Consider the following 72089-nt stretch of genomic DNA (forward strand, 5'->3'; position numbering starts at 1 on the left):
CATACAGGGCGAAAAAATTATTGTAGAAACGCCCCACCAGCCTTCGCTATATTTGCAAAGTGAGACAATAAGAGATTGGAACCAGTTCAATAGCCACATAACAGCTTGGGCTCTTTCCTTACAAGGCTGGCCTTTAGAAATTTGCTATAATCAAAACAGAAATAATCCAGTTGCACAGGGGCTTGCTGAACTCCATGACTGTACTGCTAAAGATCATGGGGAAGAGTCAATAGAAGATGATTTCCTTGAAGGAACAATTGCTTTCCCCATATAAAATATACAATGAGGAGCATTGTCAAGCCTTACCTTCGGTATATGTTGATGGTTGTTCCTACCATGCCACCGTTGATAATGAGCACAGATTAGTCACTGGCATTGGTATAGCTTGGGAAAATGGATTCCCCAATATTTCTTTAGGATTCAATATTGGACCAAGATCCAGTCAAGTAGCAGAACTCACTGCTATTTTAAAAACCATTGAAATGACTATTGAACAAGGTATTCATGAATTTGTGATCATTACTGACTCAAATTATGTGCGAGACAGTTTTGTTGAATACCTGCCAACTTGGAAAAGAAATGGCATGCAGAAAACTAACAACAAACCATTCAAACATGGTAAATGGTTCTGTGAAATTGATAGATTAGTGGTTTCCAAAGGGTTAACCGTACACTGGAAAAAAATACAAGGGTCATTCCAGAATTCAAAGTCCTGATAAGGAAGGCAATAATCTTGCCAAACAAGAAGCCGTAACTGGAGAGCTCCTCAATATTGACAACTTAATGGGTGCAATTCATGTAGAGGCCATTACCAGAAACCAGGATAAAACAACAGAATGAGCCTAACCTGTTACAATGGAGTCAGGATTCTAATAGTAAGGACCTGATCACTAATCAAAGAAAAGACCCCATTATAGGTATCTTCTATAAAGACATACAAGACCCTGAAAACAACCCTATCTTAAAAGATGACTGTATTGGCAAGGAAGATCTTAGAATCTTAATGAAATCCAATCCCAATTCAAATTACAGGATGGTTTGTTAATTAGAACCACCAAACAAGTATGCAAGAATGGGTGGTACCTACCCAATTCCGAGGTCTCATGCTTCAACATGCCCATGATGCTCCCACATCTGGCCATCGTAGTGCCAAATTAACATATGAAATATTGCGTGACTACACCTTTTGGCTGCATATGTTGAAGGATGTTCAAACCTACTGTCAAGGTTGTTTAATCTGTCCACAGTTCCAACCCACTGCGCCAAAGCATAGAGCACCATTGCAGAAAAGGGGGATAGTAATGGCCATGGTTATATATACAAATTGATTTTACTGGTTCAGTAACTAGGTCATCCAGAGGTAACAGATACATGTTGACAGTAACATGCCTGTTCATTAAATGGGTAAAGTGCATCAGTGCACCTTATAATTGTGCGGAAACATGTGCAGCATTGATCATTAACCACGTGTTTTCCAGATTTAGCCTACCCCAGTGAATCAAATTTGATCGGGGAACCCACTTCCCTAGCGAAGTGATGACAACAATATGGAAACTACTAGGGGTTAAAAGAAAGCTCCATGTAGCATATAAAGCTGCCTCTAATGGTGGTGTAGAGCATTACAATCAGTCCATTGTGAAAATACTCAAAAAGTTTGTGAATGAAACAGGTAAGGACTGGGATGTAAAATTACCTCTAGTCCTAATGGCATTAAGAGCAACACCAAGTAGTGCTACTAAGATGTCACTTTTTGAACTCATGACTGGTAGAAGAATGGTTCTACCTCAACATTTACTGTACCATACATCAGACCAGAATTTAATAAATGCTGCTACCACAAATCAATATGTGGAAAATTTAAGAAAGCATCTGCAAAATGCTTTTGCATTTGCTCAAAGGAACATAGAGAAGGCCGCAGCTGCTGCTAAAACTTATTATGATCTCAAAACTTCCAAAAAGGATAACGTTTATCTTTATAACTTTGGGAGAGATCAAGTTAAGGAGAAGAAATGTCTTCCATCATGGAAGGGTCCTTTTGTTATTACTGACAAAATCTCTCCAGTTGCCTATAAAATTAGGATCCCTAAAAATGATACTTTTATGGATTAATAGGTCCATATTAATCAGCTGCGAGGATGCCATCCTATGTCCCAACTCCAAATCATAGAGGGAGAATGAAATGTCTAAAATATAAATAAGATGTCTTACTAAAGAGCATAAATATGAGGATTCAAAGATAACGGACTCTCTTCTAGTAAGAATGTCTACGACACGTGTACCATAAATACCTTCCCCAATTACCACTGGATTTCAGTCCATTCCAATACATGTGTCCCACATATCTTAAAATGGAAAGGGAGATTTATGTCAGGGAATAGGTGAGGGACATTATGCAATATATATATACATACATAAATATATGATGTAGAGAAATAATTCATTTGTATGTGAAAATCTGGCTAATGTAAGTTGCATTAAATTCTAAAATCAAAATTTAACCCAAACCAGTTGCCAGTTGAATACACATAGGTTACCTGAAAAACACAATCAAAGAGAGGATAGTTGTCTCAAATGAAATGAGGTCACTTCAAAGAAACTTTTGATCACTGCCTGGAAATGTGTAATAAGATTTCCTATTAGATCACCTGAACCCCTGTAGTCAGAGAGAGCCCGGAAGTCTGGAGTTTGAGATACATTTCCAGGATGGCCAGGAAATGTAAATGTCTATCATTTAAGTGTTAATTATTCCATACTGAGTTAAATATACAAAACCCTAGACTATTCGTCTGAGTTAAAGGTATCTAAGAAAGTCTTTTAAAACCTGTGTATTTTGAAAGCATAAGAAATAAAATTTTAAGTTTAACTTATATCCATAATTGGCAGATATATATGCAAAATATACTCAGGATTGGGTGACTGTACCAATATGTATATGGATCTGGGAGATGTGTCTAGCGCCTAATATACCTTTTAATATGAAGGGAAATTAATATATAACTGTATATTTAAAATGTATAATATTTTCTTTGTTTTTCAGACATCTAATATACAAATGAGGTTCCAAATATGACTGGTATATACTGGTATATAAATGGCTATGCAATTTATGCTATAAATGAAATCAATGTTTTTATACACTCAGCATTGGAGATATACTAGATATGAAATGATACGATTCTATCAAAATCAAATTATATTGTAACTAATTTTCAGCTGATTTACACCAACCAATATATCTATATTGAATTATAACTACTAAGGGCCTGATCCGATATGCAGCATCGCCCGCAAAAGCCGGCGACGCCAAATTTTGCGCTGCTTTGGTATCACATATATGGCGTAACCTAGAAGTTACGCTCGTATATTTCACCCTTCGGCCGTAGTTTTTTGGCCCATAGAGTGACATACCAAACCCGCGCAGTTTGGTATCCAATATACAGCGTAAGGACTTATGTGGCGAAAATTGAGAAATCTTACTCCATTTTCACCTCGCCACAAAATGCAGGCGTAGCAAGCCTTACGCTGAGTATTGGAGCCCTGTAACTCCCTAAACTACCTGCAAAATAAAACCTAACACCTAACGCATGCGCAATGTCTATCTACCTGTCAACCGCAATCCCCCGCCGCATTCCCTAATAAAGTGTTTAACCCCTAAACCGCCGCTCCCGGACCCCGCCGCCACTTATATTATAAGTATTACCCCCTAATCAGACCCCCCTAGACCGCCGCCACCTATCTTAGATTTATTAACCCCTAATCTGATCCCCCTACACCGGCGCCACTTATTTTACATTTATTAACCCCTAATCTGATCCCCCTACACCGCCGCCACCTATATTAACTCTATTACCCCCTAATCTGATCCCCCTACACCGCTGCCACCTATATTAACTCTATTACCCCCTAATCTGATCTCCCTACACCGCCGCCACCTATATTAAATGTATTACCCCTTAATGTGAGCCCTCTACCCCGCCGCCACCTATATTAAATATATTAACCCCTAATCTGAGCCCCCTACACCGCCGCCACCTATATTAAATTTATTAACCCGTAATCTAATCACCCTACACCGCCGCCACCTATATTAAATTTATTAACCCCTAATCTAATCACCCTACACCGCCGCCACCTATATTAAATATATTAACCACTAAACCTAAGTCTAAACCTAACACCCCCTAGCTTAATTATTATTGAAATAAATCTAAATAATATTAATATTATTAACTAAATTATTCCTATTTAAAACTAAATACTTACCTATAAAATAAACCCTAAGATAGCTACAATATAATTAATAATTACATTGTAGCTATTTTAGGGTTTATATTTATTTTACAGGTAACTTTGTATTTATTTTAACTAGGTACAATAGCTATTAAATAGTTAATAACTATTTAATAGCTACCTAGTTAAAATAATTACCAAATTACCTGTAAAATAAATTCTAACCTGTTACCATTACACCTAACACTACCCTATCAATAAATTCATTAAATAAACTACAATTATCTCAACTAAAATACAATTAAATACACTAATCTATATTACAAAAACAAACAAACACTAAATTACAAAAAATAAAAAAAGATTACAAGAATTTTAAGCTAATTACACCTAATCTAAGCCACCTAATAAAATAAAAAAGCCCCCCAAAATAATAAAATTTCCCTACCCTAAACTAAATTTAAAAAGTAATCAGCTCTATTACCAGAACTTAAAAGGGCCTTTTGCGGGGCATTGCCCAAAAGTAATCAGCTCTTTTACCTGTAAAAAAAGGAACAATCCCCCCCATTAGAACCCACCACCCACACACCCCTACTCTAAAACCCACCCGATCCCCCCTTAAAAAAACCTAAGTCTAACCCCCAAGTGGTCCTTACCTGTCCTGAAGACCGGTGGAGAAGGTCCTGTTCCAGGCGGAGAAGTCTTCTTCCAAGCGGCGACCTCTTCTTCTTCCAGGAACCAGCCGGCGCGGAGTGGAGGAGTTGAAGACCGATGACCGCGGAGCTGAAGACCGTCCACTCTGGAACTGAAGACCGGAGATGCTGGAACTGAAGATCGGCGATGCTGGAACTGAAGACTGGAGCCATGGAGCGTGGAGGATCCTCTTCATACGATCTCCGCCTTACACTTAATAGGAATTCAAGGTACACGATTAAAAATGGCATCCCTTGAATTCCTATTGGCTGATTTGAGCCTTCAAATTCAAATCAGCCAATCGGATGAGAGCTACTTTAATTCTATTGGCTGATTTGAATAGCCAATAGAATTACAGTATCTCTTATTCTATTGGCTATTCAAATCAGCCAATAGAATTAAAGTTGCTCTCATCCGATTGGCTGATTTGAATTTGAAGGCTCAAATCAGCAAATAGGAATTCAAGGGACACCATTTTTAGTCGCGTACCTTGAATTCCTATTCAGTGTACGGCGGAGATCGTGTGAAGAGGATACTCCACGCTCCATGGCTCTGGTCTTCAGTTCCAGCATCGCCGATCTTCAGTTCCAGCATCGCCGGTCTTCAGTTCCAGAGTGGACGGTCTTCAGCTCCGCAGTCATAGGTCTTCAACTCCTCTGCTACGCGCCGGCTGGTTCCTGGAAGAAGAAGAGGTTGCCGCTTGGAAGAAGACTTCTCCGCCTGGAACAGGACCTTCTCCACCGGTCTTCAGGACAGGTAAGGACCACTTGGGGGTTAGACTTAGGTTTTTTTAAGGGGGGATCGGGTGGGTTTTAGAGTAGGGGTGTGTGGGTGGTGGGTTCTAATGGGGGGTTGTTCTTTTTTTTACAGGTAAAAGAGCTGATTACTTTGGGGCAATGCCCCGCAAAAGGCCCTTTTAAGGGCTGGTAATAGAGCTGATTAGTTTTTTAATTTAGTTTAGGGTAGGGAAATTTTATTATTTTGGGGGGCTTTTTTAATTTATTAGGGGGCTTAGATTAGGTGTAATTAGCTTAAAATTCTTGTAATCTTTTTTATTTTTTGTAATTTAGTGTTTGTTTTTTATTGTAATATAGATTAGTGTATTTAATTGTATTTTAGTTGAGATAATTGTAGTTTATTTAATTAATTTATTGATAGGGTAGTGTTAGGTGTAATGGTAACTTAGGTTAGGATTTATTTTACAGGTAATTTGGTGATTATTTTAACTAGGTAGCTATTAAATAGTTATTAACTATTTAATAGCTATTGTACCTAGTTAAAATAAATACAAAGTTACCTGTAAAATAAATATAAACCCTAAAATAGCTACAATGTAATTATTATTATATTGTAGCTATTTAGGGTTTATTTTATAGGTAAGTATTTAGTTTTAAATAGGAATAATTTAGTTAATAATATTAATATTATTTAGATTTATTTCAATAATAATTAAGTTAGGGGGTGTTAGGGTTAGACTTAGGTTTAGTGGTTAAGATATTTAATATAGGTGGTGGCAGTGTAGGGGGATTAGATTAGGGGTTAATACATTTAATATAGGTGGCAGCGGTGTAGGGGGATCATATTAGGGGTTAATATAGTTAAAATAGGTGGTGGCGGGGTAGGGGGCTCACATTAGGGGGTAATATAATTAATGTAGGTGGCGGCGGGGTAGGGGGCTCACATTAGGGGTTAATATAATTAATGTAGGTGGCAGCGGGGTAGAGGGCTCACATTAGGGGGTAATACATTTAATATAGCTGGCGGCGGTGTAGGGGAATCATATTAGGGGGTAATAAATTTAATATAGGTGGCGGCGGTGTAGGGAAATCATATTAGGGGGTAATACATTTAATATAGCTGGCAGCGGTGTAGGGGAATCATATTAGGGGGTAATACATTTAATATAGCTGGCGGCGGTGTAGGGGGGTCAGATTAGGGGGTAATACATTAATGTAGCTGGCGGCCGGGTCCGGGAGCGGCGGTTTAGGGGTTAATACATTTAATGTTAGGAGTGAGAGGGTGGATTGCGGATAGAGGGGTATACGTGTCGGGATGATGTTTGGGAGGCGTGTTAGACAGTAACGGGAGATTTTATATTTTAGGTCATTTTTTTTTATCCGGCGGCAGTTTCTAAAGTTCCGTAAGGCACTGGCGACTCCAGAAATTTAATACTTACGCTTATTTCTGGACATAGCTAGTTTGTCAGACTTACGGCACTTTAGCAACTGTCGGCGCCGTATAAGTGATAGCTCGATGTGCGAGCTGAAACTTCGGGTGGCGCAGGTTTCCATGCTTGCGCCGTATATCGGATCGCACCCTAAGTCTCCAAATAGAAATATGTCTTTTAAATACATTTTGTTAGATATTATAAGTAGAATTGTCTGGAAACATACATCATATTGTATATTCATTATAACGTGAATTATACATATATATTTATTTGAAAGATATCCGAATACCCGCATGTTTGGTATTGAAATGAAACAAATGGGGAGGAGAGTTTATCACGGATATAAGCTCTCCACATGAAAGAGAAAGGGCCCTTTTTGCTGCTTAATTTGATGACTGACTAAGCCTTTCCAGTTGTCCTTGTTGCATTCCTGCCTTGCTGTTGTTTTGCTTACAGAGGGACGCGAGTGTGCGAACACAGTTTTTTGTAAGACAAATCCTGTTGGGACCCTCTTTCTGGTTAAGAGATTATTGGGCTTAATTCTCTTCCAAAACTGGTGCAATAGCTCCCCGCATATTACAATAGAGTTATCTGGAATATTGAACTCTTAAATTGGGTTACTGGTAATGTATTAAGCAAGTTGATGTTGTTATATTTTTAATGTTTTAAAGCAAAGATATTCTTTATTGCTGTAGTTTAATTGAAGCTGGTATTTAAAGAGGTACTTTATAGTTGCAACATTAGTATTAAATAGACCAGTGTATTTACTATATTAAATATACTAGCGTTAAGTAAATTTATTATTTAGAGGAAAGGATTTAGTATTTTAAGGTTCATAGTTTAAACCGAAGGTACTGTGGTATATTATAACAATTACATTTATTATTGTGGTTAAATCTCTGGTTGTTGTTAATTAAGCATTGTAAGTTAGTAAACCATATTTTGTCATTGGACTAGTGTTGTTGGCTAATTACAAATGGTTCTTGCAAAATTCCTGTGGGATATTTGTTAAGTGATTAATTTTGAGTTAAGGTTAATTTATAAAAATATTGTGCCCATATATGGGATAATTGACAATATCTATTAAATTGTAAATTGTAAATTGCTGCTTAATTTGATGACTGACTAAGCCTTGCCAGTTGTCCTTGTTGCAGTCCTGCCTTGCTGTTGTTTTGCTTACAGAGGGACGCGAGTGTGCGAACACAGTTTTTTGTAAGACAAATCCTGTTGGGATTAATTTTGAGTTAAGGTTAATTTATAAAAATATTGTGCCCATACATGGGATAATTGACAATATCTATTAAATTGTAATTAATCTAAATATCTCTATAGCCTGCTTTATATTTTAATATTATGTTTATAAATTGATAGATATAGCTGGTCATAGGTGATATTCAGCTACTACATAAATATAATCAAGGTGTATATAAACATTAACTGATCAGAATTTAGGAATATTTTATATTGAGATTAAATATACATTTTTAATAATAATATTGTTGTCAAATTTATAGATGTTTCAATAGTTTTATTTTGGGGTAAACTACATAGATTTAACATCTTACTGGAGTGTATTAACAAAATGCTGCTGTATTAATTGGAGACATTGCTGACAATAGTTTTATACTGCTATTAATTATTAATATTCGTAATTACAATATGTAATATGTTGGTGGCAATTGCTACTGATAAATACACCAATATTACTCGTGGACACTCCTGAGACGTATCTACACACATGTTCTGTCACTCACACAGACACATGTTCTCACATACACACATGCTCTCACACTTACAAATGCACATACAGATGGTTTTTCACATACACACACATGCTCTGTCACTCACACAAACACACATTCTCTCACACACAGACGGTCTCATACTTACACATGCACATACAGATGGTCTCTCTCTCACACACACACAAACATGCTCTGTACTCACACAATATTCATGTTCTCAAACACACAGATGCTCTCTCATACTTACAGATGTACATACAGATGATCTTTCTCTCACACACACACGTATGCTCTGTCATTAACACAAACACACATGTTCTCTCTCTCACACACACACAGATGCTCTCTCATACGTACACATGCACATACAGATAGACATATTCCACCTTAGACAAGAAACTGCCTTTATGGCCTTGTTGCCTCATAGTCCGTCTGTCCATATATTCAAATAAAAGGTCGGTGCGGACCCACAAAGTGCCGTGGTGTGGCGATGTGTCTCCTGTAGGATACAATGGGGATCACTACGTCAGTAAAACATCGGCAATATCGCCACTTGTTGGCACTTTCTGTGGAAGGGGGGAAGTATTTGAAGTGTTCCTACATAGTGCAGACAGTATGCTCACAGAAACCAAACACGGTTTCTGTGTCGGAACAGTTCAAATAATGCCTGTGTGACCTTACTTTCCCTAAACCGACACTACCTGCCTCACACTGTAAAGTCTCGCTACTGAAAAGGTGGCGAGACAAACATGGCTGACTGACATCCTACTTGTAACTTGTACTTCAGAGATTGGAATATATCACATTGCTGGCGATGTATCAGAATCAAAGTGCAGATTACTCCCCATGGAACGCCCAGCTAACTCCAACAGAATGGGATTGGCTACATCTACATTATACTTTAGTTATATTCTCTCTAGAATGCCCAGGTAACTCCCTCATATCATCTACACCTATGTCATGTTTTAGTTGCACACCCCTGAAACACCCCACTAACTCCCACAGGCTGCCTACACCTACGTAATGTCTGCAATCTACCTGACTAATAAATTATTTTTAAAAAAACGTCCTATTATTGCTACATTTATATCCAATGTTAAAATTATATACATTGTCATATATAATGCATATTATTTTAAGAATTGTATCATATTTAAAATGTAGTTATATTTGATTGCTTATTATATTATTTTAAATATAAATATATCATTTAAATAATAATTTTATGGCTAAAATAATAGAAATAACAATAAAAAATAACTACAATTGAAAATAGATACAATGCTTAAAATAAAATGCATTATACATGACAATGCATATCATTTTAACACTAGATATAAATCTAACACTAATATAAACTATTTACCCCTCACGCACCCTCAGAGCACCCTACACTATTAGCCCCTAATCTTCCAAAACCTAAAGACCTAGTAACCAACCCTTACCTGTTAAGCCTTACACCGCCACAACCCCCAATGCAATAAGCCCCCCTAACCTATTAACCCCTAGCATGTCACAACCCCCAATGCAAACTATGCCTACACTATGTCTACCTATCAGCTTTTCCAACACCTCTAAGCTAACAAACCATAAAATTGTTGACTATGGAGTAACTGACCAACTGTAGTTAGGATTTATTTTTCTCTAAAACTTAGTGCTCAGAAAAGCAAGGTTTATTTCTGTTTATGCGAGCCTTGTGTGTATGTGTATATATATATATATATATATATATATAACAGTAGCGAAGATGTGCACTCTCACTTAATAACAACTGCCAGGGTGCTAGTAAAAATCAATATAGAAAAAAGAAACAAACTTGCACTCGCTGGTCTTTTTAGTGAAATAATTTACTGAAAATTGTGACGTTTCGAGGACAAAAAATCCCCTTCCTCAGACAATGTGTTTAACAAACAAGAGTGACTTTATACACTGTGTAACCCAAACCCCTCCCCTCAATTAGACAAAAAACCTCCAAATTGGTAACCATGGTGACCACTGAGTCACATTGTACACAACAAGTGTTTATCATATAAAATATGTGCTATCGTATAAACATATTTAAAGATGAGCCATCCTGGCTCTGACATAACAGTGACAGCCCAAGTGCGCATTAGGGAAACTGTGATGCAATGGAAACGAGCGTGAAAAACAAGCAGATCACTTAATAAGTATAATGAGAGTTACCATTCAATCATTCATACTGCCATTTGAAACTCCATAGAGAGTTAAAGATGCTAAAAAACAGAATCAAATCACCAGTTTTAAACTCACCAGAATTGAAACATAACCCACAGACTCAGGAGCCGTTCACTGCCGCATCGGTACACAACGCCGGGTAGAGAACCCGGAACTCAGAACTACACAGGACTCTCACGTGGGGGGCAATCGGCCAATCACCGGGATTGTTTACCGTTGCCATAGTGACCTTTAGCAACAAGTCACACATATGCTCTACAGCACTAGAATATACACGCATGATGGAAATTAAGCGCTGAAATTACTAAAGTTACGATTAAGATTAAACTTAAACTGTAGCAGACTACAAATCATAGAGAAGGTCAAAGATGTACAATCGAACTCCACACATCTGTAAATACATGTCACAACGGTCAGAAAACCAATTGTCATATGTTCAATATACTCTATCAGGCAAACACTTCCACATTCAAAAAGTAAAGCTGTAATTACACCATTGACCTTATTGGCCATATTGTGCCATAAACCCCATACATATTAGTATTGTAGCCATAGGTATCACAAAGATAAGGACTAAGACAGGGTTAAAGCTAACAGTGTTAAAACTAACAAGGATATAGTGTCGCCCCCAAAAAGAAGAAAATAAAAAGAAGGAAAATAGGAAAAACGAAATAATTACATACAATAGCGAAAACATGTAAATAACGTCATCCGAGTTCACCACATATCACCAATATAAACCCCATTCAGAGTACAAAGAAGAAAGGGGAAATAAACATAGATCAAAGCCCAAATCACCAATAAAGGTGTAAAGAAAATAAAAGGAACTTAGGTGAGTGAAATTGAATGGTACGTGGACTCTCCCAAAAATATTTGTAGTTATGGCACAAGGCAAAAACACTTCAGTCTATAGAAAACAATGCCAGACTATAGAAAACAGTGCCAATCAAACATAGTATTCAGTCCCTGTGGTTGAAGAGTGTTTAATCGAAAGATCCACTTCGCCTCAATTTGTAGAAGGAGTGTATCCCTGTCACCCCCTCGCCTCAGTGGGGGGACATGGTCTATTAGTGTAAATCTTAAATCCTGGAGTCCATGGCCTTTTTCCACAAAGTGTCTAGCTACTGGCTGGTCACTCGAACCCTTTTTAAGTGCAGTCCTGATTGAAGACCTATGGTTGGCAAACCGAGTTCTGGCATCGTCTGTGGTTTTACCCAGATAAAAATGCCCACAGCTACAGTTTAATAGATAAACCACATGGGTGGTGGTACAAGTTAATACATGTCTGATCTTGTATCTCTGGTTACGGTGTGGGTGGCCAAAGGTGGCCCCTGGGATCATAGAGTTGCAGGTCGTGCATCCTAAGCTCCTATAACACCCTGGTTTCTTTTTCTGTGACAACCATGTCTCATGGGTATAGCAGTGAGTCGGATCCGTTAGCATCAGAAGATCTTTAAGGTTCTTATTACGTTTGTACCCCACTCTAGGATGTTGCCAATTGTTGAATGGGAGTGATGGATCACCCTGCACAATGTGCCAATGTTCTCTTAATGACTTTCCCAAAGATCTCATCAGGGGACTATATATAGTTGTGAATGTCATTCTCTTCTCATCCTTGTTCCTAGATGTAGTCACGTGAGAGTCCTGTGTAGTTCTGAGTTCCGGGTTCTCTACCCGGCGTTGTGTACCGATGCGGCAGTGAACGGCTCCTGAGTCTGTGGGTTATGTTTCAATTCTGGTGAGTTTAAAACTGGCGATTTGATTCTGTTCTTTAGCATCTTTAACTCTCTATGGAGTATCAAATGGCAGTATGAATGATTGAATGGTAACTCTCATTATACTTATTAAGTGATCTGCTTGTTTTTCACGCTCGTTTCCATTGCATCACAGTTTCCCTAATGCGCACTTGGGCTGTCACTGTTATGTCAGAGCCAGGATGGCTCATCTTTAAATATGTTTATACGATAGCACATATTTTATATGATAAACACTTGTTGTGTACAATGTGACTCAGTGGTCACCATGGTTACCAATTTGGCGTTTTTTTTTGTCTAATTAAGGGGAGGGGTTTGGGTTACACAGTGTATAAAGTCACTCTTGTTTGTTAAACACATTGTCTGAGGAAGGGGATTTTTTGTCCTCGAAACGTCACAATTTTTCAGTAAATTATTTCACTAAAAAGACCAGCGAGTGCAAGTTTGTTTCTTTTTTATATATATATATTTCAATCAGATACAGACCAGCACTCTCCAAACTTAGTTGTGCAGTTGCAAGGGTGCTCTTGAACAAAATTATGTAATATCCAAAAGAATCAGGCACTCTCCGGTATTAAATTCCAAAGTTTCTTTATTGTGACGTTTCGGGGTCTTTAGCCCCTTCCTCAGACTCAATAAACATATACAATTACCATCAAACTTACATCAAACTTACACTCCTATAAATACCCCACACAGTGCATCAGATTCAACTCAGGTGTGTCGGATCGGCGTCCCATTGGCGCTGCTGCGCATGCGCCAATGGCCCATTATGGCAACACACCTGGGCCAAATCCAAAAAAGCAATACATTTACATGCATATTAGCAATTCACGCAACTGCTGGCAGGCCATAACAATAGCCAATTAACTTGAGAACATTAATTGGATGAGCTCCCAATCAGAGTCAGATTAGATATTAGCCGGAATATTGGCAAATGAGAGCTAAACATAATGGGTCACTAAGTGCTGTCACCATAAAGCATATGCAACAACCGTTAGACGCATATTCAATTGTTGTAAATCAATCATTAGTTCAATGCTTACACATGAGTCAAACATATACAAAGGACATCATTAATTGAAATCATCTGTTCACAAAACATTCAAACCAACGTTTAGCGCTGCCGTGTGTAACATCCTGGGTATCCTGTACGTTAATGAGCACCCATAAGAGCTATGTAGATAAGGCTGTCATGTACAAATAATATGTTAAGGCAATATAGTGTAACAAGTCCCAAGCTGTAAAGTGGAGAGTCATCATCCTACTATGTGTTTAGTTTAACATACGCTGCAAATCCTCATGATGTATTATGCCAAACAAGCGTTTTATACTCTGTTAATATGTGTCTTAATAAAATATATCACATAGATCCCCATAGTCATTGACGTGTCCAGTGGCTATTGTTATCATGTTATGACACTATATATATGAGAAGACAACAGCTGTTTATGACAAGATCCACATACCGCATATGTTACATCAGTTAGTCAAGTAGCCGGATGTTTAAAAGTCAATAAGTATGTCTAATATCAAGCAATAGTAATATCTAAAAGACTAATTGAATACATCTGTTCACAATACTATCAAACAAGTGTTAACCGCTGCCGCAAATGTCATCAAGGAAAGTCTGCTAGTTAGTGGCCGCTCATGTTAGATATCTAGATAAGGATGTCAAATGTAGATTCCCAATGTTAAAGGCAATATTACACATACATCGCTAGCAGGAATAAAAATAAATATAAAGTATGCTAGTCATCCTTCTACTATGTGCTCAATTAAACTAGCGCTACAGATCCTTATAGTGTTTGTTCTCCAGGTAGGCGCTATGTTGTCAATTAGTATATGCCATATTAAAATATAGCATACAGACCCCGATGGATGTTAAGCCAGTGGCTATTGTATAGCTAACGACACTGTGTCGATGGAACAGACAAAAGCAATTTATGGCAAGGTCCACATGATTTTCTACCGCATAGCTGTAATGTCAATCGATCATTTATTGTGTATCACTATCTGATGTTAAACAATATATCTAAAATAAAAATGACTGAACCTTAATATAGCTAGCATTATGGGACGAGTATAGTTATATTCCAGGGACTTAACACCCATATATTGTATTATATTAGAAACTGCTTCAGTGTCCACAAACCTTTATTTTATTGGGAATACTATAACAGATAGATAATCAAGAGATTAATGGTTATTGTGATATTAAGTAGGCGGTTGACACTTCACCAATGGATATAGCACACTAAGCTTGATAGGTCAGCATTACTGATGTCTAACATATACACACATACAATTTCTATTGTTTTTTCCAAAGACAGGTTTAACAGCCTGGATCACTCCTTACTCCAAAATCACAGGTGCACAGAGCAGAATCATATCTAAGCTTATACATATTAAGTAAAAATTGTGGATTACATGACAACCATTGGATCTTTATCACCTAACATAATGTCATTAACTAGCTAGTGAATCATGGTGTATATTTATACAATAACAGGGTAATTAGCATGTCAGAGAAAGCAATGCATGTCCATATTGTTATTCAGTCCTCTAGGTACTAGGGTTTGTAGGGTAAAGATCCATCTTCTCTCCTTCTGTAGCAAGAGTTTACCTCTATCACCACCCCTGGCCAAAGGTGGGACATGATCGATGATCATATATTTGAGCTCCGAGGCAGAGTGCTTTGCTAGAATGAAGTGTTTTGCGACCAGTTGGTCCATCTTGCCCGTTGCTAGGGCACTCCTGATTGCACATCTATGATTGGCCATACGGGTCCTCAGGTTGTCATTCCTTTTACCTACATAGTATCTTCCACAGCTACAATGTAGCAAGTATATCACATACTTTGTGGTGCAGGTCAAGCGAAATCTTATGTTATACCTTTTGTTGGTCCAGGGGTGCGTAAAGAATTTGCCTTGAGTTAGGCCATTACAAGTAGTGCATCCACTGCATCTGTAGCATCCATTTCTGGGTGTTCCCAACCAAGTGCCTGGATTGTAGCTTGGCTTAAAATCTGGTCTCATCAAGATATCCCGTAATGACCTGCCTCTCTTATATCCAATTCTCGGGACTTCATAGTTGTGTAGCGAAAGACCTTTATCACTTCTGATCGTTTCCCAGTTCCTTCTCAGGATTTGCTGGTGCTTCCCACTTGTCAGGGGTGAATGTAGTCCCGAAGGTGAGTCTCTTCCCAGTTTGATTGTTGGGGTTCTTTTTTTTTTAGAGCCTCCTCTTGGGTTAGAAAGAAAAGAAAGAAGGTGCCACCATAGTGCAGAATCAGTAAACAAGGGGAACCCCTATAGCGCAAGTGTTATTATACTCACAGGATCCAAGACACTTGAGAAGTGTCACAAGGGCCTCCTGGACACTTTTAGTCATCCAGATAACTCTCTCCTACGAGATTTCAGGTTCTCTGTGTTGCCGCTGTTATACGATGCAGTGCTGGAGGTTTGGAAACCATACATCAAAGCACTCTCCAAAGTTGGCTGCAAACAACAAACTCGCTCCTTCGAGAGTTCAGGCTCAAAAGTGATTAGCCGTACTGAAAAAATAATTCACACCGCAAGATGAAACTTAAACAGCAAGTGGTGAATAAAATGGTATCGTGGATACAAAGTCTAATGTGATAAAAGACTTTATTTGGATACAACGTTTCTTGGTCAGACAAGACCGTTTCCTCAGGTGTAATAAAATACAAATGATAACTCCACAATTTAAACTCTCAAGTCGGCGTCTAGTAATTGTCAAAGCGCATGCGTGGGGGTGTGTTCCCATTATACCTGTTATTATTGGACAATGATCTTACAATGGGTATACAGGCTTGGACAAACCTCCATTATTACGTAGAGGTATGTTGCATGGTAATGCCAGTTATATTGGCCAATGCACCAACCAATCAGACTTTAAGGCTGATAACCGTCTCCAACATTACGTGGAGATACAACACACTGTGTTTGAATAATAAACAGTGTGGTGTTAAGATAACTATGTCACTACGATATGTTACCAAAATAATGGCAGTCGTATGAGGGAAACTAATGATTATCGATCAAATACGATACGGATCTGGTGATATACTTAAACAGGTTAAAGGGGAAAAGTGAGATGCACACCGCCAGGCACTGCTTATGCAAATACAGCATAATTGTAAAAAAATTGACAAAACAAATATATAAGACATAAATATAAAAAGTATAAAAATAGATGACAAAATAAAATATCCATACAAATGAACAATATAAAAATATATAACAATCCGTCCCGTGAAGTTGTCCATCACCAACGTTGTTTCAGTGACTCGGTATCTGAACAGATGATATCCCCAGACTCAGTTGTCTAGTTGAATTGGAAAAAAGTTTTAAACGCTTCGCGTTTTTCAAGCGATATGATGTTACCTTCTCTGTTGGTTTAATTTTTTCCTCACAATCATCTCTGATTGGATAGTTTTCTAATTTCTGAATTAATTTCATCATAATGGTTTTAAAAAAATTAATTTATCTTTGCAAATATATAATAAAAACTTAAGATATACATAAAATACCTAAATATATAGAACATTTTTTTAAAAAAAGAGCATATATAGAAATCAATAATATCCTTTTTATCAAGAAATCAATAGTATCCTTTTTCTAAAGTGGTCTATATTAGTTTTTGATATTCAAATAGTAAGAAACAGTATCTTACAATGTCTATTAGATCTTAGAAAAAACACTTATATGCCTATAGGTTTTTAATCTTTATTGAATAAAAGGATTTATAAATCGTCTTAGGTACAATTATAGTAGGATTTCAATTTGAAATATATGACAACAGTCTTCCTAAAAGAATATAAAAATAACAATAATAACAATAATATTAAAAGTTAATATCTCTAATACATCTCACGCAGGGTTTGAACTCATGGTTTTTTGGTTAGAAGGATAACAACCTAACCACTAAGCTACAATCATAGCAATCATAGATAGAGTAGTTTATATAATCAAAATCTTTATTACAATTAGAATATATTTTTGGTTTTTGTTTGTCCTACAGGATTTCCTTATTAAAAATTGTTTATTGCAAGAAACATTTTTTATATATATATGTCAGTGTTCTATAATGTAACCCGCATCAATCTTTTGGTTAATTAATAAATACTAATCTATACTCAGTATATAACTAAATGATAGTCTATAAACCATGTTACACATTGCACTAATAGCGATCTCTGTATAATTGTTCCAAAATAATTTTAAAATGTCTATAGTGATATTGACACTAAAATAAATAAAGAACAAAATCACTCTAATGAAATACCCTGGAGAACAGTTCATCATAATCATAGACATTATACTGAATATCCTTATACAAATAGATCTAACACAAGTCACTATAGAAATCCAACTTCTGTGCCTTATAATACAAATAGAGGGAATAGGCAATATGAGAATTATAAACCTAATGAGTCCAATAAACATAACAGAAACAGTAGACCCAATGAGAATTACAGAAACCAATATGATTATAAACATACTACATACCCGCCTAATGAGGGGTATAGCAATCAATATAATTATTGGGATAGAGATTATAACAACAGAAATGTTTACTCTAGGGGCCATGAGAATAGGAATGTTCATTTTAGAAATAACAATATACAAGAAAATGACTATAGGACTTTTCAACCACAAAATAGATCATTACAAAATGGTAATAAGATTTATGAATCTTACAATAGGTTCAAACCATTAAGACACATAGACATAGATAATAGGACCAATACAGGCAACACAGAACATAATACTTATAATAGGGATTTTTAGGGGTAGGACAAATGAACAGAGAGCCAATATCTCCAGAGAGGGACAACAAGACCTCAAAAAACAGAAAGGAGTCATAAAGAGAGGATCAAGAGGAACACTATTACGTAAAACCAAAAGACAAGAAGAAGAAATAGAAAGTAGATTAGAAAAGAAAGAAATATCAAAAGTATCAAAATAAATAAAAGAAATAAAAATACAGGCAGAAACAACTAATAAAATCACTACTACAAACTACAAAGGTATTTATAACTTAAGTAAGATCAATCTGAGCCAAGAACAAAATGAAGTCTTAAGCAAAGGTTTATCGTTTGCTCCTAGTAATAAAATTAATAAATTCAATACTTATATAGATGTACAGAAATATATTAGATCACTTACTTTAAAGAGATATTTTTTGAAAACACCAGTTGAAAAAAACATTATAGAAGAAAACAACCAACAGACAAATAAGATTAAACACTCAGGACTTAAAAAGAAATCAATATTCTATCCAAAACATGAAAAAGGCCCGTATCTGGAAACATTTGAGAAACTGGTACTAGATGACCTAAAGAAAATGAGAGAACCAAAAATGAGTCAGAAAGATCATAATTTAAATAGAAAAGAACGAGATGCACTAGAAGCTCTGGAACAAAATAAAGAAATAATTATAAAACCCGCGGATAATGGGGGGGGGGTATTCCTACTCGATAGGGAACACTATAATAAAATCTGTAGAGATCTCATAGGGGACACCAAAACTTATAAAAAATGTGTAAGAAATCCGACCAGCTTCTACAAATTAGAATTGAAAATGATTCTATTTGAAGCAAAAAATAATGATATTCTAAATGATAAAGAATTAGAATATCTTCTACCCCAATATCCTAAAATTCCTTTATTTTATATTCTACCCAAAATTCCTAAATCCATAACAGATCCACCGGGACGAACAATAGTATCGTGTATAGGGTCATTAACATCAAACTTATCTGAATATGTTGATCTATATTTACAGAAATATGTAATTAATCTGTACAGTTACCTTAAAGATTCAACAAGTGTAATAAAACTGTTAGAACAAATCACATGGGATGAAAACATGTGGCTTGGGACTTGTGACGTCACATCACTATATACGTGCATAAGACATATAGATGGTCTAAGAGCAGTAGAATATTATTTGGAGAATGATAAAGATTTAATTGTACCACATAGAAATTTTATTCTGGAGAGTATTAAATTTATTTTAACGCGGGGGGCGTGTCCAAGCCACAGCCACGATGAGCCGCAAAATGGGAGAGCTCCTCATATAATATGATAATTCCTGGATTATCTCTTTCCTAATGAGACATCTTCTTTCCTAACTTTGGATATGAGTTAAGCAGTAACTAAGGAGCGTACAGATATATTTACTACCCTGCTTCCATAAGCGGAAAACTTATCTTTGTCTGCCTGTGACTGAAAGAAGCGGCCTAATACTACCATCGCACTATCTACGCACCGGTGGGTTTGTTATCGGGGTAAAGCCGACTAATCCTGCTAAACTCTACAACCCTGCTTGGCATTCCACACCTAAATATGGAGGAAGATATTTATCTGCAGATTAAACTTCTACTTAAAGATATTGAACTGCAGATCCTGTATAACTTCGATGATCTCAGCCACATCCTGGGAACACCAGGGAGCAAACAAAATCAAGATATGTGCATGAATGCCGAGACCGAAGCTATTACTAGACAGCCTAAGGCACCCAATGCAGGTACACTAGACCCTCCTCTCGAGCCTACAGATGGCAGTGAGAGCAAGTATGCGCAGAAACCGGAGATACAGAGAGGGATCATACCTACGATTGACCCTATGTTTTGTTCCCCTATGGTTGCATCTTCCACCCCTGACCCTGCTGGCAGCTTCCCTGGGTCCGGTGTAAACACGCATTTGTCAGCGATCACTGCGCGCACTGGAAAGCTGGGAGCTCTAGATGCGGGAGCTTGTTATGGCGCCATTAACTGCAGACAGGATTGTGCTGTAATGTCTCCACAGATCGCAGCCCTGGGAGCGGCACTTAGCTCCTCAAACCAAAGGTGCCTATCAGTCCTACCCAATTTGCGGGCCATTCAGTTTGAAGTTTTATGCGGACTCAGATCTGGAATTGGCTGACTGTATTCTTATTGAGGTCCTATAAACCGCAGTGGGTTCAAGCGATTCACTGACGGGGTTCTGTGGATAGTGTATACTCTATAGGTTAGACGTTAATTAAGTTTGGTCTCATATGTGATAAGTAACTTTTCATTACACTCATTTATATGCCCATATTCCACTACCTCAGTGCACCCTCTCAATATACCGGAACAATCTATATCACAATTTTGCATACTAGGTTTTCAGTATTATATGGCTCTATTAAATGTCCTTCACAGCGTAAGAGACCAGGACATTTCCTTGCTGAGAACTCCCACTATAACTGGAGTGCTGACTCATTATTCGCTCTGTTCTATACCATTATAAGAGTCACGCTCCTGCTCTTCAACTGCTAAGTACCTCTAATTGTACATGCATTATACTTTGCTATACTAAGATACACCTTGGACACTAAAAGATTTATTGTACGGTACTGTTTAACAAAGCTTTTCAGAATATATCTCCCAAAGTGCAATTCAATACATTTATCCTTTATGGGCTGTGCTGTCTCCGTATGGTTGCAATGCCACATATCTGTTTTTTCTATGGTTATGCCTAGAAATACACATTTAAATATCCACATCATATTGTATATTGATTCTTATATGGCAATGGAATATTTATTGTTTGCTACTGCCTAACCCTAGCTTCGGGCAGCTTTTTGTGCAACGCCCTCAGATCAGTTTTTCAGAATAATTGGATCCTCCCAACAGCCTCCACGTTCTTGAGCCCTTACACTGGAAAGCTAAAGTAGCTGTTTTTGACTTATCTTATTGTTGACTCTATATATGTAGACTTTCTCTGACACCTTAAGGTTTATATCTAATGCCATAATTATTTATGCCTGTAAGAATGTTTTGTCTATCAGTGAAGTTTCATGTACAGTATACCACTACTCTTGCTCCTATTTTAATTTTACTCAGATCTTCAACATATAATTGTGACTAAACGATAGTTTTAACTTGGAGGAAGGCTTATTCAGTGAAAGTCCATTTACACACATATGATGATATAATTTACTAACAAGACGCCACGCAAGTTATATATAGTGACCATAGAAGTGTTCATCCTGTTAAACTAACTTTCGCTACCCACTAACTCAATTTTCAATATATATTGAGCAAGCCCCCTTTTAAATTTTTAAATTTTTACATTTTTAAATTTGTAAAACTGTGTTTGGTTGGCTTTTTGGACTGCAGGAGAGGAGCCAGACACTACATAGCAAATATCATATAGATCTCCCCAAGGCATGTTTGGACCCAGATGTAGTTCTGATCCTCCACACAAGCACACTGCCCTGCATTAAGTCGCACTAGACTATACAGCCATACTACTTTTAACTGAGATGAGACCATTTCCACAGTTCAGTTAACACTGCAAACTCACCTAATGTCTCTGTCTTATATGTGAATTGCGGCTCATTTTATTAGTGACTAGTAAATCAGGTCACATTATCCATTTATCTAAGCAAGAGATCATATATTGTCCTTGTTATTGCAAGCATGTTAAATTGGGGACCTACCCTCCATAATATTTTTAGCTTGAAAGAAAACTTTATATCCTCTTATCCTATGAGTGAGAGGCCCAATTACCAACCCTTTGTGTCGGCTACTTTGGGAATTTATATATAGCATATCCTTGGTTAATATTATCTGGTTATGAGCTTTTGGTTTCATTGCCAACATATATATTTATTGAATGTTTATCATTATTTAGTTCTTAAACATCATATACCGCTTACTATATATTCTGCTCTATTATATTAGTTGCTACTTTTTAGTCAATCTATCCCTGGTCCAAATAATTACCGCTTCATACACTAATCCCCCCTCAATCAGTTCATAAGTTTGGTAAGGCCTTGGAGTGGCTTTCGATACTTTAGGAGGAATTTATGCTTTAGTTGCCCTTCAGCCCATCCCATTAAGTTTATAATCAGCTCAATAGAGATCCTACTAAACCATATCATAACAACAATACTATACCCCCCAAACATCCAGACACGCCCCCACCCTTTTTTTTTCCCCTTTTGTTTTTTTAACATGAGCGGCTCTCGCCCGCTGAATCTCACCTCCCCAAAATTAAAACCATGATACTAACCCCCATCTTACCACAATCCACCCTGAATAGATAAAATTACTCTATGGTTTACACAGTAAGTTGGGGATCATTGTTTCCTGTATTAAGTCAAAGGTTATAATTCCAGTTAGTTATCTTTGCCATATGCAAATCTCTGCTTTTAACTTTCAACCATGTATATTTTACATTTTATAATTCACATCCTAGACATACTTTTATAATATCTGCCAGAACCTATATTCTCATTGTTATAACTGCTGTTTTGTTACTTTACACAGTTCATGTTTTCTCTTGCAGGTACTTAAGAAAGCTGTGGGTTCGACATGGCTTTTATGACTATATCACTGGCACTTTATTACTTTAGACTTAACCTATTTCCTACTCTAGATTGGTAAAGATGTTTTTTTTTCCAAATTTGATCTGTATCTGGACATATGTACTGTTTCTATGTTACTGCCTATTACCTCAATAAAAAAACTTATTTTAAAATTTTTTTTTTTATTTTAACGCATAATTATTTTAACTATGAAGATGTTTTTTATGACCAAATTTATGGAACCGCAATGGGGACCAGGTTCGCTCCAAGTTACGCAAACCTTTTTATGGGTTTTTGGGAAACAGATTTTCTAATAAATACAGCGGCTGGAGCGAACCTGGTCTCCTATAAAAGATATATAGATGATATTTTAATAGTTTGGAGAGGAGACAAATCCCAATTTGAGTCTTTTTTTAATAAAATGAATGAAAATGATATTTTAATTTTTTATTGAGGAAAGAATAAGTAGAGTGTGTACAAGGCAAATAAATCAACCATATAACAATCATTTGGTGTACAGAGATAATGCTAATCCTCCTTTTCCTACCCCTAATAACACTAATACAGGTCACTTTTGGATCTTATCTGTTATCTTGTAAATGTCCAAGGGGTTATATTATACCTGTAAAACAAAACAACATAAAACAGTAGACATCTGAAGTAAAATACAGAGCATAACACATTTTGTAATTGCAGATGCCTAAACCGGAGCTGATCCTCTCCATTTAGTTAAACTCGCACATAGACGTTTAAATGGCATTCGTAGTCACATAGAATATGTACATAATAAGCAAGGAGACTTTTGCTACATTCCCCCATTTATGTTACTCTGTATGCATCTGGTTAGCTATACTTATATTTTATATAGCAGGTGGCGTTTCATACTAGCCCAAAAATATTCAAAATCTGTCACAAAATGCACTGTCAATATACAACTCCCCTGCTTGCACGTATAGTATCTGTTGCTGAGAGCCCAGGCGCAACCCCGGCCGCGGGCCGCGCCACAATCCCAGCCATACTTCATCTTTTCACCATGGAGCCAAGGCTATATATTATGCATACCATCCCTCACAAACTATTAAAATCACTATGGGGGCCCCCCAACCCCCTCATATAGCAATCTGGGATACAGGACAATATTGTTAACATTTCAGTGCTTCCCATTGCATAATATTTATAGAGTTATATTGCATTTAGTCAGTATTCTGTTTCTGCTAGTCTCAGCATGTCTATCGTTTGGGGCAAGTACGTACATATCAGCACATAACAATAAAATGTAGAAGAAACATATAAACATTGAAAACAAAACTAGATTAGAGCTTATTTTAAGGCGTTTAGTAGTCATTGCGTGTCCATGCCCTGCCAGCACACATGAAAAAACTAGCCCCCCTCAAATTGTAACGGTGCGGCCAAGGTACCACTAGATTCTGCCAGGCTATTGACCAGGATATTGCCAGCACATCTTCTCACCTGGTTAGAATAGTTCATGTCCGAGAGATCACACATGTCCATCTTTGAATGTATGTTGGGCATAATGCCCGTCTCCATAATTAGCACTCCCTCATAGAATGCGGTATCTGTGGCGTTGCTCAGATGTTTAAATTGAAGCAGATAGTTGAATATGTTTGAGTCCACAGTTTCGGCGAGTTGCTGTTTCTGCCGCTTGTAAAAGCTACTTCCCCACTCACCATTACAGTCCTGCATCTTAGAGATGCCAAAGGTTGCCCGCTGACAATCGCGTGGGGTAGACTCCATTTTGGTTTTGCCTGCAAATTTTTCCCGCCGCGGGGGCTCCAGCAACCGCCATCGGGGCGCATTTCCATCCTCCATCTCCAGATCAGTGACAGGCATCACATATGTGGTGGTAATTAGCTGATGTGTGCTCATCGGAGCCATCTTAGTGTATAGAAGCGCGGGTTTTCCCTGTATGGGTGTATGGTCTAGGTCGGGCTCATCACAATGCAAAGCCATTTCAGCCTCTTGTGGTATAGCTGGCTGGTCCGGTAGTGCTGTACAATCTGACCCCTTCACTCTGCTAATAAGGAGCTGTAATTCACGCTCTGAGGGTGCTTTTTCGATTAGTGCCAGCAACATAGCTTCAAGCTTGGCAAAGCGGCTGTCAGTGATATCAGTAAACTCTCCGGTCTCCATTGCGGTGTTCTTTTGTAGCTAAGTTCTCTTTAAGGCCCTTATATCCTATGTAACTGTGCGTTTTCTTTTGTGAGATGGTAAAGGCTGTGCAAAGTCTAATGTAAAACTTTTCCTGTGATAGGCGATCAGCTCCAGCAAGTTACCCCGGAGGTCCGGGGGGGAACGCTGCCTGCGAGATTAGCCGCCGCTGCAGGCCTCTTTTGTCCAGTTTCAACCCAAGGGTCATAAGCACAGCAGATTGTAGTTGATAGTTCACTCTTTTATATGTATAAGCTGTATAATCTGAGCTATAATCGGCGGATTAATGTCATCTCACCCGGAGCTCATGAAACATGCGACTGCACGGAGCCGCTACTTGGACACGCCCCGAATGAAAATGATATTAACTTAAAATTTACATATGATATCAGTAAAGATAGGATAATATTTTTAGATTTATACATTTTTATAGAAAATAACAAAATTAACACAAAAACACATTTCAAACAATTATATACACGCAGAAAGCTTCCATTTACATACATGGAAAAATAATATACCAAAGGGACAAATATTAGCTTTAAGGAAGAACTGTACCAGTGAAAAAGATTATTTTGAACAATCGACAATTCTTAAAAATAAGTTTATTGAAAGAGGATAAGAGAGTGTTGCTATCGACAAAGAAATACATAGAATACAAGAGATTAATAGAAAGAATATTATACACGGTCTAAGAAAAGGAGTAAAAAAAGAAAAACCTTTCATGCCGTTGGTAACTCAATACAATAATAATTACAAGAAAGTCGAGAGGATCATTAAAAAGTATTGGAACATTTTAAAATTAGATGAGAAACTCAAAGGGCTAATAGGTGAAGCTCCAAATACAGTCTATAGAAAGGCTAATAACTTATAGAATAGACTAGCACCAACTGATCTAAAAAGACATAAAAATAAGAAAAAGGATAAAGATCTACTTGGAGAAGATCTAAAAGGCTTTTTTCCATGTCTGGCGTGCAAAGTCTGCAGACATTCAGAGAAGAAGAAAACATTTCACTCGAATGTGACTGGTAAAGAATATGAAATTAAATCTCTAATAAGATGTACAGATAAAAACATTATTTACCTTATTAATTGTAAGTCAGGGAGCATATTCTATCAATAGAAAATGCTACAGAGAAAAGAAATGAAGATCTCCCTGTGCCCAGACATTTTTTAGCCTGTAACAATTGTAACTTGAAGCACTTTAAATATATAGCTATAGACAAATTAAACCCAGATTGGAGGGGGGGAGATATACAAACTGAGCTACTTTTATTGGAGTATAAATGGATCTATGAGTTAGAGACCAAACCGCCCTGAGGGACTAAATATAGATTTTCATCTGACCCCTTTTTTACATTAATTTTAAAACAGTAATTTTCAATACATTTTAATGTAATATTTTTTACATTAGTATATATATTAACTTAAATAGTAAATTTTATAGTGTTCCCAGATATAATAGTGTCCATGTATTTTTTAGATATTTTATTATAAATTATATGAAAAACCTTCTATTAATTGAATTTTAACATACATGAATTTTTAACTTATTTAGAGGTAGTTTAATATATTTATATTTATAGCAGTTAATTTAATGTTTTATAGACATTTTAAAATTATTTTGGAACAATTATACAGAGATCGCTATTAGTGCAATGTGTAACATGGTTTATAGACTATCATTTAGTTATATACTGAGTATAGATTAGTATTTATTAATTAACCAAAAGATTGATGCGGGTTACATTATATAACACTGACATATATATATAAAAAATATTTTCTAAGATCTAATAGACATTGTAAAATACTGTTTCTTACTATTTGAATATCAAAAACTAATATAGACCATTTTAGAAAAAGGATACTATTGATTTCTTTATAAAAAAGGATATTATTGATTTCTATATATGCTCTTTTTTTAAAAAAAAAACGTTCTATATATTTAGGTATTTTATGTATATCTTAAGTTTTTATTATATATTGGCAAATATGTGTTTTAAAAACCATTATGATGAAATTAATTCAGCAATTAGAAAACTATCCAATCAGAGACGATTGTGAGGAATAAATTAAACCAACAGAGAAGGCAACATCATATCGCTTGAAAAAGGCTGCAGCAGCAGCTGAAACGCGTAGCGTTTAAAACTTTTTTCCAATTCTACTAGACAACGGAGTCTGGGGATATCATCTGTTCAGATACCGAGTCACTGAAACAACATTGGTGACGGACAACTTCACGGGACGGATCTGTTTGTATCCTGAGCTCACTTCCACCAGCATGAAAAAAACGCTACAGATCAAGAGAGCGGAGATATCGGAGCTTATGGTAATCCAGGAGTTTGCTTTTCCCTAAATACAAAGTAAGACTTTGTTGGGATATTTAGTACAATATTGACTTTGTTCTTATAAATGGATTCACAGTAGCATTTACCTGTATTTGCTGAAAGACTTTTTGAGACTTGTTCATTGGATATTCTAAGAAATTGGAAAAATTATTTGCCTTACTCTGCTTCAAGGGTTTATTTATTTATTATATGAAGATTGCATTAGGGATATATACATCCATTTTGTAACCCATAGCAGCAATTAAAAACAGCTTGCTTCATAGATTTTGCTTTGGTTTTAAAAGTTTTAAATATATCATTTAGTTTAGAAATAACTGTTCATGTATTTATAAAAATATATATATTTTTTATTTTTTGTGTATATTGCTCGAATGGTTCCCTAAGGTTACTGATGCAGTATACCAATTCATTTAAAATATATTTATATATTTAGTTCAATTTGTTAGACTGGCCAGTCATTTATTTATTTATATTTTTTTATGTTCTTATAGATTATATATAGTTCTTAAATAAATTGAGGGATATTTTATTGAATAAAGGTTATTTTATATATATATATATATATATATATATATATATATATATATATATATATATATATATATATATAAATTGATATATCTTATATATTTATTTTTATTATTATTATAACCATTTCAGTTTTTTAACTATAGTTTAGAATTGTATATTCCACTTTCAGACATTTCTGTTTGCCCAATCACAAGGTTAATAGAAACAGGCGCAACCACACTTTCTCTGCTGTTCACATTACCAAGCCTGTATCCCCATTGTAAGATCATTGTCCAATAATAACAGGTATAATGGGAACACACCCCCACGCATGCGCTTTGACAATTACTAGACGCCGACTTGAGAGTTTAAATCGTGGAGTTATCATTTGTATTTTATTACACCTGTGGAAACGGTCGTGTCTGACCAAGAAACGTTGTGTCCAAATAAAGTCTTTTATCACATTAGACTTTGTATCCACAATACCATTGTATTCCCCACTTGCTGTTTAAGTTTCATCTTGTGGGGTGAATCATTTTTTCAGTACGGCTAATCACTTTTGAGCCTGAACTCTCGAAGGAGCGAGTTTGTTGTTTGCAGCCAACTTTGGAGAGTGCTTTGATGTATGGTTTCCAAACCTCCAGCACTGCATCGTATAACAGCGGCAACACAGAGAACCTGAAATCTCATAGGAGAGAGTTGTCTGGATGACTAAAAGTGTCCAGGAGGCCCTTGTGACACTTCTCAAATGTCTTGGATCCTGTGAGTATAATAACACTTGCGCTTTAGGGGTTCCCCTTGTTTACTGATTGTGCCCTATGGTGGCGCCTTCTTTCTTTTCTTTCTAACATCTGCAGATTCATCACCTTGAGACACCAGCAAGCGTCTTGGAAGGAGTAGCCTGTCACCTATCTTGGATATCAAGATTTATCATTTGTCATTTGGACAATCTTATATATTTGGAAATTTTTTCCTTATCCCTGCTATTTGGACTGTATGTATATAGTCTAGAATAATAGCACATCTTACCATTTATCTATTCAGCACTTCCAGTATTGAAGTCAATGTTTATAGTTGTAAATATTTGCGGCCATATGATATGTTTGTACTTTCTTAATAATATCAGCACATTTTTACACTAATTGATTTTTCACATATATATTGAATATTAATTCATTTTATCACTTTATATTCATATTTATTTTGTTTTGGTGCTCTGACGTTTGTATACATTTTGGTATACATTTTTGTATTGTTCTCCTCTTGGGTTAGGTTTCCAACTTCATTCATTGTTGATTGTAGATTCTTCTCGTAGTACCCCCTATTTCTGAATTTTCTATTCATATCAATGAGTTGTTCATCCCTTAGTGTTTTGACAGAGTTATTCCTAATCACTCTTTTCAATTGTGATTTGGGAAGGGCTCGTTTAAGGGCCGGAGGATTACAGCTGTCAGCCCTAAGTATGGAATTCCTGTCTGTCTCTTTGCTGTAAAGTGTCGTTTCAAGATGCTGTTGGTTTTTAAAAATTCTTAGATCTAGAAAGTCAATGTGTGTTCTTGAAGATGTCAACTTAAATTTCAAATTGTCAGCAGTTTGGTTCAGGGTATTAACCCATACATCAAGGTCTTCCTGGGTGCCTGACCAGATTAAGAACAGATCGTCTATATATCTCCTGTAGAGTCATATCCTACTGTCTCTGAAGCAATCAGTCAGATGTTCCTCAAATTCAGACATGTAGATATTTGCATAAGATGGGGCCACATTGGACCCCATTGCTGTTCCCGCTGTCTGCAGATAATATTTCTGCTCAAATTTGAAATAATTGAGGGTCAGACAGTATTCCAGGAGTTGTAATAGTACCTCTGGTGGTGGACCTACGTATGGATACTTTCTCAGGGGTGATTGTACAGCTGCTAGGCCACCATTGTGCGGGATCACTGTATACAGGCTTGTTACGTCCAAGGTAACAAGGATATCATCATCAGTCACGTCTTGTTCCTCTTTCAGTAATTTGATCAACTCTATAGAATCAAGCAGAAATTATTTTACATTCCGGGCCAAGGGCTGTAAAAAGCTGTCAACAAAAGTAGCCAATGTCTGCAGTAACAATCCTCTAGCTGAGATTATCGGTCGACCCGGTGGATGTAATGGATCTTTATGGACCTTGGGCAGTGTATAGATAATAGGTATTACTGGATGTTTGACCACAAGGAAATCTTTATTTGCAGCGATGATAAAACCCATATCGGTGATGAGTGTCAGGTATCCATCAATACGTTCCTCCAAAATAGGGGGTACTACGAGAAGAATCTACCATCAACAATGAATGAAGTTGGAAACCTAACCCAAGAGGAGGCTCTAAAGAAAAAGTACTCCAACAATGAAACTGAGAAGAGACTGCCTTTGTAACTACATTCACCCCTGACAAGTGGGAAGCACCAGCAATCCTGAGAAGGAACTGGGAAACGATCAGAAGTGATAGGTCTTCCGCTACACAAATCCTGAGAATTGGATATAAGAGAGGCATGTCATTACGGGATATCTTGATGAGAACAGATTTTAAACCAAGCTACAATCCAGGCACTTGGTTGGGAACACCCAGAAATGGATGCTACAGATGCAGTGGATGCACCACTTGTAATGGCCTAACTTAAGGCAAATACTTTACGCACCCCTGGACCAACAAAAGGTATAACATAAGATTTTGCTTGACCTGCTCCACGAAGTATGTGGTATACTTGCTACATTGTAGCTGTGGAAGATACTATTTAGGTAAAATGAATGACGGCCTGAGGACCTCTATGGCCAATCATAGATGTGCAATCAGGAGTGCCCTAGCAATGGGCAAGATGGACCAACCGGTTGCAAAACACTTCCTTCTGGCAAAGCACTCAGCATCGGAGCTCAAATATATGATCATCGATCATGTCCCACCTTTGGCCAGGGGTGGTGATAGAGGTAAACTCTTGCTACAGAAGGAGAGCAGATGGATCTTTACCCTACAATCCATAGTACCTAGAGGACTGAATACCAATATGGACATGCATTGCTTTCTCTGACATGCTAATTACCCTATTATTGTATAAATATACACCATGATTAACTAGGTAGTTAATGACATGTTATGTTAGGTGATAAAGATGCAATGGTTGTCATGTAATCCACAATTTTTACTTAATATGTAAAAGCTTAGATATGATTCTGCTCTGTGCCCCTGTTATTTTGGAGTAAGGAGTGATCCAGGCTGTTAAACCTGTTTTTGGAACAACCAATAGAAATTGTATGTGTGTATATGTTAGATATCAGTAATGCTGACCTATCAAGCTTAGAGTGCGATATCCATTGGTGAAGTGTCACCCGCCTACTTAATATCACAATAACCATTAATCTCTTGATTATCTATCTGTTATAGTATTCCCAATAATATAAAGGTTTGTGGACACTGAAGCGGTTTCTAATATAATATAATATATGGGTGTTAAGTCAGTGGAGCATAACTATACTCGTCCCATAAGGCTAGCTATATTAAGGTTCAGTCATTTTTATTTTAGGTATATTGTTTAACATCAGATAGTGATATACAATAACTGATCGATTGACATTACAGCTATACGGTAGAAAATCATGTGGACCTTGCCATAAATTGCTTTTGTCTGTTCCATGGACATAGTGTCGCTAGCTATACAATATCCACTGGTTAAACATCCATCGGGGTCTGTATGCTATATATTAATATGGCATATACTAATTGACAACATAGCGCCTACCTGGAGAACGAACGCTATAAGGATCTGTAGCGCTAGTTTAATTTAGTATATAGTAGAAGGATGACTAGCATATTTTATATTTATTTTATTCCTGCTAGCGATGTATGTGTAATATTGCCTTTAACATTGGGAATCTACATTTGACATCCTTATCTAGATATCTAACATGAGCAGCCACTAACTAGCAGACTTTCCTTGATGACATTTGCGGCAGCGGTTAACACTTGATTGATAGTATTGTGAACAGATGTATTCAATTAGTCTTTTAGATATTACTATTGCTTGATATTAGACATACTTATTGACTTTTAATTATCCGGATACTTGACTAACTGATGTAACATATGCGGTATGTGGATCTTGTCATATACAGCTGTTGTCCTCTCATATATATAGTGTCATAACATGATAACAATAGCCACTGGACACGTCAATAACTATGGCGATCTATGTGATATATTTTATTAAGACACATATTAATAGAGTATAAAATGCTCGTTTGGCATAATACATCATGAGGATTTGCAGCATATGTTAAACTAAACACATAGTAGGATGATGACTCTCCACTTTACAGCTTGGGACTTGTTACACTATATTGCCTTAACATATTATTTGTACATGACAGCCTTGTCTACATAGCTCTTATGGGTGCTCATTAACGTACAGGATACCCAGGATGTTACACACGGCAGCGCTAAACGTTGGTTTGAATGTTTTGTGAACAGATGATTTCAATTAATGATGTCCTTTGTATATGTTTGACTCACGTGTAAGCATTGAACTAATGATTGATTTACAACAATTGAATATGCGTCTAACGGTTGTTACATATGCTTTATGGTGACAGCACTATGGTGACCCATTATGTTTAGCTCACATTTGCCTATATTCCGGCTAATATCTAATCTGACTCTGATTGGGAGCTCATCCAATTAATGTTCTCAAGCTAATTGGCTATTGTTATGGCCTGCCAGCAGTTGCGTGAATTGCTAATATGTATGTAAATGTATTGTGCTTTTGCCTTTTTTTGTGTGTTGCCGTAATGGGCCGTTGGCGCATGCGCAGTAGCGCCAATGGGACGCCGATCCGACACACCTGAGTTGAATCTGATGCACTGTGTGGGATATTTATAGGAGGGTAAGTTTGATGGTAATTGTATATGTTTTTTGAGTCTGAGGAAGGGGCTAAAGACCCCGAAACGTCACAATAAAGAAACTTTGGAATTTAATACCAGAGAGAGTCTGATTCTTTTGGATAATATATATATATATATATATATATATATATATAGATGCTCAAAAAACAAAGTATTGCAGTATGCAGTGATACCTTTTTTATTGGACTAACATAATATTTAAAAGACAAGCTTTCGAGAATTTTCCTCTCTTCCTCAGGTCTGAAGCAATACTGATCATTCTGATATAGATACACATCACATACAACAAATGGAAGGGAGGAAGGGGGGTGAGAGGGGGGGTGAGAGGGGGGTCATAAAAGCAGAGAATGTGTCTGAAGGAGAAAATAGCTGAGAATAGCCAGAAAGAATAAATAAACAGAGGAGAGTAAATAGGTCAGATGAGAGGAAAAACAAAAAGGAAAAAGAAACCAATATAGGACAATAAGATGAGAGATTATAGAAAGTTATGGTAGTGTGTGAGAAAGCCAGAGTCTACATTAAGTCCTTCATTTCTGGTATTGAAATGTGTGATCATTTTCATCTCAAACGTCTTTCGTTCATGAGAGTCTTTGAAATTCCCTTTAAGAATTTTAATCCTGAGGTTAAGGATGGAGTGACCAGTCTGGGTGAAGTGATGACCAACAGGGGTACAATATTCATTTTCCTTGTGGTTTTTGATCGAGTGTCTGTGTAGATTCATTCTGAGATGCAGCTTTAGGCCAGTTTCTCCAATGTAGCAACCTCTGTCACACGCTGTACACTGTATTATGTACACCACATTAGCAGATGAGCACAAATAGGATCCCTTAATATTGTATGACGCGTTGTTGTGTCTGGCTGTGTTGTTGTCACATATATGTTGACACAGTTTGCAGAGTGATTTGTTGCATCGTGCAGTGCCATTCTGTGTGCGCTTCTGTTCTGTGGTTAATTTGCTGCGGACCAATCTCTGTCTCAGGTTAGGCGGTTGTTTGAATGCTAGTATGGGGGGTTCAGGAAATATTTTTTTGAGTGTGGGGTCCTCTGAAATTAGTGGTTGTAGATCTTTAATAATTTTGCGCACTCCTTCCAGAGTAGGGTTGTAAGTGACTACTAGAGGGGTTCTTGTTTTGTTTTCCTTTTCTTTGTATTGTAGGAGTCTTTCCCGTGGTGTTTTTAGGGCAGATTTTATTTTTTTAGATATTGTCCTTTCCTTGTAGCCCTTTTGCCTAAATGACTCTGACAGTGTACTGAGGTGGTGATCTCTGTCTTTTGTGTCAGAGCAAATGCGGTGATATCTGATAGCTTGGCTGTAGATGATACCTTGTTTGGTGTGATTGGGATGGAAGCTGGATTTGTGGAGGTAGCTGTACCTGTCTGTGGGTTTTCTGTATATAGATGAATGAAGGATGCCATTGGTGACAGTTATTGTGCAGTCCAAGAAGTTCACACTATGATTTGAAAAGTCCATTTTAAGGTTTATTGACGGGTGAAAGCCCCACAAACCGTATACATATTATCGTTACATCGATGATATTTTCATAATATGGACAGAAGGAGAAGAAAGCCTCTTATATTTCCACAAATCATTTAATTCATTTCACCCGTCAATAAACCTTAAAATGGACTTTTCAAATCATAGTGTGAACTTCTTGGACTGCACAATAACTGTCACCAATGGCATCCTTCATTCATCTATATACAGAAAACCCACAGACAGGTACAGCTACCTCCACAATTCCAGCTTCCATCCCAATCACACCAAACAAGGTATCATCTACAGCCAAGCTATCAGATATCACCGCATTTGCTCTGACACAAAAGACAGAGATCACCACCTCAGTACACTGTCAGAGTCATTTAGGCAAAAGGGCTACAAGGAAAGGACAATATCTAAAAAAATAAAATCTGCCCTAAAAACACCACGGGAAAGACTCCTACAATACAAAGAAAAGGAAAACAAAACAAGAACCCCTCTAGTAGTCACTTACAACCCTACTCTGGAAGGAGTGCGCAAAATTATTAAAGATCTACAACCACTAATTTCAGAGGACCCCACACTCAAAAAAATATTTCCTGAACCCCCCATACTAGCATTCAAACAACCGCCTAACCTGAGACAGAGATTGGTCCGCAGCAAATTAACCACAAAACAGAAGCGCACACAGAATGGCACTGCACGATGCAACAAATCACTCTGCAAACTGTGTCAACATATATGTGACAACAACACAGCCAGACACAACAACGCGTCATACAATATTAAGGGATCCTATTCGTGCTCATCTGCTAATGTGGTGTACATAATACAGTGTACAGCGTGTGACAGAGGTTGCTACATTGGAGAAACTGGCCTAAAGCTGCATCTCAGAATGAATCTACACAGACACTCGATCAAAAACCACAAGGAAAATGAATATTGTACCCCTGTTGGTCATCACTTCACCCAGACTGGTCACTCCATCCTTAACCTCAGGATTAAAATTCTTAAAGGGAATTTCAAAGACTCTCATGAACGAAAGACGTTTGAGATGAAAATGATCACACATTTCAATACCAGAAATGAAGGACTTAATGTAGACTCTGGCTTTCTCACACACTACCATAACTTTCTATAATCTCTCATCTTATTGTCCTATATTGGTTTCTTTTTCCTTTTTGTTTTTCCTCTCATCTGACCTATTTACTCTCCTCTGTTTATTTATTCTTTCTGGCTATTCTCAGCTATTTTCTCCTTCAGACACATTCTCTGCTTTTATGACCCCCCCTCTCACCCCCCTTCCTCCCTTCCATTTGTTGTATGTGATGTGTATCTATATCAGAATGATCAGTATTGCTTCAGACCTGAGGAAGAGAGGAAAACTCTCGAAAGCTTGTCTTTTAAATATTATGTTAGTCCAATAAAAAAGGTATCACTGCATACTGCAATACTTTGTTTTTTGAGCATCTATCTACTGGACTAACACGTCTACTCCAATCTTCACTACTATATATATATATATATATATATATATATATACATGCATACATATACAACTTTGAGACCTTTCCAGTTCAACACATTGGGCCAGATTACCAGTGGAGCAATTGTTTGCATGCGAGCGTTTTCGCATTAGTTTGCGAGAAAGTTAAATTGCGTTCATATTACAAGTTAAAAGTAAACGTGATCGCCTGAGGGCAAGTGAAGTTAACGCTTGTCGGATTAGAGTGTCCTCAGAGCTGTGGTTACCTGTTTTGCGATACAAATAATTGTCACAAAACACATGAAAAATATATCAAACACATTAAAAATGATTTTTAAAAAATTATTGCACAATAAAAGTTATAAGGGCTAAAAGATATCAGATCCCAGGTGTAAGAAAAAAAAATCAGGCAAAGACATTTCATATAGACTATATAGTCTTCTTCAATCAAGGACTGCACTCACTGGATTTGGATACAAAATTATTTATTGTGATAACATTTTGGCATTCGCAGACCCCTTCGTCAGACCAGACATTAGTGCAAGTGCAATTTAAATGTGCTTAGCCCCACCCATCAAACAATTAAAGAAAATTGTGCCAAACAGTGTTTCCATGGCAACACCCTAGTTGCCAGGTTACCTATCTTATACATACTAATATAGGGAAATAATACAACATTTAAAAATATATGGTGTATCCTCACCAACAATATGTACAAATAAAATACATAATAATATAGAAATACATAATAAAAAATACATAATAGAAAAGACAAAAAGAAATAGTGTGTCAAACGTAATCGTGTATATACATTGCTCAAATGTGTTTTTTAAACAAACCAGCACACTATAGTCATCCAAGTATTCACTAATCAGTGTTAATACCTAATAGCGATTATTAAATACTATTGGTCAAAAAAGACTCATTAGAGGTATGGACCTTATGGCAATAATTTATTATACCTTTTTCAAGATATCATATTATTGATGTCAGGGTTATGAGGAAGCCATATGATGTTGAAAACCCAAGTCAATCATATCATTAGTATATGCATCCATAATCAAATGCATTAGCAGAGCGGCACTGTTGGGGATAAGCTTAGCAATCAGCATATATACTCATCATATGTATAGATATCACTATCGATCCGTACCTGTAAAGATCACACTGGTGTTGTATGCACCTGTATGTGTCCAAGCAACCTCCTGTGCACTCATTGAAACAGGTGTGGATGTTACAGATCCGACATCTGCCTGGCCCCAAGCATACCCACATGGCTAATTAACATAAAGTGCTGACATGGGCGTTTAGCTATGTGGTTCGTACGGCTGTGTTATTCCAGTACATGCTTACTCTAGTAAAGCACTACCTAATCCAGAACGGGTCTCAATATAGATCCCCAAATTGGTCAGCATAACAGTTCTAGCCTGAATATTTGCACAATCGCACTGTTACATATGTACACACTTAATAGTAAGTCATAATAGCTTAAGTAGAAATGAGTATGTCACAAAACTGAAATGGGGAATAGGCCTCTTTACGTTGTATCAGGGGCATAGTTTATATAAGCTTGGTAGTGTATACCCACAAAGGTATATAAGATGGTAATTAATCCACCAATTAGGATCCAAATATCCATAAACATAAATATATAACTTAACGAGTGAGGAGCTCACTAAGTGGGCTCGGCTGCATAGCATATGGTCACTGACTGTCAGATGAGATGTCTAGTTAATGGATCCCATTACACTGTGTCTGTAATATGGCCAGGCTTCAGTTGCTAATTGCCAATTGTACACATACATGAAGCTATAGAGCAAGGGTGCAATCAGATATACCCCATAGAGGTGACATAAAATATATGAAATATATGAAATAAAGCTCACAGTTCACCAATCATGTCATGCATAGTTACTTATTTACATGTTTACAATCCATGTGTCCCCCAAGTTCACAGGGGATGAGATTAGACCTCAACTATATGATCATTGGTCTAAACATTGATAAGTGACAATCATGGTAGGCAATCAGACCTTGTGTCAGAGTTTTAAATGATTCATGCAGTAAGACCTAAAAAGCCGTATTCTATCATTGGTCTACTGTTTACAAGTGGCAATCAAGATCTGGGGTTTAGAATGTCATCTTTAGACAATAAGAAGATAAGTAATTAGAGTTCATATGCATAGTCCCTCTAAAGAGTGGATGAAGTGTATGATGTATCGAGGATGCCAGTACAATAGTTAAGGTTAATGCTTTCCTGTATGGTGCCCTACTCTGTGGCCACTGCTGTTATGTCAAGTAACTCATTGACCAGAGTCACATAGGGGTACACCAAATAACCTGTCATATGTTCGTTATGTTTTATACTGGCTTAAACATAGTGTGAGTCCCATTATAACATGTTACCCCCACTGGTCTAAGGTCCCAGAACATATTATAGCATCAAGGTGTATGTTGGCAACTCACCCATCCTCCAGTGTTTACAGGAAGCAGTGCCAATCATTCGACATATTGAGGCCTCGTGGATGTAGGGTACCCAGTCAATATATCCATCAGGGTTCCAGTTGGAGAAGTGTTCTGTCATGGTCCCCTCCCTGTTTCAGTGGGGGGACGTGATCAATCAGGATAAAACATAGATCCGTTGCCTTATGTTTTTTGTGTAGAAAATGTCTTGCTACAGGTTGGTCAGAGACTCCATTGTCAAGTGCACTCCGTATCGCAGATCTATAATTAGCCATCTGCAACCGTGCGTTGTCATTCGTCATTCTGACATAATATTGTCCACAGCAGCAGCTGAGTAGATAGATCACATGACTCGTGGTGCATGTGATAACGTGTTTTATGGTGTATTTCTGAGTTGTGTGAGGGTTCCAGAAGGTCTTACAAGGAATCATACCATTGCAGAGGGTGCAACCTGTACATCTATAACAGCCTGTCAATGATGTGGGTCAGTGAACATCAGTCTATCTCTCAAACTTGTTCCACACTTGTAGCTCATGATTGGGGGGTCCATCTGGCCAAACGGAAGGGTTTTGTCTGGCTCAAGGATCTCCCATCTATTTCTGATGTTATCAGCCAGTGTCTTCTTGCCTTTATTATAAGTGGTAGTAAAAACCATCCTGGTCTTATTGTTATCATTGGGTTGAACCCCATGATGTTCCAGTTGTGTTGTAATCTCCTGTCTGACCTCATTAATGAGGCTAATTTTGTGGCCGCGTTGTAGAAATTTGTTGATCATCATGTCTAGCTGGAGTTCCTGGTTTGTTGTTTCGGTATTATTCCTAATAACCCTTATCATTTGGGATTTTATTATTGCCATGTGAGTATGTGGTGGGTGATTGCTTGAGGACTCCAGTAGGGAATTCCCATCAGTTGGCTTGCTGTAGAGGGTTGTAAAGAGTTTGCCCTGTTTTTATTATAGATCCTTAAGTCAAGAAAATCTAATGTGACCCTTATCATGTTTAAATTCAAAGTTGATTGGTGACTCTTGATTGTTGAGCTGTTCCACCCAATCAATTAGTGATTCCTCAGGTCCATGCCAAATGAAAAAGACATCATTGATATATATTTTTTAACATTTAACAAATTCATAGTTGTATACATCCATAGTATCCCTCTCATAATGCTCCATAAATAGATTAGCATAGGAAGGAGCCACATTTGACCACATAGCTGTCCCCATGAGCTGTTGGTAAAATGTCTTCTCAAAACTAAAGTAGTTTAGTTTAAAACATTTTCCAGGATTTCCAAAATAAAAGTGATGGGTGGGCCTATATAGGGGAATTGGGCTAGTGCTGACTCAATTGCCACCAGACCACCAGAGTTTGGAATGACAGTGTATAGGCTCCTTACATCCATTGTCACTAGTAGATAATCCTCATTGATCCCTTCCACAGATTTTAGCATAGTGATAAGGTTTCCAGAGTCCCTTATGTATGAACTCATCCACTTAACCAGTGGTTGTAGGAGGGCATCAATGTATTGGGTCAGTGTTTGCAGCAGATAGCCCCTGGCCGATACAATTGGCCTGCCAGGGGGGTTCAATTGGTCTTTGTGTATTTTTGGTAATGTGTATAAGATGGGATGGATGGGGTGAGTTGTAATAAGAAAGTTGTATTCATCTTGGTCTATCCATTTATTGTGGAATGCCTCCTCCAAAGTCTCATAAATTTCCTTTTTTGAAATCCTTAGTAGGGTCCCAGGTCTATTTTTTTGTAGGTCAAGTTGTCAATCAGCTGTCGCAGGATCTCATCATGGTATTGGTCATAGTTCATGATTACAATGGCCCCACCCTTGTCAGCGGGTCATATAACTATATCAGAGTCTGTGGCTAGTGCTTTTAGTGCCTGTCTCTCAGGTTTATTAAGGTTTGGTCTGTGTTTTTCTGCACTGGCTATTTCCGAGTCATTTGAGATGAGCCTTGTGTACGTTTTGATGCTTGTGCCACTGGTGTTTGGTTCAAATTTACTTCTTGGTTTGAACCTTGTACCAATATCCTTACCACAGTAAGAGATGAATTAAAGGAATTCAACAACAATAAGATGCAGGTATTGAAGGATGATTTGAGTGAGGCTTGGTTGGATAAGATCACCAAACAAGTGAACGATTACAAGAAAGAATTGATAGCCTTTAAAAACCAAAAAATCATCACAGTGGATAATGATTACAGGGATAAAAGAATATATTCCTGTCTCCATGGCAACAACACACAAAGAGGACCACAGAGACCAAGACGACAATGAAACTATTAATCCAGGTTCCTTAACACGGTGGATAGCAGCTCAGGATCATACACTGAGGGTGGATACGCTGAACAACATCAACAGGATCAAGGACCCATAACATCTAATGCTCCTTTTTAATGGGTTACCACCAGATCCGCAAACACACCAGGCCGAGGCAGCACCCGAGGAGGGGGAACTTCTGCGGGAGGAAGACCACCTTTACCACCAAGGTAACAAATCCTGACATAGTCATCAACATCAGTAATAGGACATTAGGCAAAGGAGAGATCAGTCTATTGAACAAAGGCCTTACATTTATCACGACCTTCAAAAATGATGGCTTTGAGACATATCTGGATATACATAGGTTCCAGAGGAATCTCAAGCTTAAAGAACACTTCGATTATACTACAACTGGGACAGAGATTAAAAGGTTCATACCAAGAATTTAATTTGAACCATACACCATTGACACAAGCATCAAAACGTACACAAGGCTCATCTCGAATGACTCGGAAAAAGCCAGTGCAGAAAAACACAGACCAAACCTTAATAAGCCTGAGAGACAGGCAGTAAATGCACTAGCCACAGACTCTGATATAGTGATATGACCCGCTGACAAGGGTGAGGCCATTGTAATCATGAACTATGACCAATACCGTGATGAGATCCTGTGACAGCTGAGTGACAACTTGACCTACAAAAAATTGACCTGGGACCCTACCAAGGATTTCAAAAAGGAAATTGATGAGACTTTGGAGGAGGCATTCCACAATAAATGGATAGATCAAGATGAATACAAATTTCTTATTACAACTCACCCCATCCATCCCATCTTATACACATTACCAAAAATACACAAAGACCAATTTAAACCCCCTGGCAGGCCAATTTTATCGGCCAGGGGATCTCTGCTGCAACCACTGTCCCAATACATTGATGCCCTCATACAACCACTGGTCAAATGGATGAGTTCATACATTAGGGACTCGGGTGACCTTATCACTATGCTAAAATCTGTGGAAGGGATCAATGAGGATTATCTACTAGTGACAATGGACATAAGGAGCCTATACACTGTCATTCCACACTCTGGTGGTCTGGCTGCAGTTGAGTCAGCACTAGCCCAATTTCCCTATATAGGCCCACCCATCACTTTTATTATGGAAATCCTGGAAAAATGTTTAAAACTAAACTACTTTCATTTTGAGAAGACATTTTACCAACAGCTCATGGGGACAGCTATGGAGTCAAATGTGGCTCCTTCCTATGCCAATATCTTTATGGAGCATTATGAGAGGGATACTATGGATGTATACAACCATGAATTTTTTAAATGTTACAAAGATATATCGATTATGTCTTCTTCATTTGGCATGGACTTGAGGAATCACTAATTGATTTGGTGGAACAGCTCAACAATCAAGAGTCACCAATCAAATTTGAACGTATACATGATAAGGGTCACATTGATTTTCTTGACTTAAGATTCCATAAAAACAGGGCAAACTCTTTACAACCCTATAAACCAAGCCAACTGACAGGAATTCCCTACTGGAGGCCTCAAGCAATCACCCACCACATACTCAAAGGCAATAATAAAATCCCAAATGATAAGGGTTATTTGGAATAATACCGGAACAACAAACCAGGAACTCCAGCTAGAGATGATGACCAACAAATTTCTACAATGAGGCCACAAAATTAGCCTCATTAATGAGATCAGACAGGAGATTACAATACAACTGGAACATCATGGGATTCAACCCAATGATAACAATAAGACCAGGATGGTTTTTCCTACCACCTATAATAAAGGCAAAAAGACACTGGCTGATAACATCAGAAATAGATGGGAGATCCTTGAGTCAGACAAAACCCTTCCGTTTTGCCAGATGGACCCCCCAATCATGGGCTACAAGCGTGGAAGAAGTTTGAGATATAGACTGATGTTCACTGACCCACATCATTAATACCACAAACAACAATGGGTCAAGACCAAGAAGACAGTCTGTTATAGATGTACAGGTTGCACACCTGCAATGGTATGATTCCTTGTAAGACCTTCCGGAACCCTCACACAACTCAGAAATACACCATAACACACTTTATCACATGCACCACGAGTCATGTGATCTATCTACTCAGCTGCTGCTGTGGACAATATTATGTCGGAAAGATGATTGGCAACCCACGATTGTGGATGGCGAATCATAGATCTGTGATACGGAGTGCACTTGACAAAGGAGTCTCTGACCAACCTGTAGCAAGACCTTTTCTATACGCAAAACATAAGGCAACGGATCTATGTTTTATCCTGATTTATCATGTCACCCTACTGAAACGGGGAGGGGACTGTGACAGAATACATCCTCAACTGGAAGCCACGATGGATATATCGACTGGTTACCCTACATCCACGAGGCCTCAATGTGTCGAATGATTGGCACTGCTTCCTGTAAACACTGGAGGATGGGCGAGTTGCCAACATACACCTTGATGCTATAATATGTTCTGGGACCTTAGACCAGTGGGGGTAACATGCTATAGTGGGACTCACACTAGGTTTGAGCCAGTATAAAACATAATGCACATATGACAGGTTATTTGGTGTACCCTTATGTGACTCTGGTCAATGAGTGACTTGACATAACAGCAGTGGCCATAGAGTAGGGTACTATACAGGAAATCATTAACCTTAACTATTGTACTGGTGTCCTCGAAACAGCGTACACTTCATCCACTCTATAGAGGGACTATGCATATGAACTCTAATTACTTATCTTCTTGTTGTCTAAAGATGACATTCTAAACCCCAGATCTTGATTGCCACTTGTAAACAGTAGACCAATGATAGAATAAGGTTTTTTAGGTCTTACTGCATGAGTCATTTAAAACTCTGACACAAGATCTGGTTGCCTACCATGATTGTCACTTGTCAATGTTTAGACCAATGATCATATAGTTGAGGTCTAATCTCATCCCCTGTGAACTTGAGGGACACATGGATTGTAAACATGTAAATAAGTAACTATGCATGACATGATTGGTGAACTGTGAGCTTTATTTCATATATTTCATGTATTTGATGTCGCTTCTATGGTGTATATCTGATTGCACCCTTGCTCTATAGTGTCATGTATGTGTACAATTGGCAATTAGCAACTGAAGCCCGGCCATATTACAGACACAGTGTAATGGGATCCATTAACTAGATATCTCATCTGACAGTCAGTGACCATATGCTATGCAGCCGAGCCCACTTAGTGAGCTCCTCACTCGTTAAGTTAGATATTTATGTTTATGGATATTTGGATCCTAATTGGTGGATTAATTACCATCTTATATACCTTTGTGGGTATACACTACCAAGCTTATATAAACTATGCCCCTGATACAACGTGAAGAGGCCTATTCCCCATTTCAGTTTTGTGACATACTCGTATCTATTTAAGCTATTATGACTTTCTATTAAGTGTGTACATATGTAACAGTGCGATTGTGCAAATATTCAGGCTAGAATTGTTATGCTGACCAATTTGGGGATGTATATTGAGACCCGTTCTGGATTAGGTAGTGTTTTACTAGAGTAAGCATGTACTGGAATAACACAGCCATACGCACCACATAGCTAAACGCCCACATCAGCACTTTATGCTAATAAGCCATGTGGGTATGCTTGGGGTGACACAGATGTTGGATGTGTAACATCCGCGCCTGTTTCAATGAGTGCACAGGAGGTTGCTTGGATACATACAGGTGCATACAACACCAGTGTGATCTTTACAGGTATGGATCAATAGTGATATCTATACATATGATGAGTATATATGCTGATTGCTAAGCTTTACCTGTAACAGTGCCGCTCTGCTAATGCATTTGATTATAATTGCATATACTAATGATATGATTGACTCGGGTTTTCAACATCATATGGCTTCCTCATAACCCTGACATTGATAATATGATATCTTGATAAAGCTATAATTAATTATTGCCATAAGGTCCATACCTCTAATGAGTCTTTTTTGACTAATGGTATTTAATAATTGCTATTAGGTATTAACACTGATTAGTGAATACTTGGATGACTATAGTGTGCTGGTTTGTTTAAAAAAACACATTTGAGCGATGTATATACACTATTACGTTTGACACACTATTTCTTTTTGTCTTTTCTATTATGTATTTTTTATTATATATTTCTCTTCTATTATGTATTTTTTTGTACATATTGGTGGTGAGGATACACCATATATATATAAGTGCAAAAGTCCAGCACTCACTATACCATATTGCTCCAGGGTGCGTCCCACTCGATATGTACAAGAAGGCCAAAGAGAGAACTCGCCGTTATTATCGTGTCAAAAAAAGTTTAATTCTTAGTGAACGTTTTCGGGGAATGACCCCGTCCTCAGACTATTACTGTGAGGCTCGTGGGATACTCCTCTATCATACCGAACTCGGCCAGTAGTCTTGTTATCCCAGCGTCGGAAAGATAGGGAATATCCCAGAGCAGAGAATATCAGGAAAACAAGGAGAGTGGCACTCACCACAGGCAGGACAGCACAAGGCAAATAGGCAGACAGGATACAGCAACAGAAAAGCAGACCAGCAATTCAGGGGTTAACCAAGTAAGACAGGCAAGGATTCGGCAACAAGGTATTAGTCCAGCAGATTAGGGGTTAACCAGGTAGCGTATCAAGACAGGCAATGTTTTGGCAACAAGGTATCAGTCCAGCAGAGTAGGGGTTAACCAGGTAGCGTATCAAGACAGGCAATGTTTCGGCAACAAGGTATCAGTCAAGCAGAGTAGGGGTTAACCAGGTAGTGTAGTAAGACAGGCAGGGTTCAGTAATAAGGTATCAGTCAAGCAGATTATGGGTTAACCAGTTAGCGTAGTGAGACAGGCAGGGTTCAGTAACAAGTATCAGTCCATCAGCTTAGGGGTTTACCAGTTAGCGTAGTGAGACAGGCAGGGTTCAGTAACAAGTATCAGTCCAGCAGATTAGGGGTTAACCAGTTAGCAGCAGCAAACGATCTGTCACTCCCAGGAGCACACAAAGTAGCACCTATACTTGGGCAGTGACAGGTCGCTTGCTGCCGTTTAAATACCCTTGGCAAGGTGCCAAGAGACCAGCCGGCATCAGGAGCGTGCGGATATGACATCAGCGCCGCACGCATACTGAGCCGACACAGCCCTAGGCAACGAGCATGGAGAGGACGCAACGGTGTGGCGTGACAATTACAAATAATACTATTATTTGTAATAGTCTGAGGATGGGGTCACTCCCCGAAAACATTCACTAAGAATTAAACTTTTTTTGACACGATAATAACGGCGAGTTCTCTCTTTGGCCTTTATATATACAGTATATACAGTATATATATATATATATATATATATATATATATATATATATATATATATATATATATATATATATATATATATATATTGATAGTGGTGAAAGACAGGTCTTCGATCCGGGTTGCAATCAGCTGTTTCCGGGCCACTTCCAAAAATAGGCACAGGTTAGGCTGGATAAGTTAAAAATAATTGCTTTTTTGTTCCATGTTAAACAAATAGCACACACATCTCTGAGTACAGAGACCATCTGATGCGTTTTGCACCTCTGATTGGTGCTTTCTCATTTAGAGACGTGAAACTTGTCAGATGGTCTCTGTACTTAGAGTTGTGTGTGTTATTTATTTTAACATGAAACAATAAAGCAATTATTTTAACTTATCTAGCCTAGCCTGTGCCTATTTTAGGAAGCTGTCCAGAACAGCTGATTGCAGCCTGGATCGGAGGCCTGTCTTTCTCCTCTGTATGCAGGTATTACAAGGTTGGGCTTTCCCTGACTTTGGCATCCTGAAATTCAGACTTCAGGTCCCCAAGAGCATTAATTTTTCCAGAACTATTTTATGTGGCTCTTAAGCACAACACTTAATTCAGCAATTAGCAATTCAGTATCTTGGGCGATAATAGAACACCCTGCAATATCCATTCAAAGTATAGGATGTGCTAAACACATGTGGAAGCAGTAAGATTTTATATCCATTCAAAATATAGGGTGTGCTAAAAAAATGTGGAAGCATTAAGATTTTATACCATTTACTTGTAGTACAAGATTGTGCACTCTTCTTAGCTCAGGGCTATGATAAGAATAATGCACCTGGCACCATCAGTTGCACTCCACTTGTAAAGACTTTGAACAAGTGAATCAAGTCCTCAAAATAAAATATCTGGCAAGTCACAAAGCAAATGGTATGATCTATTCACATTGCTTCCACATATAATGAGGTCTATGTTTACTCTCCCATATCCCAATGTCTTTGACTTCTTGTGGGAACTGACAATTCTGTTGACATATAAATTCCTTTGGTGAGTCTATTTTTCTCTGTTTACTACATTGATGACTGTTTATACTTTAGGAGAAGCTTAGAAGTATTTTGTCTTTGTTTTTCAGTAGTTGAATCCAAATAATTTCAAAATACACTATATCCTTGGTCATATTACTTTTCAAATTACATATTTTTTGTATTAATGTTTAATTATGAACAAGGTTGTACCAAAGTAAAAGCCTATATAAAATCCAATCCATATCTCCACAGCATGTTTAGAAGGCAGGCAATGTTATTATTATTAATTCTAAGCTTAACTTTTCTGGTGAATAACTATATCAAAGAAGTTATTTAAAAATATGCATCTGAAATTATGAGGCTGTTGGTTTATTGATTAACAAAGAGCATTCTTCACCTCCAGTAGTTTCCAAAAGTCCAGGCACCTTTTTATTGGCAGTGTGGAGGTCCGCCCCTACTCCTCATCTTGAATCAGCCATAGGCAAGGCCCTTGCTTTACAATCAGCTACAAAAGCAAATGGGAAAAAGCACATTTATTGAAAGGGGGTAGGTTAAGATGGCAGCATTTAACAGGATATTTAAAAACAAAATATATAGGAAATAATGCCATTAACAAAGCACAGCAAATATATCCCCACAATTCAATGGTTCCCAGGAACCCTCTTTCCAGTAACAACACACAATTATATATCCCAACTTTTTTTTCCAGCTTTCATGCAGTATTTTCAAAATGAGAATTCGTTTAAAATGAGGATAATTTAACTGTTTGTATCCCATTAAACAGCTGATCAATAGTAAGAAGAAAGTTGTGTGAACAAATAACTGAAATTATTTTTATTGTGAAATTTCTTTAGTTTTATGTCTCCTTCCATATTATTCAAATTCCACACTAAGTGCTTGTAACAAATTTCAGTTTTTATAAGTATGCTATTATCATAATAATGCATGTGACTGACTATTTTGGGCGTATTCTTAAAGTGCAGCTGTGCAATTTAAAATAATTGGACCCATTAAACAGTGTGGCCTAAGGAATGCCCGAGGTAATAGCACTCAAGAGACCTTGCAGGATTGGGCTAACAGAATAGATCCCAATGCCAAATCTAATCTGAAGATTCAAATCTCTAATGGCAGATGATGCTTGAGAACTTTTTCTACGGTAGTTTCAATATAAGTGATAAGTGTAAGATGCTTCTGTTAAAGAGATTCAGTCTTTTATTCAATAATATGAACTACATGAAGATAAAAAGAAAAGATCTTGCTTTTATTGAGCAAAAGAAAGTCTAAAACAAAAATCAGAACTTCTATGTGAATATTACACCTTGCCAACATAGCGCTAGATTACAAGTGGAATGCTAATTTATTGCATGCCTGCATACGGGCAAATGGAAGAGCGCTCTCCTGTTCGCAATGCACTTAACTTGTAATACCAGCGCACATTAGCATGCACTGGTATTATTCAGTGGAACACAAATGTCACTTTCCAAAAAGTGATATTTAGTGCTTCACTTGTAATCCAGCCCATAGGATGCTATTCATTACAAATTTGAATATATAAGCCATACCACATTATGTAATAAAAAAAATATTTCTATGTTTAAGCAAAAATTATGGTATATTGTGTACTTAAAGTAGCTTCTGAATAGGGTTGAGGTCTAGTTCATCTTTAGCTGTAGTTGACTATGGGAAAATTCTATAGCTGGCAATTATAAAGTTCCCAGTTACACTGTTGGATGCTATTTGCTTTTATAGGGCTTCCTGTGCTACTGTTTACTGACAGACCCAAAATTATCTATCAAACTTGATCATTTTAAATGCTAGGATAGACATTAAAGCCGATAGATCAAACATATATTTGCGTAGGTGTAAAGGTTGGTAGAAAAAAGTCACCAAACTGTAACCATCAGAAAGATAGTAACAAAAAACAAAGGCACCCTCCACAGGCTGTCGTAGAGGATAGATGATCACCAGGGTCAGCTCTTCTTAAGAATGGATGGAAAATCTGATAAAAAAATTAAAGAGAAGAAGGTGCTCCAATGGTGCAGAATGTTAAAACAAAGCTAGATCTTCCCCAGAAACGATCCCCTTACAAATAAATGGGTACTCACAAATGGAGCGCACTATAATGCAGTGTTATTCTTGCAGGCTGGAGAATTCAGAGCCCACCAGCTAGCTCCCACCAGATTCAATGTGATCTTGAGTCTGGGATGATAGAACAAAAATGGGGAGAGAATGCTTTCAAAGCCCCCAATATGTGCCCCTTCTGTGATGGAATACTCACATATGCTGCACACTATAATGCAGTGCAAGTAGTGCAAGCTGGTATATCAGAGTCTACCAGCTGACTCACTCCAAAGAACAGGATCCACAGTCCAGCAAAGGATATGAGACTCCAAAATAAAGCTCATGAACCAATATAATAAATTAAAATATCCCAAGGCAAGTGATATATTTTATTAAAAAGTAGTATAAAAACAATACAAGAAATTCTGCTACGCATTTCAAGATGCTGCTGGCACCTTTTCATCAGGCAGTGGTAAGTGAGCTATACAAAATACACACTATATATAAGCTTAATTTAGTTTATGGCGATGTGGAGTGCTGGCAGTTTAGGGGTTAATAGGTTTAGTAAGTGGTAGTGATGTGGGAGGCCAGAGGTTTAGGGGTTAATACATTTAGTTAGTTGCAGTGGGCTCCGGGATAGGGGTTAATACTTTTATTTAGTTGGGGCGGTGTCGGGGAGCGGTAGGATAGGGGTTAATATATTTATTTAGTTGCGGTGGGCTCCGGAAGTGGCGGGATAGGGGTTAATATATTTATTTAGTTGCAGCGGGGCCGGGAGCAGCGGAATAGGGGTTAATAACATTATGTAGGTGGCGGCAATGTCAGGCGGCAGATTAGGGGTGTTTAGACTCTGGGCTTATGTTAGGGTATAAACTTTACTGGTTTTCTACCATAGAAATCAATGGGATATCTGGCAGCATCAAACATAAGCTTTTGCTGCTTTCAGACTCCCATTGATTCCTATGGCATCCGCGCCCTCCAGGGTGGCAGATTGAAAACCAGGTACGCTGGGCCGGAATAGTGGCAAGCGTACCGGTTAGAAGTTTGATAACTTGCAAAAGTTGTCAGATAGTGCCGAATTTGTATTCGGAACATCTGTAATGAGGTAAGCATCGATCTGTGTCGGATTGAGCTATTAACCCCTAAAACTAACAACCCGCTAACTTTACATTAAATATTAACTCATCCCTATCTTATCATAAATTTAAACGTACCTTTAGCCAATAGAATGAAAGCTCAATCCTATTGGCTGATTGCAACAGCCAATAGGATTTTTTCCACCTTAATTCCTATTGGCTGATAGAATTCTATGAGCCAATCGGAATGTAAGAGACGCAATCTTTGATGACATCATTTAAAGGAAACTTCATTCTTTAAGAGACGTCTTAAGAAGAGGATGTTCTGCGTCTGATGTCTTGAAGATGGAGCCGCTCTGCGCCAGATGGATGAAGATAGAAGATGCCGTCTGGATGAAGACTTCTGTCTGGTTGGATGAAGACTTCGGCCCGCTTGGATGAGGATGAATGTCCGGTCTTCGAAAACTGTAAGTGGATCTTCAGGGGTTAGTGTTAGGTTTTTAAAGGGTTTATTGGGTGGGTTTTAATTTTAGGTTAGGGCTGAAAAAGAGCTAAATGTCCTTTTAATGGCAATGCCCATACAAATGCCCTTTTCAGGGCAATGGGGAGCTTAGGTTTTTTTAGATAGGTTTTTATTTGGGGGGTTTGGTTGTGTGGGTGGGGGGTTTTACTGTTGAGGAGGTGTTTGTACTTTATTTTAAAGGTAAAAGAGCTGATTTCTTTGGGGCAATGCCCTGCACAAGGCCCTTTTACGGACCATTGGTAGTTTATTGTAGGTTAGAGGTTTTTTTATTTTGGGGGGGCCTTTTTATTTTGATAGGGCTATTAGATTAGGTGTAATTAGTTTAAATATTTGATAATATATTTTTTTTATTTTGTGTAACTTAGTGTTTTCTATTTTGAGCAACTTAGTTGTTATTTGTTTGTAACTTAGTAATTCTTTATTGTAATTTTAAATAACTTGAGTAGGGTTAGGTTTTTAAATATGTAATATAGTTAATTTATTTTGTAGTTTAATGTATTTTTAGTATAATAGTTAGGGTAGGTTAATTAATAGTTGAATATAGTTTAATGTAATTTTAGTATAATAGTTAGAGTAGGTTAATTAGTAGCTTAATATAGTTTATTTTAATTCTAAAGGTAAGTTTAAATTTATTATAAGATAGGGATGAGTTAATATTTAATGTAAAGTTAGCGGGTTGTTAGGTTTAGGGGTTAATAGCTTAATTTAGTTTATGGCAATGTGGGGGGCTGGCGGTTTAGGGTTTAATAGGTTTAGTAAGTGGTAGTGATGTGGGAGGCCAGGGGCTTAGGGGTTAATACATTTATTTGGTTGCTGAGGGGTCCGGGAGCGGCAGGATAGGGGTTAATAACTTTTTTAGAGTTGTGGTGGGCTATGTGAGTGGAGGGATAGGGGTTAATAACTTTATTAGAGTTGCGGTGGGCTCCGAGAGCGGAGAAATAGGGGTTAATAACTTTATTTAGTTGCGGCGGGGTCCGGGAGCGGCGGGAAAGTGGTTAAACATTTTAGTGTAGTGGTGGTGTTTAGTGACAGGATATAAATAAAGTTGGGAAAAAGCTGAATAGCAGCGAGATCGATGACTATTAGTTAACAACAGTCCGCTGCTCATCGCCCTATACTTGGTGCGCAGCTTTTTGACAGCTTTTTTTATAAATAAGGAGATCATATTCAGGTCCGCGGCCACGATGATAGATAGGCCTCATCGTCTTCATTTCTACAACAGACATTCTTTAAGTAAGTCTCAAACCTAGTTCTACTTACCGTTGTCATTCTTCACATACTACTTCAACTGTGACTTATTTGTTTACCTCTCTAGAGTATTGGCTTTATAATTTAACTCATTCTCTAAGGACATTGTGTTTCAAGTACTCATTCATGCAGCAAGTGTTCTCTGTGAGCAACTATTATTCCATAACAAAAAGATCAATCTTGTTAGGAGGAATTCTACCGGAATAGTCAGAGGTTACTTTTAGTACTGTAATCCTTATAGGTGTTGTCTGATTTATGTACACCGTTAACTCATTGGTGAACTTAACTTTTCATGTGTGCATTTATGTCAACACCTTATATCAAATGCCAGTTTCCCTTAACGTATATTGGCCACCTGTTCCCGGTAAGATTGCTTACTTACAGCACCTTTATAATCAGGGGAACTTCTCTACAAACTCTAACTTAGACTGCCTAGTGGTGCTGAGTTTAACATGTTCTGCACATAGGGTTTAGTTTCCTTACTCCTCTTTCCAAGGGGATCAACTTTAAAGAGAACTGGATGATACTATTATTATCACGATCCCATAAGCAGAACCCAAGACAGACTGTTTGAGATAGATGGCGGCGGCCTCACTACACCTTCTGAACAACCCCCCCCCCCCCCGGTTAACTACTTAGCCGGGCAAAGCAGTATTGGCAGTGGTCCTACTGCATTTGAAAATTGTTGAAGCACTCCTAGACAAGCACTTCGGAGAGCTCCATATAGTATTCACAATAGAATGGCAAACCCTATCCTGCAGTTGTGACCATGGGCTTACTCCACTATGGGTGCTAGGAGACCAAACCGCAGCTGGTGACTTATCTCTGAAAATGAAGACTTCCCATGACCTAAATGCCTTACCTGCTACTGAATACCACTTGCCTGACTGATAGGTATCAGACCCATGAATAGTGCATTTCGATGTGCTGAGAGAACTCCCGTTATATCGCAATTGAGCAGTCAGCAGAACTTAGAAACACCTCAGAAATCTTGAATATTGGAGAATTTATAGAGGCTACCAAGATTGCTAATGACAGCTGTGTACAGGTCTATCAGCCTCCTATCGGCACTTCACCAGACGGGGTGCTCCTTGGGGTTTGCAGGCAAGGATCGCAGTCGATAGCCTATTCAACAGCAGACCCACTTCATAGAGGTATTGTCACTGAACTCAGGCTGGATTCGGCAGTGGCAAAGCAGATAATTTACTACAGGGACTTTGGGGCATATTTAACAATGTGCGAGCGGACATGATACGAACTAGCATATCATGTCCATTGCACATCTCTGCACATTGATAAATGACAACTGCATATGCTGTCGGCATTTATCATTGCACCAGCAATTCTTGTGAACTGCTGGTGCAATGCCACCCCCTGCAGATTTGCGGCCAATCGGCCGCTTGCAGGGGGTGTCAATCAACATTGTGGTATTCGATTGGGTTGATTTCTGTCCGCCACCTCAGAGCAGCATTGATTGTTTTGGCCTGAGGAAGCCCATAGTGACATAGACGTGTAGTGGTTGTTATTTGGCTGGAGCCGACTTCCACGCTGTTTGTAATTACAGCGTTTTTGAATACCCTTAACCCAGAAGCAAAATTCAGCATTCTCCCTATGCATACCTAAGATGTTTACAGACAAGACTGGAGAGCGGTGAGCGGTGCTTATGAGTGACACGGGGTGAAGGTACTACGGTATCCAGAATACAGGTAACACTGGGAAACGCATGTGTTTTTTACCTGTTTGACACGGAGAAGGTCGCTGTATGAGAACCGTCAGTGTCAATTCCCTGCTGAACTGTACATTTTGTCCCATTGGCATTTGTTCAGCTTACTTTGTTGTTGGAGTGAGTGGCTGGGATGGTATGCAGGGTTGACTGGCAACATTTATGCTTGAATTTAATTTATCCTGTCGCATAGAGAGCAAAACAAGAGGAACCAGCCTGTTGGGGTATTTGAATTTCCAACTGATGTCCATTTCAAAGAATTTATACTTTGAAACTGTTTTCTAACTAGTGAAATCACAGACAATTTTTTTGATTATTGGGGATCCCTGATTGCTTGCTTGGGTAACGAATTTAGTGCATATGCAAATTGCCTTAGACCATTTATCATGTGGTTTGTTTATTTATTTAGTTTTCTTTTTTGCACATTGTTTTACATTATAATAAATGAGTGTGTTATATATTTGACATCCGTGAGTGAGTGCTTTTTGAGACTCTGGCAGCTCTTATCTACATATTTATTTAGGCCTAATATGGGGTTGCTGGATAAGGTTTACTAATTGTACTTTTTTCCTTTATACACAATATCTTCTAAACCTCCGTGCACCTGGGCACCCAAGTCGGCATTGGAGTACGGTGGGTCCTGGACCATAGCCATTAGTTCCATTGTTAGCTGGTACAAACTTTGTGAAATATATATATATATATATATATGCGCATGAAACAAGCTACTAATTAGTAGCTTATAGTGTCAGATTTTGCACTGTACCCACTGTATTATTAACTATACTTTACTACTCTGGTCTGTATTTAAAGGATTACTTTCTGTTATAATTTTTAAGCTAAACAACTAACATATTAAAGTTAATAAACATTAATTAAAACCTACTGACCTATATTTTCTCCAAAACGAAGTTTCATAACCTTCTAAAAGTTATATCTTTTATTCGCCAATGATGTCACGTTATCCTGCCCACTATTTTCAGCACTGAGTGTTCAAAATACTTAAACCAATAACTTTGTGTTTAAAGCGCCATTTTGAAACCTAGGTATTGTAAACGGATTGGTACAGAGCAAAGGATACCCACGGAGTGGGTTTGGAAAACAATTAAATTTGCAGACAAGATTTCTGATATACGGTAGAGATATGTTAATAAAATGCTATTGATAAAAAGCGTATTTGGGGTAGTTAGTTAGTAACAGGCATAGAAAATATTTACTTACAGTGGCCCTTTAACATGTATGTCTGCTATGTATGTGTAAGGCCATGCCATATGTGTTGTTACTACTAAAAACCTCAATAAAAAAGCATGAAAACAAACACACAAAAAAAGATTTTAGTACTTTACATGTATTTCTATTTAAGCATGACTTGATTTTTTTATGCTAATCAACCAATTAATCAATTATTGCTGCACTCACTGCACTTACTGACAACTTGGATGAATGTTTTGTGCTCCTCTATCAAAAAATGATGTCTAGTTTATCCAGAATAAATTTACTGAGTATTGCATTCTGCTCCATTCTAAATATTGGGCTCCATATCAGCCTATATACCTGCTTTGATCTGAGCAAGTTTGGTCTTGTCATGCCAGTACAGTTCTACATATAGTATTGTATAGTTTTATATTTACTGCCAAATATTCCTGTCTATTCTTATCAATACCTCACTACTGTGATTTACCGCTACTTTTAAGGAACATTAAAGTATTTTTTTTTAATATATGTTCAGAATATTTATTAGTAAGTTATCACTGGATCTTCATTCAAAATAAACATTTTCAAGTCAATTAAAACTGATTTTGTTAGCAATGTTTGCATTCCTTGGTAGCTCATAAACATTCCCATTGAAAAGCATCTACTGAATATTGTTTATCTTTTACTGGGCCAATAAAGGACACATATAAATAAGCCCCTGAACTGATCAAACAACCCATGAGTCGAATGGTCAGGACTCTGCATCCTGCAAGATACACACCTGGCACCATAACACTCTATCATGGAGTTTGAAAAAAAAAGTGGGCAAAATAAATAATAAAAGCACATGAAAGTTTTTCTAATTAAAAATGATTAAACATTTTTACCTTGAGTGGAATGGATAGCACAGTGTGCGTTATCTTTTGCTCTGTCTCTCTCAAAGAAACACAGAATCTCGGGCTAGATTACAAGTGCCGCAGTAAATATTTTTTTTCCATTAGCGAAAACATCGCTAGCAGTAAAGGGACAGTATACACCAATTTTCATATAACTGCATGTAATAGACACTATTATAAAGAATAATATGCACAGATACTGATATAAAAATCCAGTATAAAACTATTATATATAGTATAAAACTATTATTATTATTTATTTATGAAGCACTAACAGATTCCACAGCACTGCCCATAGGTACAAGGATAAAAGTACAATGGAGAAACAATACAATAAAAGACAAAATTTTACAGACAAATACAGGGGGAATTGAGGGTCCTATTCCCGTTGGAACTTACAATCTAGATGGGTAGGAGGATGGGAAACAGGAGGTGGGGACTGCAAAAGTGAGAATGATATTAGTGAGGAGATAGATGAGGGAAACTGTTAGGTAAGTGAAGTTCATTTGTTAATGAGTCGGGTGATAAGCTTCCCTGAACAAAAAGGTCTTTAGGGAATGTTTAAAGAAGGAAAGGTTAGGGGAGAGTCTGACAGATCGAGGAAGTGCATTCCAGAGGGTTGGTGACGCACAAGAGAAGTCCTGTAGTCTAGCATGAGAGGAGGTGATGGTAGAGGACGCAAGGAGCAGGTCATTGTTGGATCTTAGGGGGCGGGCAGGAGTATATTTGTTGAGTGAGGACAGGTAGGGCGGGGCAGCATTGCTGAGGGCTTTTTAGGTCAGGGTGAGAATTTTGAATTTAACTCTGCTGTGAATTGGGAGCCAGTGAAAGGACTCACAGAGAGGTGCAGCAGAAACAGAGCATTGAGAGAGGTGGATTAGCCTGGCAGATGCATTTAGGATGGATTGAAGGTTAGAGAGGTGGGAGAGAGGGAGGCCAGTTAGTAGGTTAATACAGTAGTCAAGTCGGCAAATTACCAGGGAGTGAATTAGCTGTTTAGTAGTTTCAGCACTCAAAAAAGGATGAATTTTGGAGATATTGCGTAGGTGGTTGCGGCAGGATGAAGAGAGCAATTGGATGTGGGGAATGAAGGACAGATTTGAGTCAAGTGTGAGTCCAAGGAAGCGGACTTGGGGTGATGGGGAGATAGTGGTGCCGCCAACAGTGATAGAAAACTTAGAAACTGGAGTAGAGGGGGGATTATAAGTAGTTCGGTCTTGGACATGTTTATTTTTAGGTGGTGAGAGGCCATCCAGGAGGAAATGCCAGATAAGCAGTCGCTGATGTGATCATTGACAGAAGGAGAGGGTGCAGCGGTGGAAAGGTAGATCTGGGTATCCTCAGCATAGAGGTTATAGTTGAAGCCATAGCTGTTGATAAGTTTACCCAGTGAGGAAGTGTAAATAGAGAAGAGTAGAGGACCCAGGACAAAGCCTTGACGTACTCCAACAGACAGAGGCAATAGAGAGGAGGAGTCACCAGCAAAAGAGATGGATAATGATCTGTTATAGAGATAAGAGTGAATCCAGGAGAGGACAGTGTCACAGAGCCAAAGAGAGCTGAGTTTCTGTAGGAGAAGAGGACAGTAAAAGGCAGCAGAGATGTCAAGTAAGATGAGTATAGAGTAGTAGCCTTTGTTTTTTGCAGAAAGGAGATCTTTAGTATACTTGGTGAGGGCAGTCTCAGTTGAGTGTTGGGGACGGAAGCCAGGTTGCAGGGGGTCAAGCAATGAGTTGGATGACAGGAAGTTGGTTAGGAGATTGAAAACTAGTTTGTCAAGGATTTTTGAAGCTAGCGGGAGCAGGTATATGGGGCAGTAGTTTGCAGGAGTGTTAGGGTTGAGGGAGGGTTTTTTGAGGATGGGGGTGACCTTTGCATGTTTGAAGGAGGCAGGGAATGAGCCAATAGAAAGGGATAGGTTGAATATGTGAGTAAGAGCCAGAGTGAGGGTGGGAGACAGAGAAGGTATTAGATGTGAAGGAATAGGGTCAAGTGGGCAGGTAGTGAGGTGTGAGAAAGACAATAGGGAAGCCACTTCACTCTAAGTGTTTGGGAGGAGGGTGCAGAGAACGGCAGATGTGGTGACTGGGAGCAAAGTTGGGAGATTGCAGGCTTGTGTTGGAATGTTTCTTCGGATGGTAAGTATTAAAAAAGTAGTCAGCCAGGTCTTGAGCACTGAATGCAGATGAGGGGGGTGGTGCAGGTGGGTAGAGGAGATAGTTAAATATGGAAAAGAGTCTTTTAGGGTTTGAGGAGTGAGTGGATATAAGAGAAGAGAAGTAGGTTTGCTTAGCTAAGTGAAGGGCAGAGGTGTAAGAGTAAAGAATGAACTTATAGTGCATGAAATCAGGTTCAGAGCGGGATTTCCTCCAGGCACGTTCAGCAGTGCAGGAGCAATTTTGTAGGTGGCATGTTTGCTGGGAGTGCCAGGGCTTGAGCTGATGGCATAGGCTTTGCAAAGTTGGGGCGGAGCGAGAGTGTCAAGTGTAGAGGAGAGAGTATTGTTATACTGGGTTATAGCAAGGTCAGGGCAGGATATCATGGAAGTGTGGGGAGGTGTATTTCAATAAGGTTGGAGAGTTGGAGAGGGTCCACAGTGGGCAGATTTCTACAGGTGCAGGGGTGAGGGGGAGAAGTAGGTTTAGCTTTTATATTAAGATTAAAGGTGATCAGATGGTGGTCTGAGATGGGAAATGGGTGACAGGCAACCTCAGAGAGAGAGAGCTGAGATAGGAGATTACCAGATCAATAGAGTGTCCATCGCGGTGGGTAGGCAATAGGGTGGATTGTGAGAGGCTGAAGGAGTTAGTGAGTTAGTGAGAGAAGTTTAGAGGTAGCAGGGGCAGATGGATTGTCAGAGAAAGGGGCAGAGAAAGTATGGAAGCCAGGCAGAAAAGTTGTCAAGGAATTGGGAGGTTGTTCCAGGGAGGCGATACATAACTGCCACTCTGAGAGAGAGGGGGGAGAACAAGAGAATGCGGTGGACTTCAAAGGAAGAAAAGGAGAGAGATAGAAATGGAGATAGGTACTGATAGGAGCAGGAGGGGGAGAGTAAGATGACAATACCGCCACCATGTCTCTCACCTGGCCTAGGTGTGTGGCTAAAGTGAAGACCACCATGTGTGAGAGCAGCAATGGAAGCAGTGTCAGAGGAAGATAGGTAGGTTTCAGTAATTGCTAAAAGGTTGAAAGCGTTGGAAACAAACAGGTCGTCAACAGTTGTAAGTTTGTTACAGACAGAGAGAGCATTCCAGAGGGCACAAGAAAAGAAAGGGGATAAGCGTTGTGTGTTAATGGAGATGAGATTGTTGGTATTGTGTGACCTAGAGTTTTTGCAGTGGAAGACTAAGCGAGAGTGTAAAAGTGTGGTGATTGCTGCAGGGCCAGGGTTAGGAGAGATGTCACCAGCAGCAAGCAGTAGTAGCACTGAGAGTGACAGAAGGTGAGAGTGAGACTTGTGTATCATTAGGGTCAGGAGAGTACAGCATAGGGGATGAGAGAAGGGAGGGTGAGATATGGATAGTGTGGGGGTTGTTGTTATAGGGACATGCAGTGAGTTTTAGGAAAAGGGCAGCCATAAAGAGCAGAAAAGACATGGAGAGCATTGTGCAGGTGTATAGTTAGTAACTTTACCTGTTATTGGGACTGCAGTTTCTAACTCCAGTGAGTAACTCAGTCACTTGTAACAATGAGCCACTTAGAATCAGAGAGCCATGGGTCAATTGAGCCTGTGGGCTGCTGTATGTAGCAGTGAGTGTAATGAACTGATTCTATGCAGCTGGTTACAAGAAGTCTAGCTAGCCAGACAGGAGTTATATACTTGCAAATTAGAGGGGGGGGGGTGGCAGGATGCATTAAAGTTATACAGAGTATCTGATAAGATGATTACAGGTAGACACATTGGAGACAGAGGAAATTGTTACCAGAGAATTCTAGCAGAAATTAAAGGGACATGTAATATCAGCCAGGGAGACACAAGCAGGGAGTCATACCAGAGAATTCTATCAGAAATTAAAGGGACGTGTAATAGCAGCCAGGGAGACACAAGCAGGGAGACATACCAGAGAATTCTAGCAGAAATTAAAGGGACATGTAATCGCAGCCAGGGAGACACAAGCAGGGAGACATACCAGAGAATTCTAGCAGAAATTAAAGGGACGTATAATAGCAGCCAAGAAGACACAAGCAGGGAGACATACCTGTAGAGAGATGAGATGAACTAGGATTAGAAGCAGTGTGGATGTAGACCTAGTGAGTAACTCTGCCACTTGTAACAAAGAGCCACTTAGAATCAAATAGTCAAGGCTCAATTGAACCTGTGCGCTGCTGTATGTAGAAATTAGTGTAAATAACAGACACTCCCCTTTCCTTTGCATATGAAAAGACCCTTTACACAAACAGAAGCAAGATGGAGTAGGTTTACATCGGTATACTCCTAAAACTTTGGGGCTTGGTTAGGAGTCTAAAATTAGACATATGTTATTTAAAAATAAGCTAAACTATCTATTTAGTTTTTTGCGCTAGTGGTAACTGGAATAGTGCAAAAATCCTAACCGGAGTTTTTGCGTGCACATGCATGTATTCCCCCATTGAAATCAATGGAGACAAAAAAGTGAGGTAAAAAAATGAATGCCCTACTTGCGCAAACGACCTCACATTTTTGCATTCCCCATAGAAATCAATGGAGAACAAAAAGTGAAAAAAAAATCTAACACCCTACCATAAGCCCCGTAGCCTATTAACCCCTAAATCGCCACCCCCACATTGCAAAGTACCTAAATAAACTATTAACCCATAAACCACCATTCCCCACATTGCAATGTACCTAAATAAACTATTAACCCCTAAACCACCATACCACCACATCACAAAGTACATAAATAAACTATTAATCCCTAAACCGCCATCCCCCTACAACTCAAAGTTATACAGTAACATGTAAACCCCCTAAGCTATCAGCCCTATCTTAACCCAAATTAAAATACCCCTTAATTTACTAAAAAAATACTAACTACATTAAAAAAAAACTTACCTGTACAATTAAATAAAAACCTAATCTTATATTTACAAATAAAAACCTAACATTAAACAAATTAAAAAAAAAAAAAAACCTAACATTTCAGGGAAAAAAAACTAACATTACAGAAAAAAACCTAACAATACAGAAAATTAAAAAACTAACACCTAGATTAAGAGTTTTGCGTTAACAGGGGTGCGGTGCTAACAAGCAGTTTTCCCTCACCTACAGACAACACTGGTATTACGGGTTTTTAGAAACCCGGCGTTAGCCGCAGAAAAGTGAGCGGAGAGCATAATTTTGCTCCACATCTCACCTCAATACCAGCGCTGCTTACGGTAGCGGTGTGCTGGCAAAATGGAATCAATGGGGCAGAGCCGGCTGAAAAAAAAAACTAACACCTGCAAAAAAGCAGCGTTCAGCAATTAACCCAGCCCCATTGATTCCTATGGGGAAATACTTTTAATGTCTACACCTAACACCCTAACATGAACCCCGAGTCTAAACACCCCTAATCTTACACTTATTAACCCCTAATCCGCCGCCCCCGACATCGCTGAGACCTGCATAATATAATTAACCCCTAATCTGCCACTCCGGACACCGCCTCCACCTACATTATACTTATTAACCCCTAATCTGATGCCCCCAACATCGCCGACACCTACATTATATTTATTAACCCCTAATTTGCCGCCCCCAATATCGCCGCCACCTACCTACACTTATTAACCCCTAATTTGCCGCCCCCAATGTCGCCACCACTATAATAAAGTTCTTAACCCCTAAACCTAAGTCTAACCCTAACCCTAACACCCCCTAACTTAAATATAATTTAAATAAATCTAAATAAAATAACTACAATTAACTAAATTATTCCTATTTAAAACTAAATACTTACCTATAAAATAAACCCTAAGATAGCTACAATATAACTAATAGTAACATTGTACCTAGTTTAGGGTTTATTTTTATTTTACAGGCAACTTTGTATTTATTTTAACTAGGTACAAAAGTTATTAAATAGTTATTAACTATTTAATAGCTACCTAATTAAAATAAATTCAAATTTACCTGTAAAATAAATCCTAACCTAAGTTACAATTACACCTAACACTACAATATAATTAAATTAATTACCTAACAAAATACAATTAAATACAATTTAAAAAAATTATCTAAAGTACGGAAAAAAAACACACTAAATTACAGAAAATATAAAATAATTACAAGTTTTTTAAACTAATTACACCTAATCTAATCCCCCATATAAAATAAAAAAGCCCCCCAAAATAAAAAAAGCCCTACCCTATACTAAATTACAAATAGCCCTTAAAAGGGCCTTTTGCAGGGCATTGCCCCAAAGTAATCAGCTCTTTTACCTGTAAAAAAAGTACAATACACCCCCAACATTAAAACCCACCACCCACACACCCAACCCTACTCTAAAACCCACCCAATATCCCCTTAAAAAAACCTAACACTAACCCGTTGAAGATCACCCTACCTTGAGACGTCTTCACCCAACCGGGCCGAAGTCCTCAACGAACCCGGCAGAAGTGGTCCTCCAGATGGGCAGAAGTCTTCATCGAATCCGGGAAGAAGAGGTCCTCCAGACGGGCAGAAGTCTTCATCCAGGCGGCATCTTCTATCTTCATCCATCCGGCGCGGAGAGGCTCCATCTTCAAGACATCCGACGCAGAGCATCCTCTTCAAACGAAGCCCAAATGAAGAATGAAGGTTCCTTTAAATGACGTCATCCAAGATGGCGTCCCTTGAATTTCCGATTGGCTTATAGAATTCTATCAGCCAATCGGAATTAAGGTAGAAAAAATCCTATTGGATGATGCAATCAGCCAATAGGATTGAGCTTGCATTCTATTGGCTGATCCAATCAGCCAATAGAATGCAAGCTCAATCCTATTGGCTGATTGGATCTTTTCTACCTTAATTCCGTTTTATTAAGGGGGTATTGGGTGGGTTTTAGAGTAGGGTTGGGTGTGTGGGTGGTGGGTTTTAATGTTGGGGGGGTATTGTTCTTTTTTTTACAGATAAAAGAGCTGATTACTTTGGGGCAATGCCCCGCAAAAGGCCCTTTTAAGGGCTATTTGTAATTTAGTATAGGGTAGGGCTTTTTATTATTTTGGGGGGCTTTTTTATTTTATTAGGGGGATTAGATTAGGTGTAATTAGTTTAAAAAACTTGTAATTATTTTATTATTTTCTGTAATTTAGTGGGGGTTTTTTCGTACTTTAAATATTTTTTTTAAATTGTAATTAATTGTATTTAGTTTAGGTAATTAATTTAATTATAGTGTAGTGTTAGGTGTAATTGTAACTTAGGTTAGGATTTATTTTACAGGTACATTTGAATTATTTTAACTAGGTAGCTATTAAATAGTTAATAACTATTTAATAACTATTGTACCTAGTTAAAATAAATACAAAGTTGCCTGAAAATTAAAATAAACCCTAAGCTAGATACAATGTAACTTTTAGTTATATTGTAGCTAGCTTATGGTTTATTTTATAGGTAAGTATTTAGTTTTAAATAGGAATAATTTTGAGAATTGTAGTAATTGTATTTAGATGTATTTAAATTATATTTAAGTTAGGGGGTGTCAGGGTTAGGGTTAGACTTAGATTTAGGGGTTAATACATTTAATATAGTTGCGGCGACATTGTGGGCGGCAGATTAGGGGTTAATAAATGTAGGTAGGTGTCGGCGATGTTAGGGACGGCAGATTAGGGATTAATAAAATTTAACTAGTGTTTGCGATTTGGGAGGGCGGCGGTTTAGGGGTTAATAGGTAGTTTATGGGTGTTAGTGTACTTTTTAGCACTTTAGTTAAGAGTTTTATGCTACTGACTTTTAAATGCGGTATCAGTCTTGACTAGAGAGGCTGTAACGCTCACTTTTTGGAAGACTCGTAATACCTGCGCTATGCAAGTCCCATTGAAAATATAGGATACGCAATTGACGTAAGTGGATTTGCAGTATTTTCGAGTCCGACCAAAAAGGTGAGTGGTGAGCCTGTACCTGCAAGACTCGTAATACCAGCGGGTGTTAAAAAGCAGCATTGGGACCTCTCAATGCTGCTTTTTAACCCTACCGCACAACTCGTGATCTAACCGTAACATTACACAAAATAAAAAAACTAACATTATTTTAACCCTAACGCACAACTCGTGATCTAGCTGTAACATTACACAAAATAAAAAAACTAACATTACAGAAAAAAAAGAAATGACCAAACATAAAAAATAATCCTATTCTAATACCCTTAAAAAACAACCCCAAAATAAAAAAAATCTTATTCTAAAAATAAACTACCAAAAAGCCCTTAAAAGGGCATTCAGCTCTTTTGCTGCCCAAATTTTTTTTAAAAAAACAACTAATCAATAAAAATAAAAACACCCAAAGAGATTAACAAAAAAAAACCTAACACTAACTCCATAAAGGTACATACCTATGATGATGATGGCGGCGCTCCATCTTCTTCATCCAGGTGGAGGTCCACCTTCATTCAGGCGGAGGTCCATCTTCATCCAGTCGGCAGTCCAACTTCTTCATCCTGGTAATGGCAGTGGCGATGTCGGTCCTCCTCTTGGGATCTTGAACACGGAGGTCCTCTTCATATGTTCTCCAGCTGCACACTGAATAGTGAATGCAAGGTACTCCTTTTATATATAGGGGTACCCTTGCATTCCTATTGGCTGATTTGAATCTTCAAATTCAAATCAACCAATTGAATGAAATGAAAAAAGCTTTCATTCTATTGTCTGATTTGAATTTGAAGATTCAAATCAGCCAATTGTAATGCAACGTTACCCCTATATAAAAGGGGTACCTCACATTTACTATTCAGTGTGGGGCTGGAGACCATATGAAGAGGACCTCTGTGTTGAAGATCAGGCGGGAGTGGGTATTTTTGTGCATATATGTATGTGTGAAGTGAGTTATGCCTAAGTTTCATTACAATTGTATAGCACATAACTGCATGAACTCTCTCTCTCTATTTCTTGGTTTGCCTATGTATTAGATAGGTAGAGTTTATGAGGCCGAATTATCAAAGGTCTTGCGGACCTGATCCGACAGTGCGGATCAGGTCTGCTAGACCTCGCTGAATGCAGAGAGCAATACGCTCTCCGTATTCAGCATTGCACCAGCAGCTCACAAGAGCTGCTGGTGCAACGCCGCCCCCTGCAGACTCGCAGCCAATCGGCTGCCAGCAGGGAGGGGTCAATCAACCTGATTGTACTCGATCGGGTTGAATTGTGGCGACTCCTGTCTGCCTGCTCAGAGCAGGCGGACAGGGTTTTGGATCAGCGCCAGCGGTCTTTAGACCGCTGCCTCATAACTGCTGTTTCTGGCGAGACTGAAGACTCGCCAGAAACACGGGCCCACAAGCTCTGTTCAGAGCTTGATAAATGGGCCTCTATGTCTATTTTACTTAACAGGTTTGCTGATGCTAGATGCATCCCTTGTATACACACCCAGTGTAATACCAACACCAGCCACTACAGACATAAACATTCTTAACACGTTTTCAGTTTATTATTATGTAGCTTTGCTAACAGAGATTCTCTTTTAATAACAGTCTAACAATCATAAACCTATGTCTGACACATTCTATGAAAATTTTCTTTTGAATATTTTTGGCGACTAGTGCAGCTTAGGAGTGTGGCTTTATGACAATATAGGTTGGGCGTGGCTTATGATTTTATGTGACTAATGTTGACAATTTACAAAAACTTTTTTTTAAAAATGTACTTTTATGAAGTACCCTATGATTTTTTAACTTAAAGGGATAGTAAACACCAAAAATGTTATTGTTTAAAAATATAGATAATCCCTTTATTTACCATTCCCCAGTTTTGCATAACCAACACTGTTATAGAAATATACTTTTTATCTCTGTAATTACCTTGTATCTAAGCTTCCGCTGACTGCTTCCTTATCTCAGATTTTTTGACAGACTTGCATTTCACGGAATTAGTGCGGACTCTTAAATAACTTCACGTACATGAGCACAGTTGAAACACATGAACTAACACCTTCTAGCTGTGAAAAACTGTCAAATGCATTCAGATGAGAGGCGGCCTTCAAGGGCTTAGAAATTAGCATATGAGCCTTACTAGGTTTAACTCTTAACTAAGAATAACAAGAGAACAAAGCAAATTTAATGATAAAAGTAAATTAGAAAGTTGTTTAAAATTACATGCCCTATCTGAATCATGAAAGTTTAATTTGGACTTTACTATCCCTTTAACTACATTTACCTCTACTTAGCATGATTTAGTTGCTAAATGAAACCTATTACCTTACCTAAATGTGAATGTTTAGCTAATTTGTTTTATTGTTGTTGTTTCAAGTTGGCTAGTGCCTACACAAATGGATTGTTAGGAAGTGATGTTGCGGGGCTGCCATAGGGTGAATAGTCCATTAGACACATTCTTACACAGCTGTTAAACTTAATTGTTCTGCTGGTGATTATGTGAATTTTATATAAAAGGAGATATCTCAATCTATCATTTTAGAGAATGCTCTCTAACAAAATGAAGCTATATCATGGGATTGGCAGTGGAAAAAATTCTACCTTGAGACTTGTATATCTGTACAATTCCCAAAAAAACACATATTGGATTTAGAGCCAAATTACAAGTGGAGCGCTAAATGAAAGCAATTTTTGTGCTCCACTGTGTAATACCAGTGCACGCTAATGTGCTCTGGTATTATAAGTTGTCAGCAATACAAACTTGAGCTTGCTTTCTCATTGCTGGGAAGCATTACGCTAACAAGAGTGCATTTCCATAGCCTCCAATGGGAGCCTCGTTATGATGCAATCAGAGACGGCATCAGAGCCTAAGTGCTGCGAAGGGGGTAAGTAGCGCAGTAATGGCAGCACATTTTAATATATATACAAAACACGGGAGGGGTCAGCACTCTCAGGCCAGACCGGGTACACATCCTATTACCCTGTAACATGCACAGCCCTGGGTGCAAACCAGCACTCTCAGGAAGCTGCACTGTCACCAGAGTCACAGGCAGTTAACCCCAGGCAGGCCTGGGTGCAAGGCCCAAACAGGGAAAATTACAAAAAAATACATTAATATAGCACACAGAGAAAGTCCAGCACTCACTCACAAGCTCACAACTAAGATAAAAAACAGCAATGGAAGAGTTAGTTACCGCATCTGGCCAAATGGGAAAAGCCTAGGTACCTCGTCAAGATCTTTTCCAAAAATGGTTGTGAGCCAAGTGAGTGCTGGACTTTATCTGTGTGCTATATTAATAAATAAATATATATATATAATCTACTGTATGATTAAATACACATATATTTATATGTTAATATGTGCATATACACATATTAACACATACATATATATGTATATAAGCATGTACATATATATTTATTGCGAACACACAGTTCTTCTGCAAACAAAGGCAGCAGTGCAAGGTGTTCTTTTAAATACAATACAATGAACTGTTATCAACTGCTTGCCTGAGTACATTTTACCTTTACATATCATTTAAAGCCTCTATTTAAATATAAAATTGTGGTGGGTGTTTGTGTCAGAATAAGACAAAATATAATCAGTATCTCAACAAATAAGTTCAAACTTACAAAAGTTAACTTCAATGTATCACTGAAACCAAAGATTGGATAAAGCAAGAATAAAACAGGCTTCAAATGCAGCAGCCATCTGTGCTAGCAATAATCTTGTAATAATGTAACACATTGTACGAGCAGTAAAAGTAAAAGCTTTGTGAGTCATGATCTCAAAGGTTTGTGGTGCTTTCTATTAGCAATAATGTTGATTTCTAACCATTGTAGTGTTAAAACAATTGTCAGAGAAATGTACATTGCCTGGGGTAATCATATCGTCATGCTTAAAGTGATATGAAACCCAATTTTTTTCGTTCATAATTCAGATCAGGCAATGTTAAGCAACTTTCTAATTTACTTCTATTATCAATTGTATTCATTCTCTTTGCCATCTTTTGTTGAAAAGCAGGATGTATGCCTGTCCGTTTCCAGAGCACTATATGGCTGCAGTTTTGCAAGAATGTTATCCATTTGCAAGGGCACTAGATGGCAGCACTATTTCCTGCCAATAACTGTTCCAGATGCCTATTTATTTCTTCAACAAAGAATATCATGGAAACTTTGATAATAGAAAAAAAATTGATTTTTTTTTCTTTTAAATGGTATGCTCTGTATGAATCACAAAATAACATTTTGGGGTTTTCATATTCCTTTAGTTCAAAACTATGCAACAGTAATAGTGTACTGTACTGTAATTTAAACAAACATAGTAGATAACACTGGTAAGGTTTACAATTTGTGTATGTATATATATATATATATATATATATATTTTTTTTTTTATCCTATATAATAAAAGGCTACGTATGTTTGTCCGAAGCTGTCATGTGCAGTAAAGACAGTGCGAGGACAAACAAACCTGGCTTTTAGGATCATACAGCAGAAAGAGGAAGCGTCCATGTTGGGGGGTGTGGTCTTGTGGGAGTGCCTTGATGGGGGCATGACCGGTCTGGTACAGCTGTTGTGAGGGGGTGTAGCCAGCCAGAAGTGCCATGATGGGGGCATGGCTGACTTAACGGGAGTGGGCGTGGTCATAAGATCGAGAGAGTGCAAAAGAGGGGGGGAAGAGGGGGGAGAGAGAGCAAAAGAGGGGGGTGAGAGAGCAAATGAGGAGGGGGGGAGAGAGCAAAAAGGGGGTGGAGAGAGAGCAAAAGAGGGGGGAGAGAGAGCAAGATAGGGGGGAGAGAGAGCAAAAGAGGGGGGAGAGAGCAAAAGAGAGGGGAAGAGCAATAGAGAGGGGGGGAGAGAGCAAAAGAGAGAGGGGAGAGAGAGTGAAAGAGAGGGGAGAGAGCCAAAGAGAGGGGGGAGAGCAAAAGAGAGGGGGAAGAGAGAGAGCAAAACAGAGGGGGAACATAGAGAGCAAAAGAGAGGGGGGAGAGAGAGAGCAAAAGAGAGGGCAGAGAGAGCAAAAGAAAGGCGGAGAGAGCAAAAGAGGGGGGAGAGAGAGCAAAAGACGGGGGAGAGAGAGCAAAAGAGGGGGAGAGAGAGCAAAAGAGGTGGGAGAGAAAGCAAAAGAGGGGTGAGAGAGGAACAATGAGGGGGGAGAAAGCAAAAGAGGGAGGAGAGAGAGCAAATGAGAGGAGGGAGAGAGAGCAAAAGAGTGGGAGCAGAGAGAGAGCAAAAGTGAGGGGGAGAGAGAGCATAAGAGAGGGCGGAGAGAGCAAAAGAGTGGGGGCAGAGAGAGCAAAAGAGAGGGGGCAGAGAGAGCAAAAGAGAGGGGGCAAAGAGAGCAAAAGAGAGGGGGAGAGAGAGCAAATGAGGAGGGGGAGAGAGAGCAAAAAGGGGGTGGAGAGAGAGCAAAAGAGGGGGGAGAGAGAGCAAAAGAGGGGGGGGAGAGAGCAAAAGTGGGGGGGAGAGAGCAAGAGAGGGGGGGAGAGAGCAAAAGAGGGGGGGAGAGAGCAAAAGAGGGGGGATAGAGAGCAAAAGAGAGGGGAAGAGCAATAGAGAGGGGAGAGAGAGCAAAAGAGAGGGAGAGAGAAAGCAAAAGAGAGGGGAGAGAGAGTGAAAGAGAGGGGAGAGAGCCAAAGAGAGGGGAGAGAGAGCAAAAGAGAGGGGGAAGAGAGAGAGCAAAACAAAGGGGGAACATAGAGAGCAAAAGAGAGGGGGGAGAGAGAGCAAAAGAGAGGGCAGAGAGAGAGAGCAAAAGAAAGGGGGAGAGAGCAAAAGAGGGGGGAGACAGAGCAAAAGATGGGGGAGAGAGCAAAAGAGGGGGAGAGAGAGCAAAAGAGGGGGGAGAGAAAGCAAAAGAGGGGTGAGAGAGGAACAATGAGGGGAGAGAAAGCAAAAGAGGGAGGAGAGAGAGCAAAAGAGAGGAGGGAGAGAGAGCAAAAGAGTGGGAGCAGAGAGAGAGCATAAGAGAGGGCGGAGAGAGCAAAAGATAGAGGGCAGAGAGAGCAAAAGAGAGGGGGCAAAGAGAGCAAAAGAGAGGGGGCAGATGGAGCAAAAGAGAGGGGAGAGAGAGCAAAAGAGAGGGGGAGAGAGAGCAAAAGAGAGGGAGAGAGAGAGAGCAAAAGAGAGGGGGAGAGAGAGCAAAAGAGAGGGGGAAAAGAGAGAGAGCAAAAGAGAGGGGGAGAGAGAGCAAAAGAGAAGGGGGAGAGAGAGCAAAAGAAAAGGGAGAGAGCAAAAGGGAGGGGTCAGAGAGAGCAAAGTAGAGGGAGGAGAGAGAGAGCAAAAGAGAGTGGGAGAGAGAGAGAGCAAAAGAGAGTGAGGGAGAGAGAGAGCAAAAGAGAGGGTGGAGGGAGAGAGAGCAAAAGAGGGAGGGGAGAGAGAGCAAAAGAGAGGGGGAGAGAGAGCAAAAGAGAGGGGGAGAGAGAGAGAGCAAAAGAGAGAGGGAGAGAGAGCAAAAGAGAGGGGGGAGAGAGAGAGCAAAAGAGAGGGGAGAGAGAGCAAAAGAGAGGGGGAAGAGAGAGAGAGCAAAAGAGAGGGAAGGAGAGAGAGAGAGCAAAAGAGAGGGGAGAGAGAGAGCGAAAGAGAGGGAGGAGAAAGCAAAAGAGAGCAAAAGAGAGTGGGGAGAAAGAGCAAAAAAGAGGGGGAGAGAGAGAGCTAAAAGAGGGAGAAGAGAGAGAGCTAAAGAGAGGGGGGGAGCAAAAGAGAGGGGGGAGAGAGAGCAAAAGGGAGGGGGAGAGAGCAAAAAAAAAGGGGGGAGAGAGAGAATAAAAGAGAGGGGGAGAGAGCGCAAAAGAGAGGGGGGAAAGAGAGAGAAAGAGAGAGCAAAAGAGAGGAAGGAGAGAGAGAGCAAAAGAGAAGGGGAGAGAGAGCAAAAGAGGGAGGGAGAGAGAGAGCAAAAGAGAGGGGGGAGAGATAGAGAGCCAAAGAGAGGGGGAAAGAGAGAAAATGAAAGGGGGGAGAGAGAGAGAGAGAGAGAGAGAGAGAGCAAAAGAGAGGGGGAGAGAGAACAAAAGGGGAGAGGGAGAGAGCAAAAGAGAGGGGGAGATAGAGAGAGCAAAAGAGAGGAAGGAGAGAGAGAGCAAAAGAGAAGGGGAGAGAGAGCAAAAGAGGGAGGGAGAGAGAGAGCAAAAGAGAGGGGGGAGAGATAGAGAGCCAAAGAGAGGGGGAAAGAGAGAAAATGAAAGGGGGGGATAGAGAGAGAGAGAGAGAGAGAGAGAGCAAAAGAGAGGGGGAGAGAGAGAGCAAAAGAGAAGGGGAGAGAGAGCAAAAGAGGGAGGGAGAGAGAGAGCAAAAGAGAGGGGGGAGAGATAGAGAGCCAAAGAGAGGGGGAAAGAGAGAAAATGAAAGGGGGGGAGAGAGAGAGAGAGAGAGAGAGAGAGAGAGAGAGAGAGAGCAAAAGAGAGGGGGAGAGAGAACAAAAGGGGAGAGGGAGAGAGCAATAGAGAGGGGGAGAGAAAGAGAGCAAACGAGATGGAGAGAGAGAGAGCAAAAGAGAAGGGGTAAAGAGAGAGCAAAAGAGGGGGGAGAGAGAGAGAGCAAAAGAGAGGGGGGAGAGAGAGAGAGCAAAAGAGAAGGGGGGAGAGAGATCAAAAGAGAGGGGAAGAGTAAGAGCAAAAGAGAGGAGGGAGAGAGAAAGCAAAAGAGAGGGGGGGAGAGCAAAAGAAAGGGGGAGAGAGCAAAAGAGAGGGGGGGGAGGGAGAGAGAGCAAAAGAGAGGGGGTGATGAAAAAGAGCAAACAAGAGGAGTGAGAGAGAGAGCAAAAGAGAGGGGGAAGAGAGAGAGCAAAAGAGAGGGGGAGAGAGAGAGCAAAAGAGAGGGGAGAGAGAGTGAAAGAGAGGGGGGAGAGAGAGAGCAAAAGAGAGGGGGAGAGAGAGAGCAAAAGAGAAGGGAGAGAGCAAAAGAGAGGGGGTGAGAGAGAGAGCAAAAGAGAGGGGGGAGAGAGAGAGAGAGAGAGAGAGAGAGAGAGCAAAAGAGAGGTGGAGAAAGAGAGAGCAAAAAAGAGGGGGGAGAGAGAGCAAACGGGAGGGGGAGAGCGCAATAGAGAGGGGAGAGAGAGAGAATAAAAGAGAGGGGGAGAGAGAGCACAAAAGAGAGGGGGGAAATAGAGAGACAGATAGAGCAAAAGAGAGGAAGGAGAGAGAGAACACAAGAGAGGGGGGAGAGAGAGAGCAAAAAGAGAAGGTGG

Source organism: Bombina bombina, chromosome 2, assembly GCF_027579735.1.
Source record: "Bombina bombina isolate aBomBom1 chromosome 2, aBomBom1.pri, whole genome shotgun sequence".
NCBI classification, from domain to species: domain Eukaryota; kingdom Metazoa; phylum Chordata; class Amphibia; order Anura; family Bombinatoridae; genus Bombina; species Bombina bombina.